Below are 72,089 nucleotides of genomic sequence, written 5' to 3'. Positions count from 1 at the left end.
TTTGGGTCGCATGCCCCTTTCTGTTTTTTTTCCATTTGCAGAGCCAGGGCTGTATAGGAACAGCGCACACAGAAAATAGAGAGCTAGGTGACCGTGAGGAGATATTGACAAAAAAGTGTATTGGATTAGCACCGCTTACTATACCTTTAATGTTTTGGAATATTTGTTTTTAGGAAATATGTTTATTTGCAGTCTTGCGTTAGAGTTAGATGAGAATATTGAATTGTTAAAAGCAGTAATTGTAATAAAAGTCTATAAAAACTAATAATTTTGGAGGGGTTTTGAAGAAATTTTGCCTATTTCTAGCTAACTAAATATTACAGCATATATGTCCGTCCAGAAAAGCACAATTTGTTGTTGCTTCTTTAAATATTTGATCTTGTTATTTTCCTTCCTTAGATGAGCCCAAGGTCACCCTATCAGAGACATGTCATGGTGAATTGAAGATAAATGACGTTGAGGTGTGCGCCACTGACTGGAAAGACACATATTCACAGATGGTTTGCAAAGAAAAGAGTTGTAGCAACGCTATTGCTGGTGTATCTCATCATAAACCGGCTGAGGCAAACAAGAATTACTTCCACGTCAGCTGTGAGGAAAACCATAATAATCCTGGCCAGTGCAAGAGATACAAGGGAAAGTGTCAAAAAGATGGAAAAGTAGGAAAACTGGTGTCTGTTTACTGTGTTAGTAAGTATGTGCTTTCTTTAAGGATTTGTCTAATCCTCCTCAGACAAAAGATTTCAGAATCAAAAATCAGAATTGGAAAAAGTCACAGTACTGTCCCCCCTGTCTGAGGAAGAGCCATTCATATTACTTTAAATAACATCACACTACTTCACAGTCCTTCAAAGAAAAAACTACAAAATGATCCAAATTAAGTTTCTAGTGCCCTCACACATTATCTTCCCCACATTATTTTTGATTCTTACATTTTATCAGAATATAAAGAATTGATGTGATCACCAATTAAATGGAGAACACATTACTCCTCTGTTGATGCCTTTTAAATAAGGAATCATATGCATCTTGGAGTAAATCCCCTGAAAATAATATCGTTAGAATCTTTGCAGCTGAAATGGTGAATCGATTCAAATACAGTATTAAATAAATTGTTGGACATTTGGCCTTATGCAATCACTCTTCGTTCGTCCTGCAGAGTGTAAGATTAAAAGATTGTTACAACTCTCGTGTAAAACAGTGTAAAACAGCTAGCCTAGCTGTCTCTGTTCAAAGTAAAAACAAAACAAAAAATGCCAACCAGCACCTGTCAAGCTCACAAATAAACACAATATACTTTGTTTGTTGATTCTATGTGAAAAATGAAATAAACGCTTTGGTTTTAAGACTTTTGGATAGTCCTAACATGCGGGACTATTTCTTTACTTCCCAGAGATGATGTTTTTTTATCTTCTTTTTTTTTCTTCTTTTTACAGGCGATGTTAAGTTTAACACCACCCAAAAATGTGGAGGTCAGATTGAAGTCAGCTATGGACGTGGATGGAAAAAAGTGTGTCCCTTGAAGTCATTCTACAAGAAACATAAGGAGATGCTGTGTAAAGTACTTGGTTGTGGTTCTCATAATGAAAGCATAACCAACAAACAGGTAAATCTTTGTGTTCCACTTTGTGTTTGTTTCTGGCAATGTCCCACTCATTAGTTGAATAAGGATTGGGACATATGTATAATTTTAGTGCAGTATACACTATGTTGTCCTTATAATTAATCCCGCCAGCATTGTTGATTGACAGACTCTCTATTGTTATGTATGGTAAGGTGTTACTCTAAAGACAAGTTTCAATTTCAATTTCAAGGACCGTTTCACTAACTTGGAAATATTGCTGGAGTGCACCAAAGATAACGACAACATCAGCTACTGTGTCAGCCAAAAATCTTGTAAAGATGACCAACCAGCTGAGATCTACTGTGAAGGTAACACAAATCATGAATCCTTTCTTATAAGTCCAACTGGTTCCCAAAAATATTCATTCAGTTCATTTGCATGTAATAACAGGAAAAAAGGGGCTTTTTAGTAATCTGCCGCATTTTGAATTTATTTAACATAAATCTAATTTCTAATCGGATTAACATGGCACCGAATAACTAAATCAAGGAGCATCCCCACTCTTTACTGGAAGTAAATGTAGAATGTGTCTGTGTTTGATTTCAGAGTTTAAGCCCCCAGATCAACCAATCATTCATCAACCACTGCCCATCCTGCCTATCATCCTGGGCTTCGGATTTTTTCTGGTTCTGGTCATACTGATTGTTGTATTTGTACGGATCTGCATTGTCAAGAGAGCCAAAAAAAAGGCCATGAATTTCTCGTGTGAGTATATTATTCCATTACACCTGTCTTAGTTGTTAATGCCTAGTTACAATGAAATACTGATTGATAATTTGTTTCGCTTTTAATTAATTGTCTTGAACGCGTGTACCATTCCAAAAGACAAAACAAATGCAATCAATCTATTTATTCATCCTGATCATCCCAGTGTATTGAAAAGGGTGAACTGGAGCCTTTAGCCACAAGAGGCCAGTTTTTCTGCATGCTGACTAAATTCTCACTTTTTACTGAGCATTAAAAATAATGGTATCACTGCTGCTTTTGTCCACACTGTCAAAAAAAAACTGTAAAAAACAGTAATATTCCGGCAGCTTTGACACCAAAACATTCTGTAAATTAACAGAAAATATCTGTCTTTGTAAAAATACAGTAATTTTCCATATTTAAAATACAGTGTGTAGGTTGAATCGTACATGACATCTTGTGTATTTCTTTGGAGTTTTACTGTTTATTGAAGGATATTTACACGTGTAAAAACAGATTTTCTCTATTCACTATATTTTATCTAATCCAGGAAATGTATTTCACAATATTAAACTTGACTTTAACAGTTTAATGTATTAAATACAAGAAACATATTTGTGAAATGATGATAAATTACAGATGTATTTATCTTTTTTTGTGAAAATGAATTAGTTTTCTTTAAAGAAGGAAGTTTTATGGTTATACTGTACACAGGTTTTTCATGTTCTTTTACCATAGACATGTAAGGTCTTTTTTTTCATGTTTAAAAAAAATACGGAATAATTGTATTATTTCAGCTCCCAAACTTCTTAAATTTGTGCCACTAATGTATTGCTATTTAAGTGTAACTGTTTTCCTGGTTCTTGTCATGTCCCCTTGCTGTGAGACAATTGTTGTTTTGCTAATTGTCTAATTTTCTTTTGAAATAGCAAGAAAGCTGTCAAGGAAAGAAGTGGAGTTTGAAAGTGGAGACTATGAAGATGTCAAAGACAATGAAATGGAGGACTTTAACCTTAGCAGTGAGTCTTAAAACATCTTCATTCATTTATATTATTGGTATTTACAGTATTTGCTTTTGCAATTTCCTAAATCATTTGTAGAACAGTGAATCCTATTCACAGGCTGCACCCCAGCCTCTGTTACATATTACCACTAGCATTACTACAGGAGTCGTCAACAAGGTCTCACTCCCATCTCGTCACATACTGTACTGACGCTTGGTCCGTGTCAGAAAGCGTCCGTATGTTATTATACATATATTATACTCCTTTTCAGCATCCTATTTGCACTCTTGGGGTCTACTAGAATAGGTTTACATGCTTTGATGTCCAAAAAACATAATTTTTCGCACAGTGCCTATTACTGCAGCTCCTCTGCCTGAAACACTCGGTTTGAGCTCTTGGCATGGCTTCATGAAAAGCCCAGTTTGCTCTCATTGGTCAGCTGTCCCAATCTGTTGTGATTGGTCAACCAAATTTAAACAAGCCGCTTGGCGAGCTGTACTTTCTCAGGCAGCACCTATAGGCAGCACATTTGACAAACTGGGCTGGCATTCTCAATCAGTGACATCACTAATTGAGGAATTTTATTAATTACCTGTGAGAGAGAAAGCTCCATTTTGAGTTAAATGGGTTTTTTGTACTTTATACATATGTTACATACACAAAAAACAGTATAACAGACTAAAAGCTGGGGGGGGGGCATAATAGGGGCTCTTTAAGTTTAGCGGTCTTTACAATCCTTTCAGGGACCGTGGCAGTTGAGTTTAGGCACCAAAATGACCAGGTATGACTAGATAGTATTTGTTTAAGTGTTTGTTCGCCGTTGTTCTTGCAGGAATCAAATCAGAGACTGAAGTCATCACGGAGAACGACGCACGGAGCACTTCCTCTTTTCCCTACGATGATATTGATGAGGCTCAACCCCTGACCTCTCAGGCCGCCACTGATGCTGACTCAAGAAACAACATCAATCAGGGTGACCCCGATGAAAGCACAGGAAAGTTTTGAGCCAGTTTATTCACATCTTTTTCACACTTGAAGACCAATACTTTGACAACTTCTCACATTGTCAGCAATCAGAGTGAGCAAATTTTAATATGCTACTGTTTTTCTTCTTAACAGATGGGGTGACCTACGAGGTGGACGACCCGCAGGAGAATTACGACGACATCGATGCCTGCCCTGAAATCACTCAAACCGAGGCTGAAGTCCACAACAGCCCCCAAACAACACCTGAAAGCGAGGCAGAGGCACCTCAAGGATTAGTGCAGGGGGATGAGGACTACCTAGTGCCAGGCCAGGATGGGTGAGCCAAAATTAGGTTTAAAGGCTACAGAAATACATTTCAATCTGGCTACCATTTACAAAAACATATTAAAAAAAGTCCAAATTATAGTCAAACAACATTACTGCAGAAAAGCTTTTTATGCAGCAGAAAGATGCAAAAGTGGTTGAAATAAACTTTAAAGCAGGGGTCTTCAATGTTTTTTAAGCCAAGGACCCCTTAACTGAAGGAGACGGATCAGGAACCCCTTACTACATATATTATATAAAATTAAGTTGCATATTAAACTGGGCCTACAATAACGTGCAGGGCGGACTAAAACCTTCATACATACCTTTTTTTTGCATAGAATACTAAGCTATTAAAATAGCCTATAATTGTTGTAAATCATGTTTTAATGTTAAAACATACAAAGGCACAGTGAATCCTTAGGATTAACTGTATCTGTGGATGGCTATCCTAGTGACTGCATTTATATTTGCTAATAATATATTAGATTCATGTTATGACTTTTTAATTTTTATAAACAAATCAAAAATTTGGAATAATTTGGAGGCCCGCTTGCATTGACTCTGAGGAACTCTGACCCCCTGTTGAAGATCACTGCTTTAAAGTAACCTTAACATTGAGTTTATATAAAAAAATAAGTGCATCCCTAGATAAAATAAATTGAATAAGGCATACTCTGAAATACTCAAAATTGCATATCAGATAAGCTTGTACAGTCAAAATAGATGACAAAATAGATGTTTCCTGTATATACTCAGAATACATAATGTGATTGTGTACTGCTTGCTTGTGTACCTTCTAGTGACATGGAGTTTGCGACATCTCTCATTTAACATAAGTGTGTATATCAAATGTGCAAAGTGTAAGCCTGCAATCAAATCATAGGTGAGGAAAATGAGTGTTTAAAGTAAACATTAGAGGATCTTAGGAAATTAGCAAAGTTTTGTAACATACCCCTTTTTTGTTCTAAAATCCACTTTCTCTGTTGATTTTATGGCTTTTATGAAATGTACTGAGAATGTTTTAATGACTGTATATGATTTTTTATTCTTTTGTTTAAAAAGTTGATGTATATACAGTAGTTGTACAGAGCTTTTATGATTGATGCAATATTTAATGAGTCAATATTTGATTGTCAATGTGTCTATCAATTGCAATCAAAAGGCTTATATGAACAAGGCCTATAGCAGCCAGGAAGGACAGAGACAGCAAAAATGAAATAAATGTTACATGTCGTGTCAAACTCCTTGTGTGTAACACATCTGATACAGTAAGCTCAGTTCATATTATCACAAGATTATAAGCTTTGTAAGAATTTATAACACCGAGACGTTATTGTCACATTATTGTTTTTTTAAAGGAATAGTTGCAGAAAGTTAGATGAGAAAATTGATATAATGGTATCAATCTCCTCATCTAACTTTAATTATTAAAAAAAATCAAATATTCCTTTAAACATATTCTATAAAACATGAATTAAATGTTCATTTAGGCGCGATTTTTATCTTTTATTTTTTAAGTGTCTTCAACAACAATGTTAAAAAAGAAAAGTACTGTCTCTTTTATGTGATCTCTTTCTAAAATATACTTTGCATCATTTTTTATTAACTGAAAGTTGCTATATCTTGCTACTATGTGTTACACTTCAGAATTAAATTCAGTCAGTGCATCATAGCATGAGCTGTGTAGCAGTTACTGTATATTGTGGCACTGCTACATTGTGCTAGCCTAGAAATCTAGACGGACTCTAGCGGCAGCAAATGTAATTTGCAGCCAGGGTCAGTCTAGCAACTCTCCGTTGGCTTGCGAGCTGGAAAAACCAAATTCTGGTCAGGCCAATCACATCATGTATAGAGTCGGTGGGCGGAGTTAACATACGGACGGCAGAGTTGCGACGGTTCCGTGTGAATTCCCTGCTACTTGAAAACAAAGAAGATGGCTGCTGCTGCTGCTGGCAAACAGCGGCCTTTCGAATCTGCTTTAGCCGTGTATCTGGAAGACTTGGAATTAAGCACTGAAGTCATTCTTAAAAAGGAAGATGTGTTCGGAGTTTTACCGACCGGATACGGCAAACGTTTAATCCATCAACTAGCATTGCACTGGTTGGCTATGAGTGCAGAGGGCACCTTGGACTGAGCCCTGCCAATGGTGTCAGGCTACCAACATTGCACTAGCCTTGTGTTAATACTGTAGCAGTTTTGTGCAGCACAACATTAAATTCTTTACCAAGACTTTGTGTATGCTCTATGTTACCACTTTTATGTTTTATTCTCTACTTGCATCTAGTGATGCCTCATAGACTCCGGGGACTTTGAAAAGCGGCTCAGATGTTGAGTATCAAACTGTATGTTATCTTTGTCATATATAGTTTGATACACAGCACAATAAGCCGTTTTCTTCACATGACATCGTTTGTAGAGTGACTCAGGATTGCCTGAAATTCCCTGCTGGTCTAATTTTTAACAATGCATTAATGTCTTCTTTAATTTGAATGTATTCATTTTAATTTGTTGATTTATTATTAATTAACTGTTGTGATTTTGTTCTGCATTTACCACACAAAGTCAAACAGTGACCCTGGACTACAGAAAAAAAAAGCCAAACACTCTGGCAAACATTTTGAATACAGTTTCATCTTCATGCACTTTAGTATTCTCTATATCCCCCCCTCAATCCTCGAAACATAGAGAGAGCATCTGCTCGCTACAAATGTTAACATGGGTAAGAGCATCCATAAGGGATCGGCAGACAAACTGGTGGTGCTTTTTTAGAGATTGATGGGCCTGCTAGAGCCTCACATGTTTAGTCAAGAGTTAGCCAAGGGCCACTGAGACCACAGAGCCAATGATACACCCAAAGGGACTAATTTGTAAGCAGCAGCTTACATATCGTATGATATGTTAACATCGCACCCAGCCCCGCTGTCAGAGGCCTTGCTGGGGGATCTCTGGGAAAGAATAGATCTGCTGTGTGGCTAAAGCTGAAATAGATACAGCAGACAAATATTGATCTGTATAGCATTGTGTTGTTTAACTGAATTTGTAAGACGCTAATTAGAAATTCTCTTTCTCTCAACAAAGCCAAGAAGTTCTTTAAACCCATTCGACCACATAGGTCATTTGTTCCCTCTAACTCGACCCACAGGAGCGTTTCTAAAATTAGCGGCCCTACCGGCGGCAGCAGATCAACGCGTCCTTATACCTACGTGAAACGTCGTAGTTTTAAACGTGATTAAAGTGGTTATAGGCTCACAGTTTGGTTAGATTTAGGCACCAAAACGACTTGTTTGGCTTATGAAAAGATCGTACTTTGGGTTAAAATAAGTGCATTTGTCACATTACTTAATGTCCGTTAGTACAGTAAGTACATGACGTAATGACACACGTGACATAGAAAGTGACTTGAAAGTGGCTTTGTTGACCAAATGTTCATAATCTCATGTTTCAAATATGAATCTGGAGCACTCTGATCTGTCTCCTCTGCTGGCTGTGACTCTCATGGTCCTCATTTGTTCAAACACAGATCGATGTTGATACTGTAAAAAGTTTCTTCAACCATCCTCATGATGACTATTTATGGAGGTAACAGACAGATGAGCCATCGGCTGGGAGAAAGGCCCCAGTTGTGGTGATTTTCCATAACAAACAAATGTGTATGGTGTCCAGAATGCCTGGATATCTGCGTGTGTGTGTGTGTCTGTGTGTGTGTGTGTGTGTGTGTGTGTGTGTGTGTGTGTGTGTGTGTGTGAGGTAGAAAGGATGCTATTGGAAACACATGACTTCTTATTATACAGTCTTTTGATTTAACATTTGCTCCAGACATTTGTAACGGTACAATGTCATAATATGAAGATCTCAGGCTTGAAAAGGAGAAATAAAGTTATGTTCTTACTGTGTGGGAAAATCTCCTAGTTCAGTTAAGGATTATTAAACAAATATCCAGCAGCAGGCCAGTTTTCAAGCATAGGTGATCTTTCATTGAGGGTGCCACGAGCCAGAGGAATGCCAAAGAGAAGTAAAACTATTTGTAATTATTGTAAACAGATTACTTTTAAAAGTCTGTCCATAGTTGTTGCATTTCATTTACTACATCAATATAGGAATAATGTAATGTAAGTGGCATTATGTAGGAAAAATAAACAACAGAATAAAAATGATTGATCAACATGTGCTCAGAGAATGTCTGATGTGAGTAATATATCTGTAACTCAGTCAGTACTGGAAAGTTGCAGAGATTAAGACCCCTTCTACACAGACAATGCAAAACTTAGATAATATTAAAATCATGAATGCAGACACACAAATAACATGATTATGACTCATAACTGGGACACCAGTGTGCATTTTAACACACTCAAAAGTTTTCACAGACTCTCAATAGCAATATGTGATGTTACAGTAAAACAATTCACTCAGGTTTATGGGAAACTGAGGTGTATGTATTTTTATGTAATATGTTATATTATATAATACATTTTAAAGACTTAATGATCCGTAACTAGCAGTTAATATTAAAAAAATATGAAGACTATAACTCCTCCTGTGGGCACCTGTGGAGGCTGGTGTATAAACGGATAATGAAAATGTCATTATAGTTGCATTTAAAGTGTTATCACTTTATTCTTTTCTATTTTGAAATAATGCAGTTATAAATGTCAGTACCATAAATAAATACTAATGGCTCTCTAATAAGCCATTGAGTCTACATTTAGAAATGTTACTAAATCATGACTAAAGCGTCAGTAGATGGAATTTTAATAATGCAGCTGTAAATGTTACTAAGTTGTTAATAAACACATCAATGAATGCTTCATTTTGAAAAACTCCCTGATGAATTGAAGAGCTCAAAAGTCCAATCAGGTGTCCCGCTGGAGGAGAACAGCCAGAGGTGTTTTTTTCACAGCCTGGCAACCCAAAAGTTCCTCTTCTTAAAGCTTCAAACTAATCTATGAAGTAGTAGTACATTATTGATATCATAATGTTTCCATTCTCATATAAGCAGAGCTACTCCAGGTATCCCCTGGTAACTGAAGTACCCCTGGCTGGGGACAGCTGGCCTGAAACAGCCCTTTTCAGAACATGTGTAACTATCCGTCACAGTGCATGATGATGTGCTGTTTTCTGTTAGTCGTCAAGTATCAGAAGCATGACAGCCTTGTAGATAAGATAAAGGGAAAGTCCATGACCACAGTGTCTTTCATAACAGCACTAAACGATCTTAATTTGGCAGGCAAAGGAAATGGTGTGATGATAAGACCTGATTCTCGTGTTGATGAAGTTTCCTGTAAATTCCACTTATGCTTATCTGTTCAGTCTACCATTAAAAGTATGATTTTTTAGACTGTTAGATTTAGCAGGAAAGCATAATCTCTCACTCATATGCAACAAAGTGAGAAAAAATATGTATTGAAACACGTAAAGAATATATATTTTCTTCTTCTTTGTTCTGTAAGGCAAGCTGGTTAAAGTGCACAAGATTAATAATTGTAATTTTGTGTTACACTGAATAGGCATGCAAAATATTGTTTTAATCTTTTTAAACACTAAGTTGGCTACTGTATGTGTAAACACAAGCACAGAGGGCTTTGTGGTCAGATTTTCTGGCTGTATTAGTGTTTATATGACCATGGGTCAGCTGAAAGATGACCCTGGTTAGTGTAATGCCCTAAACATGCTGTAACACATGAGGGGGATAAGCAGGTCCAGGCCCCCTGCCAAGTTTGGGTCTGCCCCCCTTAGATCGGTTCACGTCCCATCCTGAAAGCACCTGTGATGTCCTTTATACTCGGACAAAACAGGACATCCATCAGTGGAGAGCCAGCTGTAGCAGATTGTCAAGAGATTATTAATGTAAAGGGGTTGAAGAAGGTCAGTGAAGTAGGTGAAAGGGGGGATAAAAACTGAGTGAGACGCACACAGAAATCTGACATAGGTCATGGTTCTAACTTCAAAGAGGGTAATATGATATCAGCCCAAGAGAGTGGATGAAAAGAGAACGCTACAGCAATCGTGAAGTGTAGGGGTACGGTAACAACTACTTCTGGTGTCTCCTCACAGTAAAATTATATTTATGATTGCGTTTCCTCAGCTCCTGTTTTCATTTTCAGTGAATGTTGTTATTATTGAGTGTTTTATCAGTTACAAAGCCACTGTGATCCTATTTGTGTTACATTTTCTATGCATGAAAAGTGCTATACAAAGAAAGTCTGGATGATTGATTAAACTGTTTACAGAAACACGTCTGTCATCACCTGCTCACGCTTCATATTTTTTACATATTATTTTTTTATTTTCAATATATCTATCATACTGTTATATTTTTCTTTTTTTTGTTATGTCAAACTCATTGTTGTCTTATTACAATCAAAGATTAAAATACAAAATCTCTATAAAAATAAAATATAACAAAAAATCAGTTCATAAATAGTTCCCTTTTTAAATTTTGATCAATATATATTAACATGCATCGTGCATCTATATTAAATGTCAGACTGTTAAATGTGTTGCAGTTGAGAAAAATATTGTTAGTTGACCTGCAAGTAATCGGGAGAATATGCTAATTCCACACATAGCTGACATTAAATAATACATCATGTATATCAAAGTTATACTGTATATTAAAATTATCTAAATAAACAATCCATGTTTAAAACTCTAAACAATTTGTATCAGTTTGTGCAGCAACATAGGTGAAACCTACATAGAGCTGCACTGCTTTTACTTCTATGTGATAACTCGACACAACAACCCCACCCTGGGCAGAAGGTCAGAATGCACTACAGCAGCCTGTTGCACTCCGGATGGTTTTTGCAATAAAGCATAGGGCATGTGCTGCCTCATGCATGCAGATCACAGCAATATCTGGAAACAAATGCCAAAGGGTGACAAAATAATGTATGTAATTGCTGTCCACAAACAGCACGTTTTACTCCTTAGGCACCACTACAATCCCATGCTGTTGTACTATTCAGTAAAAGAAACAATGGATTTGTTTGCAGCCATGTACTTTAGTCTATGGTTAAAGGTTGTAATTCATGTACTCAGAACAGAGAAGAAGGTGACACTGAAATCCAGTTGTACATACTTGAGCAGAACTTTATACTGAAGAACAACTATAAAAAACAAAGCAAATTTTACAAAATCATGAAAAAACATGGTTCATAAAAACGTAGTCCCACTTAATGGGTCATTTTTTGTCATGTTATACATGTATTGTACCTAATAATTCAACAGTGGTTGGAAATTACATGTATTAGTATATTAGAAAGTACATTTATTCTGGTATTGTACTTAAAGGGGCTGTACTTGACATTCAGAACATTTATATAGCAGTAAACAAATATTTGCCATGTAAAGATAATAGTGGAATAATGGCATCCTGAGCAGAGAATGAAATCACGCTCCCTCTGTGTGTAATGTTTTTTGAGCATCTCTGTTCTTTGTTCTTCGGCTGTGCATGTGACTGCCTTGTGCGTCGCTATCGGACGCTGAGGGCTGTGACAAAAGGTAATTATTTGACAAGATGGAGAACGGTCTGTGAGAGCTGAGTACAGCACCTTTAAAGGGGTACGCCACCATTTTAGTATTGCATTTCAGTAGAGGTAGGGGACTCACAAGACACAGACTGAAAGAGAATGGTGCAGCAGAGGCTGAGACGTCCTGACTTGTCAAGCTCCAAACACAGTGGATCCTACATTCCCACAATGCAAGTGTGTACAATTCTTTCAAACCCTATGTGTCAAGTTTGTAATGCAGGCTTTCTGTTAAAAATGTTAGGTTTAAAGCCCAATCCAAGATAACCCCAACATCATCAAGGTTATTTTATTTTTTCAATTATGTACAGCTGCTTCCAGAGCCACAGAATACATAATACTACTGTTTTCACCTATACTTGTATATTTAACATGCTTTCTAGGCATATAGAAGCTCTAGATTTTTTTTTTTTTATTCAGTCTGTGACTATGTATTAGGCTGTATTTCCATCTCGCAATGCCCAGGATTATTCCCAGAGGCACTGCTTCTTTCTGCTGTCTGCTGCTGCTCAATCCGATGTACCTTCTTAAGCCAGTCTTTCTCCACATACGTGCTCACTTCCCCCACTGTACACCTCTTTCCTACATCCAGAGCCAGGAGCTTACCAAACATTTCCATGGCTTCTGGAGTGAACCTTTTCCACAAAGGAGGAATGTCCTCCTCAGTGTTTGGTCTCTCCTTCATTCTGCACCAGTCTGCAAACTCCTGGTAGAAGTCGTCCGAGTCCATGCAGCGCTCCCAGGGGAAATACCCCGTAAGGATGCAGAAGATAACCACACCGAAGGCCCAGGTGTCCAGACTTGGCTCCACACTAAGCGGAGGAGCTGTCACTTCTTTTTGGCCCTCCATCAGGGCCACTGTACAAAGCTCTGGGGCCATGTAGGGAAGGGTTCCTGTGATGAAGCGTATCAGAGTGCCTCTCTTCTGAGCCAGGCCAAAGTCCGCCAGCTTGACCTGGCAGCAGTGATTGTCCAACAGGAGGATGTTTTCAGGCTTGACATCACGGTGAACCAGACCATGGCTGTGGATGAACTCCAAAGCACTGGCTATCTGGAGGACACAACGTTTTACCGAAGATTCTGGGATACCCACCTAGAACAATCAGGCAAAAGAAGGGATAGGGCTGTTTGTGTCACTTCCAAAGGTCGCAGAATATTGGACATAAGGGCTCATGTTGCTGATTTTGTTCGACTAGTTTACAAAGACATTTAATGCAATGTATTGTAGCCTAAAGATGTTTTTTTAATTCAGCAGTGGAATCATTTTTACTTTTACTTGAGTAAAACTTTTTTTAAAGCAATAGTACTTTTATGTGAGTAGGCCTTAAAAATTCTGGTACTCTTTCCAACTCCGTTTTTATGTAAAAATAAAAGTCTGTAGAAGGTCCACATGAACCCCATTTGGACTTCATGAATTGTGGATTTTGACAGCTATAGGCACTAGTTATGTTTGCAAGACCACTGAGGTCTCAAAATTTGGATTGAGCCAAATGTTTCTCCCACCATGCATGCCATTGTTTTTTAGCCACGCTAGCGGCATAGGCATTGCAATATTTATGTGTCGGTCAGTTGTCAGTTGGCAATTGGTTGAATTAACATGAAGGTTTGTACAGACATTCATGGCCCCAAAGGATGAATCCTAATGCCTTGGTAATCCTCGTATGGATTTTTTTTAATGTACACTAGTGCCACCAATTATTGGATGTATTGACATTAACTTTTTCACAGATATTTCTGGTGCCCAGAGGATGAATCCTAATGACTTTTTGAATGAGGAACTGTTCATCTGTATCCTTCTATTACTGCCAATACCAACATTTTCAATTAGAGAAAGAGAGGCCCTACCTCAACAACAATTGGATACATTGGTATGGACATTCTACCTCTTAAAACAAACATGTCAGTTTTGACAATGTGAGCATGTAAAATTGCTGACATTAGCATTTATCTCAAAGCACTGCTATCAGGGCTGTAGTCTTAGTGTTTTATCCTTGTTTTGCCAGTGTTTGACTCACCTTTGGCTGGATGACAGCAAACAGGTCCCTCCCAATGACAAGCTCCTGGGCAAAGCAGTAGTGCTCATTAGACTGGAAAGCAATGCCAAAGAGGCCCACGATGCAGGGGTGGCAGGACAGGTGTAAGGAGATGCAGTACTCTCGTAGAAAGCCCTGGAGCTTAGTCGAGGCTTTGGGCATCACTTTCAAGGCCATGGGAGTCCCTGCAGATCACCCATACTGTGGCTATTAATATCACTGTTCATGCACATCTTCTTTGTCTTACTAGAGCAATGAAGTACAAATATGCATGACCACTTCAGTGACCCTGTGCTGATTTAAGGTATTCACTGTATGCTGTAATAATTACCTAATATACTGTATCATGGCTTTTCTACAACCTTAATTGTCACCCAGGTCACTGCCCCCCAATTCCAATGGAACTTTTCCAATGGTTTTCGAAATTCAAAGCCCAGGGCCAGCTAACCTCATGCCAGCTCATGCTCTGCATTCTGCTCTTCCTTTTGTCTATACACCGACCCGGTCATTGCTCCACTTTGGCGTCTCTTATTTTCTCAGGGTCGCCTAGAGTTCGAGGTTCCCATCCGTTCTGAAGAGTGCAGATCTTGTCTTTTTTTCAAATAGTAGCCTACTTTTCCCACCTCCCTCCTGTTCACTGTGATTACTCTGTAAATACCTCTTCATCTCTTTGTGTGCTATGAATTACAACAAATGTGCCTTGCCATGAAAGTTTTGGAAAGTTATTTATTTTCGTAGTTCGGATTGCTGGCCCCTATTTTGGATTCCAGTACATATGAAAAATTGTAACTGGGCTGACACAAATTAAACAAATAACTTGATTAATTTTGAAAAACAACTCAATTTGTTTGTCAATTGTGGCTTAAATATGTTGTAGTGAGCTATTTTATTTAGAAACCTATTTCTGTCAATTAAAGACACATTAAACACATTAACATTAACTGAAAAATTAATTCAGATCAGCAAGTCTAAAAGATTTTATTATTATTTTACTTTAATTGGTGATAACAATAAATTGCAAGGTTATTCTCTACTAAAAGAGATTAGAAATCAAAGCCCAGTCATACCCCTGAAGCGATGAGTGACCAGCAGCACTTTGCCGTATTTCCCTCGGCCGATCTCCTTGATGATGTTGAAACGCTCCTGGATCTCCAGCTGAGTGAGGCTCTGTGCTGTCAGCTCCATCAGCTCGTCGATCAGACTGCCGTCAGCGAGGCCCAGCTCAATCATCTGTACACACACATGGACAGGACAAAACAAATACTTTTCCACAAATCTTAGGGCTAAGAACACATATAGATTATAGACGGCCATGAGGTGCATACTTATTGGAATATATTGCACCACAAAAAAGTATTTACAGATCAAAACTAATAAAACAAATTACTACTTAAAATTTCAACTGTCATTGATTTGTGTTTATATAAAATAGTCAATGAATAAAAACTATGTTAAAACATAAGGGTTGGGGTTGACTATGTGGAGGTGAGAAAAAAAGCAGGCTTTGAATGTCTCTCTAGAGACTGTTATCCCCATATTTAAACAATATCATGACAGTTGGCATCACACAACACCTTCCACTGTGGCCATTCAGAACAAATACTGTAAACAAACAAGTTAGGTTTGAGTATAACCCGAGATTATCTAATTTATCTAATTACAATGAAATTGTATTTGATTTTTTATTTATCTAAGAACATTTCATGTCTTACATGTACTATGTGCTTCTGTTATGTAATTTAAAAGATTGAAAGCGACTGCTACATTGACCCATTATTGGACCCTGGTCTTGGTGGACTAATGGCTAAGACGTGTACCAAGGATGAAAGGAAGCATAAAAACAGCTAACTTTCATTATTACCCTCATTATTGCATTTAAAAGTGTATAGTATTTTCCTGTCTTTATTTCTGTTTTTTTTCTATGCTCTGACAAAGAAATAATTGTAGCCAGAAAAACATTAGGATGTTGAACTCTGTCGTCTGACCTCTGTCACGCTGTTCCGTTTATCCTCGGCCTTCTCTAGCACGTTATCCTCTGCTAATTTAATTTAGTACTTCGCTTACAGTTGTGACACATGTACATTTTCTATTTTTACACATTTTGATTTTTTTTTACTCTATTATCTTTATCTCTTACCTCAAATTGTTAATTTTCACATTAATCTTTTAGTACAGCCTGAATGTGTATGCCACACATACAAAAAAACAACCTTAAATCCTTTATTTCTTAAATTAACATTTTTAATTTTTACATTTTAATCACATAATAATAACTTTATATAAGATGTGGAAAGAAACTTGAGTTTGAATATTTTTAGTATACGTTCGACCCGTTTTAATTTGTACATCATTGATCAAAAATTGCACCGATATATTCTGTCTTCTTGCTATTACAATTTGCTATTAACAGCAGTAGCAGTAAAGACATTCAATAGTAGTAGTATTTTATATCCCTATATATTAACCATGATTAGATATTGATCAGTTTCAAGTCTTACCTTTTTTCAATTGGTTCCCAGTAAAGTCACTGGAGTATAAAAACAGGCAAACCAAACACACAAAATGACACACTCAATGTCACACCACCATGTGTAAAGCTGAAAAAATACAGCTAATCAATATGCTTTAGAAGTGCCGGTTGAATGTCTGTCCTGTCCGTCCTCTACCTTTGCTGCTGGTGTTAGTGTTTGTGCATGGATAGGCGTGCAGAGTGGACTTGAGAGCTTTTCGCTGCCCAACACGCAGCTCTGCTCTCCACTGCTGCGATGGGGACAGAGCCCACTTTGACAGCTGATTACAAACTGCCTCTGCAAAGGGCATACGCACGCATACACACACGCACGCACACACACACACACACACACACACACACACACACACACACACACACACACACACACACACACACACATATAGAGTGGCCTACATACAGTATAATCATAATGTACGGTATGTATATGTAATGCATATGCAAAGCACTGATATACAGATAACAAGTGTCATTCACATATTTCTTTATAACTTCTGTGACAGATTCATGGGTCTGTCACCACTAACAGACATGTGCGCACACACGAGTACATTGTGGAGCTACAAGACCTAAAGCATGCCTGCTGCATTTAACTTATTCTAAGCATTGGGAGCAACAGATTCAAAAGTGCCTCTGGGCACCCCAAACCCCTTCCATTGATCTTTAATATATTAACTATTATCTGCTATTATCTATCTACTATCTTATTATATCAACAACACTACCCTTGCTCATCCATTAAAGTTCAGAGGGAAACACTGTAGCACATTTATTTGAAAGCTATACGTGCTACTTTACAAAGAACTACCCAAGAGTATGTACAGTTAGCTTCATCTTACTGTAACTTATTTTTGATACTTATAATAAAACAACAACAACTACTACTACTACTACTACTACCACTACTACTAAAACTAATGCAATTCCATACAGGACTAAACTATTATTTGTTTTTTTTATAGTGTGGTATTGCTACTTTTACTTAAGTAAAATTTCTGAATCTTACCTCCACCATTGACCTTAATGCAGGGATTTGTTGCCACTTTGTTACCAATGAGCTGATGGTGCAGTAAAATACATGGGTCTGACGCTCTGATTAGATTACACATTGCATATTATATACATTGCACATATACTAACACAGATTAAGACCAATTTTGCAATGTTGTATCGTATACACTGGTACTTTACTGCACATGGTTACTGTAATACAGGTGCCATTTCACATGTGGTCCACATCATGTCCTTTAGAGAGACGGGCGAAGGCATGACCCGCCCTACTATGCCTCTGATTGGCTTACATAGATATTCTTACCCTAGCCTAAACCAATCTCACTCCTCATGCCTAAACCTAACCTTCACCCATCCCTCCGGACCATCTGCAAAATACAACATGATCTCATCTGCAAACAAATTCAAATAAAGGAGAACATGCATTCATGGCCCTGAACTAGAAGCCATGAATGCACTCAAGCTGTGGTACTCATACATACAAATCCCCTGGGGTGCAACTACAACTCGGACAGGCTTGTTGGGGGGTTGTTATCTGCAGCTGTGTGTGTGTGTGTGTGTGTGTGTGTGTGTGTGTGTGTGTGTGTGTGTGTGTTGACCTGTGTGAACTCACTCAACACCGGGATCCATGGTAGTTATTCTGGGGGCACCAAGCTCCCAAACGAGCAGGTCTAATGATACAAAGAAACAGATACTTTTGGTGTATTTGCCTCTGCAGGGCTGCGGTGGGTCAAGGAGGTGTCAGTCACTGCAGTCCAGGGCTGCTGGCTTTCCCAGCGGCTACAAAGGTCATTGCGTTGGAAGAAACTGGCATAAAACTGAAATGCTTTTGGGAGACCCATCCAAGGGAAGTGGTTGGATATTGGGATATACTGAGGTTCTAATTTTTCAAACTAGCTCATTATAGAATAAGAACAGTGTGAAAACAAAGGCACTCTTGTTGAAGAAAAGGGTTAAAAAGCCTTTATGGAGTTGGCCAATGCATAGCAAAAAGTAAAAAAATGCACCAACGCGTTTCTTCAAGGTGACTAACCGGAACCAGAAGTGAGACACAAACGGGAAATATATGACTATTTCCGACATACTAAACTACTTTTTATGACTTTGTTTTTGAAATACTATACTATGACTTTTTTCGACATACTATGCTATGACTTTTTATGACTTTTTTGACATACTATATTATGACTTTTTATTACTTTTTTCAACATTCTATACTATGACTTTTTTTCAATAAACTATACTATGACATTTTTTAAACATATTAAACTATGACTTTTAATGAGTTTTTTTAACATTATATACTATGCATTTGTTCTTTTTAAAATATTTTTTGGCATTTTAGTCCCTTTTTTGATAAAAAAGCTTAGACTTGAAGGGGGAAAGAGAGGGGGAATGATATACAGCAAATACTATATTATAACTTTTTGCGACATACTATACTATGACTTTTTCATAAATTTTTTCAATAAACTATACTTTGATTTTCTTAAGCTTTGAATGGCTTTTTCCACATAGTATACTACAAATGTATCACTTATTTCGACCTTTTAACTATTACTTTTCGACATACTAAACTATGACTTTTTATCACTTTATTTGACATAATATACTATGACTTTTTATGACTTGTTTTGACATAATGTACTATGACTTTTTATGACTTTTTTTAGACATACTATAATATGACTTTTTTGGACATACTCATACTTTCAGCTGGAAAATGAATTAACCCGTACAATGTTCTACATCTTTTGGCATTATTGAACTTTTAAAGCCAATAATTACTTTAGCGTTAGCTTTTCAAAATACCTTTAAATATTCCACATCTTTTTTTTTTTTACATTAGTGGTTTTATTTAACTTTTGAATAAAATTCATACTAATTAAAGCCATTCCCACTTTTCAAACTATTCTAAAAGAATCCTGCTATGCTCTGTAGCAGCCCACTTACAACATAGCAACCATCCTCAGTGCTTGGTCAGGCTGTGTGAGGCTGCCATTGGTGATTAAAGTGATGTTGTGGAGTGTGTTTTGAAGTTTGTGATCATCATGTTACGTTGTCACCACAGACATGGGGTCACATCATATTTGAAATCTTTTACATCCCGAGATGATTCAGAGTAGTCTTCAAGGCACCAGACGGGTTCCATATCCTAACTTTCCATGCCATCACGATACCACTGCTGTCATCATAGTCTCACAGGAATTAAATTACGAGGCTGTTAAGACTGACAAACCAAAAGTTCTTGCAGTTCCTTTGGCAAACATGTTGAGATAAATTTTAAGAAGATACACCATGCAGTGTAGTTTTAGCAGTTCAGGGATATCAGTGATACGAGTATTGCTATTTTCCATGATTAATATTAGAGAGGCATTCAAATCGTTCTTGTTTTTGACATACAGTGAAAACAAAGCCACGACTATAAATACCAAAACAAACTGGAGGGAATATTAACTCCAACTAATGACTGTTCTGGCCTCCACACCATGGAAAGTTCATCAGGAGCAAGTTTTCTGCTGACATAGCTGGTTAGACTTTGTGCCTAATCAATTAACACTTTGACATTTGGGAAACTATGCTTGTTTGCTATCCTACACAGAGTCAGATCAGAAGATCAGTGTCAGGTTCAGCTCTGTGCGTCCACATGAGAAATAGGTTGGGGATGTGATGAACTTTGCTTAGCTCCAAGCAAAGGAAACTAACTCAGCTCTATCAACAGTGAACAACTACACCTTTGAGCAACTAAAAAAAATATTCTATTTACGTGGCATATTGTGTGCAAGTATTGTGTAGAAGTAGGACATGGTGATTTCCAGGGCACTAATATAGCTTACATCCTGCTGCAATATGTACAAGAATATATGCAAAAAATCAGGCTGATGATAAAGCAAGAGGGATGGAATTGAAGACCAAACATTATAAGCTTTCTTCTATGAGCATCAGCAGAATGCTCTGATATTTTGGAGAGGACAAGTTACTACATACTTGCCAACACTCCTGTTTTTCCCGGTTTCTCCCGTTTTTTTTCCTCCCGGTTTGTTATTTCTCCCGGGAAACTCCCGTAATTTGCATGACCCAAAATCCTTTATAAATAGTCGGACCTATGTTTGTCTAATGTTGACCAGTTGCCAGATCTTGTATGAAACACATCCTATTCACACAATCCACACACCATATACAATTTTCAACCCGTTTGTTACCTCAACCTGGCAACCTATAACCCAGTTGCGCAGTTGATCTATGCGCAAGCTTCGCGGAAAGTTCAGACCCAAAAGCGAGCCGATAATAATGGCAGGTGAAGGAAATCAAAATATAGCTGTAAATTTAAACAGTGTTGGGTGCAATAATTTACATGCATCTTACCTAGTCAGACAACCTCCATGCTTTTTGTAAGGTGTGTAGCATTGATTTTAATGTAGCGCACGGCGGGAAAAATGACTAAATTAATTATAATAATGAATAAATTAAATTACCCAGCACATTAAAATACAGCGTGTCTTACAGTACACTTAACAGATGCCCTCTAGTGGCCATAGTGCTTATGACAGGAGCAAAGCAGGAAATAAGCTGACAGTGTGAAAGTTAGAAAATACTTACATTTTTATTTATTATTTACGGAACAAATGGAACTAGGTCACATTCTGCGTCATGTGTGTAACCTGAAGTGAAGTAACAAATGTATTGATTTCAACCCAAACCACAATCTTTTTCTCAGCTTAACGAAGCAGTTTTGATGCCTAAACATAACCAAGTCATTTCTTTTAACCTAAAACAACCACACTGTTAAATATATAAATGTTTGTTACTATCAACATTAACATTACATAGTCAAATCATTCATTCTTAATATATTAAATATTGATAAAGCAGCTTTAATGCATCACGTGAATGGTACAGGATAGACTTTAGCCTAAAAATAAATAGAATCAAAAGTATTTTACTTTTACTTAAGGATCTGAATGTTTTTTTCCCAACTGTAAGTAGAATAGACAGCAAGTGTTTTGAATGGTGAATTCCCCACAAACTGCATCTCTCACACAGCTGTTCTGAACAATAGCCAAATAGACAAAAGATCGAATGACATATGACGTTTAGTTCAAGACTTGAATGTTAAGATTGAGAAAATGTAGCCCTGTGAAATTACATTAACATGTCATCATTTTCAAAAGTGCCGCTCTTATCACAGAACATATCTGACAGCTGTTCTGAACACTGGCCCAGCCATTATGTGACTTCACTCTGTGCACACAAATCGCCTGTACATGTTTCAGTCATTTGGTGAGTTTACAGATTATTTTCATGTGGCTTAGCTTGTGTGTCTGTGCATGGTGTGTGAGAATGGTTTCACTCATTCTCCAAAAGTGTAAGCACCTGTTGTGGAAGTAAAAGATTTATTAATCACCAGTAATGGTTCTGGGTATAGGGTTCTTGGGCGTGAGAAACTGCATCTATGCAGATCAACTCTTGGTGACAGATGCTTCATCTTGTACCATCGTAATCTCACTCACACACACATACACACACACACACACACACACACACACACACACACACACACACACACACACACACACACACACACACACATCCACACACACATTTATACATACAAAACATGCCCAAATACATTCTTCAGCTGCTGCTTTTGAAGTTCTGAAGGTTCATGAATATCACACCCACTAGAATAATCGTCCATATAAATATAAGTACATATAAGTCTGAGGTCATTCGGTTGGGTGCCCCAAATTTCATCAGTTCTTTTGTTGCTGATCTTGGCGTTATATTTGATGCTTGTCTCTATTTTGATGATAAAATCAAAAACGTTCAGTTGTGTTTCTTTAAATTAATCTCCAAAATGGAAAATTCAAAAGGATTTTTGATCAATTGCTGATATACAAAAAGTTGTACATGCTTAGATCTATTTTCAGCTTACTTATTGCAACACACTTTACTCAGGTATCAGCCAGGGCTCCCTCCACTGTCTCCAGTCAGAACAAAACGCTGCTGCTTGACTCATTACCGGGACAAGAGGCATACATCACCCCTGTGCTTACCTCCCTACAATAAGGGGCCTTGCTTAAAGGGCCTTGCTCCTAAATACATCTTGAACTAACTGACCTGGTATGTGCCCTCTTGACCAGTAAGATCCGCAGATGGAGCCCTGCTGGTTACTCTCAGGTCACGGTTTGTCACAAAGAGTGATCAGGCTTTTGTCTATTAGAGCCCCCACACTATCGAACTCTGCCTATTGAAGTCAGACACACTAATTCTTCTTAAAACATTTCCCTTTGTGAAAGCTTTTGAAAAATGTTTGATTGTGTCATTATGTACCAGTAATCCCTGATTGTTGATTTAGTATCCATGATTACACAATGATTAGCCTTCAAAAGCAATATATGTAGACACTTAGGAAATGGTTTGTAACACAGCATAGTGTTGTTGTAAGGAGATATAAGGACAGTTTAACTGATCATGAGTGTAATGGTAACCACATTTAATGATTAATATGCATAAATACAACATAAATATTATAACACAAATTAACAATCTGTTCATACATATACCTCCAAACCTTCCGGCTAAATATCTCTAATAATATAATGCAACATGAACTGAAGTCATACTGTATGTGCATAATAAACAGTAATCAGAGCTCACTATGTAGTGTATGTGTAATGTACTACAGAATACCTCTGATGGAATATGTATGTACAGCACTCTACTGGTCACACATGGGGAGGTGGTCAGTGGGCCTTAATATAGAAAGGTTAGTAAGTGGATGGAGTGAAGGAATGGGTGTTACAGCAGTCATAGTGTTGATGGAGTGGGTGAAGACAGGCTGCTAAGATATGGTTACAGACTGACATGCCGCTTCATGGTTAAAGCTTTCTGCCTAATAGAGTTGTACGTCTGAAGTCAGTTTTCCAGTTAATCAGCTTATTTTGACAACACTTGTAGAGTTTCCTAGTGTATTCTTTAGTGAAAGATTGAGCTGCAATTATGAGGTGATTATTAAACAGCTGACAGAAATACATTAATTTTATCTTTAATAATCAAACAATTGCATTTGTCATTTACTGAGCAATAAAACAAATGTGACAATTTGTTGCTTTCTCCTGTAATTGAAAATGTATTACCCTTACAGTACATTTGTCGGTTCTCTTTATTTTGGGCTCTGGCAACTTGCAATTTTTTTATTATTTTTTTTTAGACAATTCTTTAAGCTATTATTTTAGACTGAACAATAAGCTTTTGTGGCACATGGAATTATAGGTTAACAAAGAATGTTTGAATAGAAAAACTCCCAGAGCCTTCCATTGTTTCAACCCTCTGAATAAAGGGCTCTGCCGGATGTGTGACTGACTCCCCGCGGGACCTTTGGGACCTGTCTTCTCTGTGATGATGTATAGGACACAAATATTTTGGTCATGGACATGGCTAAAATGAGGCAGTAGTTTGACATCTGAAGCGTCCAAACATTTCTAAATACAGAAATAAGCAAGACAGAACAAACAACTGCAGATGCTATGTGTGTTCCTGTAATAGTGAAGCAAAAACTGAAAGGCTGTACTAGAAGAAATACATTGGCACTGTGTACAGGGGAATTGTTTAAATGCTATTGTGTCATTTTCAATTCACATGCTACTTCAAACCCTGCAAAATACAAAGAGAGTGGAACACAGTTCGTATTGTGAGTAATTTCTCACTAAAACAGATGTTATTGGCTACTGCTCTATGGTGCTGTATGTCTCAACTAATCTCCATACTTCTAGGGCAAAACCTCTCCAAAAACTTAACAAGGACGACAAGTGACAAATTGAGCTGTGACAGCAGCACAGGTGGCTGGAGAGATAAATATACGATGACTGGTGGGCTAAGTCCTGATCAGGTTTTACAGAAGTTATGTTCATGATGCATGTTTTACAGGCGCCTCGTGTCCCTGCCAAGGCAAATATCAAACAATGGAATGAGGAGCAACAACCAAGGCAGTCACACCAGAGTCACGTTACAACGTGAACTCTCTCTTTTTCCATCTGATGAATCCAAAACAGCACGCACACCATGCTGTTCTCTCAGGCCTACGGCAGGCTCTGTGGCTGGTGTTAATTGAGGTAATTGTGTGGAATGAGGCTGAGTCCCCGCTATGCCTGTCCAGTTATTCCTATCATGGGGTAACAGGGTGGCACACAGATTCCGTAGAGCTTTTACAGGAAGCAAAGCGTTGGAAATCTATCCCGGCACAGCACAGTGGCTGTAATCCCCGTAGGACTTCCAAGTTGCTGGATACAGTGTGTTGTGTTGTATCAACAACTACTGTTAATAGTAGAGATGTGTCTTGTCTGGTGTGGTGAATCTCTAAGAATAGCTTGATGGTAGCTAATATATTCTGTCAACTTGGCTGGTAGGAGTGTGGCATTACTCATAGGCAATACAAAACACAGGCCTTAGTGACTGAATCTTTGTGTCCCATGAAAGAAAAGCAAATATTGGAAAATTTGAACATCTACAGGTCCATGATAACTGACAGAAATCCATCTGTTGATGAAGACTGTGTGATACCGCAGAAAGTTCCAGAACAAGCGATCAAAAGGACCTTGATATTATTATTATTTTGTCAGTCTCTGAAGATGATTTAAGATGAATCATGGCATGCACCAACAGGGTTTAAGATGTAACTGAATATAGGACATTTTGAACGCCTACAGTTCCATGACATCTGACAGAAATTCTGATGAAGATGATTTAAGATTAATCAAAGCATGTGCACCTATAGAAAATAAAATCTTTAAAAAGTTTACTTTCTTGTGCCAACGCCATGGGTCCTGAAGTAAAGAATTTGAACCGAATAATTTCAACTCAAGGTCCACCACCTAACCGTCTCACATAGGCTGCGTCCGAAATTCCATACTAACATGCTATTTAGTAGGCTAAAACAGTATGTGAGATATTTTAGTATATCTGAAACCTTAGTATGAAACCAATAGTATGCAAATTGCATACTATTTCCAATAAAATATTACAGTATGCAATACTGGACACTGCGCTGGCATAAATAAACAATAAATAAACAATGCAATGCGGTAGTAACAACAACGATCATAACAGACAAACGGACAGAGACCAAGGAGCTCTGTAACATCAATAAGGCTCTAATTTACATTTCTACATATTTAAATGTCTGTTGGTCTAGTTATTCACAAGGAGGCTCTCAGGAAGTGATATTATAGCTCAGTGCATCCGAAAAGACACACAGTACTGTTTATTTACACAAAAGTATGTTGAACGATAGTATAGGGCTGTGCAATATATCGATAATATATTGTCATCGATATATGAGGCTGGATATTGTCTTAAATTTTGGATGCCGTAATATTGTGATATGACAAGGCTACATTAAAGTAAGGTGATATAATTTTCTGAACTTACCAGACTTACTAGCTGTTTTATTATTTGCCTTTACCCACTTAGTTATTGTATCCACATTATTGGTAATTATTTATCAAAAATCTCATTGTGTTAACAAAATCGCCACAATATCGACATGGACGTATTTGGTCAAAAATATCGTGATACTTGATTTTCTCCATATCGCCCAGCTCTACGATAGTATACATATTGAGTACATAGTGCAGAGTATGTGATTTCGGACACAACCATAGTCTTAATTAGCAGACAGGGTTTAAGTTGTAACTGAATAATGGACAGTTTGAACGTCTACAGTTCCGTGACGACATAATCGGCTGATAAATCATCGGCTGATGATCCTGTCAAAGGCTCCAGAACACACATGTGTACTGTAAGTGGATCTTGATTTGAGATTTTTTTTTTTTTGTCAATGTCTAAAGATGATTAATTGTTAAGTTAAGTGAATTTGTATTTACATCAATAACATTTCTAATGAATAATTTGTCAATAACATCTGCACATTCACAACATGCTTAGTTATTTAATGGCTTTTTCAACCCCAAAATAAAAAATCTGTCAAAATGAATTATAAATAATGCTGAAGCTCAATGCTATCACATTATCTTGCCCATCAACACCCAGTTTAATGACAAGATTCTGTTGTGTTCCTTTACAATCACTTGTTAGGTTCCACCCCTAGCATTAAAAGCATTGTTAGGTGTGAGTCAATTCACTGTTTATATCATATAATATTTATAGTAAGTGGTGTCTGGTTTATGAGCTCTGGTAATGAAGTGTAAAGAGCACTGACCTATGTCATGATGACACGCTGACAGCTTTGGAATTTACTGTGTTTCATCCAAATGAGATTCCTTTCTTTATTTTCTCTTTGTTGAATGCTGCTGGATGACACTGATGATGCCTGACATTACACAACACACTCATGGCTACATGATCCTCTGACAGAAGAAAAGCCAAGCCTGCACCATCAGTCAAATATTTGACTGATGATGTTTATTTCTGTTAGATCCATAGAAACAAGGACAATGCTGCCATCTAGTGACACTAAAGGCAAACACATGTTGTACCATCTGCTAAAGGAAACATTTAATAATGGCTGCAGGCCTGTTGTATATTTATGAAAGGAATGCTATTTTTTGATAGCCTACAGTACATAGACCTCTCACCAGATTTTACAGAATCCTCAGCAAGCAGTCAGTGGTGCTATTCTGGCTCTGTCTAATGTGCTGAACACAGAGAGGAAACTGGATAGCTAACTTGACACCTCAAGCATGATTTGTGGCTCCACGCAGAGCTTTCGCCGTAGCCTACCTAAGTGGCATGAAGTTTATACTTGTGCGTGTGTGTGCGCGTCGATCTCTTTAAGAGAATAGCAAGGCCAGCATGTGTGTCTGTGTGTGGGGAGCGTGTGGTAGAAAAAGTGAAAGAGTGACGACAATTATCTTTCGGAGCAAGTACAGACTCTAGAGTCATAGTGAGAGAAACAAAGTGTCTCCTCTGCGCTTTTTGACCACGGTGGGAAATCTGTAGCAGGAAATGTCTTTGATTTCATGTTTTTTATGGAGAAGGAGAACCAGGAAATGAGACAGGGCAAACGCAACGCTACCAAGGCCATGGCCGATTATGTGCACGTCAGGCTACGACGTAAGGTCTGGCCTAGGTCCGTGTCTCCTTATAGTCACGTCTTTTAAATAAAGCTTGATTAAAAAAAAAAAGGTCAGTTTCTCTACGTAGCTACGTACTTAGCCACGGCGCAGATTTTACGCAGAAGCATCACGCTTAACTCAGGATTCTTCACGTTCTGTATACAACCTTTGCACTGACGTCACCCGTATGACTTGTTTTAGTTCACATAGCAACAAACAGATTCTGTAAAGTACTATGTGAATACTTACAGGTGGCTGGATTTACCGAAAGGTACTACCGTGATATTTTATCCACCCCAATGCATACAAGAAAATATATTTGTTAATTAAAATCTTTTCACTGCTGTTAAAGACATTTTCCCGAGTTTTGTTTTGAAACTCTGCTTTTGTAGTTTTCTGTTACACATAGAGTGTGACATTTGTGATATCCTTATTTTAAGTTAAAACATCACAGAATTGGTAAAAGTACACATTTTTCACTTTGAATAATGCACAATAAACTGTACTGAAAGGCCACAAAATTATTTAAAAGACAAAATCTTCATTCTCCACTCTTATTATTACTATTAGCCATGCTAGCATCATGCTGAAGATGCCATCAAATATCAATTGATTAATTTAAATAAAACCATTAAATGGACATTTTGCACAGAGATTCTTGTAATATCTACTGTGATTCACTGACTATCATCAGGTCAACCATTCATTTTGTCCAATACTTTGTACTTTGGTTTAGGACACAATACATGCAAATGACATTCCCATCAGCCTCAGCTGTACATGCAGTTTAGCAAATGTTAGCATGCGAACATGCTAAACTGCATGTCACCAAGCTGATAGTTTCGCTCTGCCAGACCTTCCTCCACCACGGTGTTGCGGCGGAGGGTCTGGCGAGTCCACACAGCATTCTGGGATAGGAGAAAAATGTGCTCTGGTTTATTGGCATTTCACAATCGCCTTGGGCAGTGCTAAGCACCGGGAAAAGCGGTGGTGCTGCGGCAAAATAGCCTTGAGAAGGAACTTCTACGTTCAAGTTTGTTTTAGTCGTGCAACAAAAAACTCAGATTGGACAGATAGTCTAGCTAGCTGTCTGGATTTACCCTGCAGAGATCTGAGAAAAGGTTAACCATAGCTGACTGGAGTTCAAAATGTCAACACGAAGGAAGCCCAAGGCGACGGAAAATCCGGCAAAATTTCCATTGGCAATGGAGCAATCCCATTGATGACATTAGCTCAACCACCACTGTGTCTATGTACAGCCTCACAGAGCATGACTGTAGCCACTCTTTTGTTTTTTCAACACCAATACCTTGCATACTGATTTTCTGTTCATTTTACTCACTCAGTTTTCATTGTGGTCTCACAAAACAAATGAAGCTTAGCGTAAGTTCAGCAAGGGAGACTATCTTATTTTACTCACTCGTTTGGCAGTACACACTGTTTAACAAATGTCCCCATGTTTTTACTGTAAGAGGAGAAGTCCAGCATCAGTCATCAGTCCTGCTCTGTTTCCACCAGTCAGCTCCTTGGCGTTGATGCTGCTGACGGGGCTGCGATCACCAGCAGCCACCCATGAAAGATGCTCTGTTTACTGGGTCTGGACTCACACTTGGCTGAGAGACAGCGGGGGGTCAAAGTCCCCCGACCACTGACTCAATTGCTGTTCTGGGAGTGTCGTTAAGTGTGTGTGTGTGTGTGTGTGTGTGTGTGTGTGTGTGTGTGTGTGTGTGTGTGTGTGCATGTGTGTGTGGATGATGTCTTGGCTGGTATCCTACTCTTTCACAATATAGAGGAGGTAGCCAGTGAAGCACAGAAATTGAAATGACAGGACCTGCTGCCCTGCCCCCATGTGCTGTCTATCTTCTCTTCTCTTTGAGTGTCAACTGTTAGACTCTATATAGGTCACACTTAATTTACACCTATTTCTTATATTTGTAAATGTAAAATCATTTAAAAAAAGAAAAGAAAAGAATGCAATAATAATTGGCTCTATTATACTGTTGCACAATGAAGGACATATGACCCTAATACACAGTAGCTGTGGTCAGGTGCACTAAATACAGTATTATGCAAACATATGGTAATTGTTCTCGCTGTCCAACAAACCACAAGTTTCCCTGCTCCTTTCCCTGTGTTTACAGAACGTTAGGTATAAGTCAGGTCCGTTGGAACTGGAGGCCAACGTCAGTGTCAAGTCTTTTAACCGGCACAGAGGGAGGTGAATCTCTGAGTGACAGCTCTACAAAAAGAAACACAGCGAGCACGGTCAGCTTCACCACATGTCCGGTCTCAACCTCTTCATGGCCTAATGTTTGATCGTAGTGTGTGCAGGGAAGTCAGCGTGTGTGGTCACATTGAAACTGGAAAGGGAAGTGGGGGGTGTATTTGTGAGTGCACCCTGTGTGCATTTATTTGTAGCCCTATTGCATGCCAGAGAAGCAGGAAGAGGAATGTTTTGAAAGTTAAATATGACAGGGTGGGACTTCTAAAGAAAGAGGAACTGTGTGGAGTTAACTGGAAATGGGTCGCCTCTTTCCCGCAAATATCTTCCTTTTTTTAATATTGTCGTTAAATGTCTCTCCCGTTCTCTTTTCTTGTTCACATTTAGCAAGTTCACTTTTTGTGTAACAACAGAAGGGCATGTTTTTTAAAAGAAAAGGTCATATACTGCATACTGTATGTACATTTCCCTGTGTACAGTCATTTCTAGCAAAGGCAAGGAGTGCATTTCAGTAAAAGCAGTGACTCGACAGAACAATCTTGGCGCAGTACAATTAATAAATTCAAAAGAATGTTCAAAAAAAATGTAATAGAAAACTTCATATACACTTTGATGTCCCATTATGCTTTGTGTGCATGATACACCTGTTTAGTTTGTTATTCTGTTTCATTAATACAACCTCCCACTGTGTATATGTGTCTATGCTGTATATTTGCATGCATATATGCTTGCGTGAACATGGGTATGTAGACGTGTGTATGTGCACATAACACATGAGCATGAGCATGTGTTTACATTTTTAGTCTAGGTGGTGCAGCATGTTCACACTGTACTGTAATGTAGATGTATTGTGAGAAGGCCTAATAAGCTTTTGCTGCAGTCCGCATCTTGGTCATTGCTGTAATTTATCTTTTGACAGGGGTATCTCGTCACTGTCCAGTGAAAACCATGGATTTACAAATATGGTGTTTTGACTTTTTTCAGTTAAAGTGAAGGATTAAATGTGTTAGTAAAATGGTTTGCAGTGTAATAAATAATGGCATTACTGCCCTGTGGAAGCTTCAAAATGTCATCTTCTCATGAAAAAGAGTTCTGTTTTAAGCTTTGTGACAATGCATCTTTCTTTTATTTAAGCTTATGAATTAGGAGAAATAGCTTTTGGGATATAAAACTTGCAAACAGTTGTGTGATATTTTTCACATTCCATGAATTGCCTATCTTATTGCCCAGTGGCTGGAATAATTGCCCTTGTCTATCACCTAAGCGTCTCCAGTATAGTAAAGGCATTAACATTGAATTAATAATTAACTTGGTGAAATGTAAAGTAAATGTATTCTGTAAACTTAGAATATAAAGGATTTTGGTCAGTAATGTTTAAACCAGCAGAGGGCACTCTGATATAAGTCAAGAGAACAATACTTGATGCGGAAAAAATAATGTAAATACCCCTAAAGAAGCTTTCAAAATATAAAGAATTGACATGAATTTACAGTTTTTGCCGATTGCTTACACACTGAAATCAAAAGTATTACACAATTATCAAAACCTTACACTCGAGGAGCAAAACATTGGCCCAGATGTCAGCCTCACAGTTTTTGCAAAACGATACACACAGTGATTTGCAAAACACTAAACACACTTGTATATATTAGACACATAAGTATATCATGATGTCACTTCCTTGCCATTCCAAAGCACTGACTGTGAAACCACACCTGTGAGCCAATCTGTGAAACACAGACATCAGGTGCCCAAACACATGATTGCTTACATAATTGTAGACACACCAATCAGGTTTAAGCACTATAAAAATGCAGCAGGTAAGTCTAGTATTTCCTGTACTGTATGCTTTTTTCAGATCTTTTTTGTTTGTTTTTTTACTGTAATTGTAATTGTATTTTATGTGTGTCTGTTGTTTGCTGAGCTAACAGTGGTATGCACACTACTGTAGTACAAAAGCATGACAAATGTTGTGATTCTCCATGTTGAAATGTTGACTGATTTGGGTATATGGGGAGAAATAAATGATATTTTCCTCAGTCTGCAGCATTGGTCTTGTGTAGTGTTTAATGAACTGTATTGTATATTTGCACTTTCTCTGTGTACTTCATTTACAGTACTCTAATCACTAAGAAGTAGAATTGCTAAAAGTGTTATAGGTTAGCAACAGCAGTGGTTAACTGGTTCAAATTGAATTAAGTCATATGGAACGTGTATGTGTTTCATATGGTAACAAAATATGTTTTTATAAATTAGTATATAGTTTTTGCAAGCGGGTCTGAGGTGTTCTGCTAATTGGCTGTGCTAATTGTGTGTAGTTTTCTGAAAAAAAGGTCCCTGTTTTCAAAATAGTGCTTAAGCAATCGAAAAAAAAAAACTGTAAGCGGCAGGTGGAAAGCAGAATAGAAAACTGAAGTCCTTATCTCTTCCATCCCGAGGTAAGCATGGTCACTGCTGTGTCGCACAGTTCAGTCTCGTCATGTTGCTCTATCCTTCCTCATTTATCTGACTAAAGTGGTTGGTTTTGCATTGCATACATGAGGATGTGTTGTTCTCCTTCCGGGTGTGTCAGTACACGACAGAGTGAGATGGAAGTGCTTCTGCACCACTTGCAAAAATCTGCAAGAATTGCACATATTTGACTTGAATTCTGATTGAAGTTTTTTTGTGACCAGGTGACTCAGTCTTCATCATTGCATTCTGAGTCGCACGCTGACAGGACCAACTCCTCTCAGCATGCTGCTCAGAATGCGATCGAAACGTGAGAATTTAATAATAAAGGCAAAGGGGGCTTATACTTTCCAAATTCTCAGTTTGTTGTTGGAGCAGCTGATAATAATGATAATTTTATAGAGTGTAACCTTCATTTTAGTGGCATTTGTAAACTATTTTCAACATGCAACCGGTTCTACTAAACAGATATCTTGACAAAAATGCATAAAAAGTAAAATCCTTTACATGCATTACAGTGGTATACCCATATTTACAAGTCAGGTGCCACTGCAGGGATGGAGGATTGTCTCCTTTCACCTACAACCAGGATTTGTCTATAAGAGATAGTGCTGAAAAACTTTACATTAATCAAAACTCCCATATTGATATGAGATGCATGTGCCTCAAAGTGTATGAATGCATGTCGTTAAAGACAAGTGGGCATGTCCATCTACATATGTCTGTGTGTGTTTGTGTAACCTCCATGCCCATGCATACAGCTGTATAGTATCTGTAATGCGGGCAGCAGAGAGCTTTCCCCAGCCACAGGGAAAAAAAGGCCAAAAACAGTTCAATTGGGTTGCTTCCCTGGGATGCCAGGCTGCAGTATGTTTCCTTGGTAACAGAGGAGTTTGGCAGGCAGCCAGACCCTGCAGTGTGGAGTCCCACAGCATGGAAGCCAACCTAAATATACACTCATTTCTCTCACTCACTCTCTCTCATACACATAGACTCACTTGACTGCAGAGACAGACACTCATAAGGCAGGAATTCACAACACAGGCATGCCCATATAAGGGCATATTGTCCTGGCTGCAGCACAGGCACGTGGTACAGAAAATAAACAAGTCCATCTAAACATGCCTGTTAGCTGGGGTTAAAGTGGCATCACCACTCTGTTTTAACCGAATATTCTCTGTCTAGTCATTCTGTCTTGTCGTTCCTTTACTATTTGTAACCAGTAGGCTACCGACAATGTTATCTTCACTTCACTTGATCAACTGACTTTACCAGTTTAGATAACAGACACTCAACTATCCTGCTGTTATTACAGACATATGAATTAACCACATGCCCACTGCAGAATGAAACACTGATGTGTGAAACTGCCAATCAGATTAATTTAGTTATTAATCAAAGGTGTAGGAAAGCAGTTCTGGATCGTTCCGGCCCACATTTAATCCTGCCTTCAGGCGACATGTCTGATCCACCCTCTTCCAACCTGTTTGTGTCTGTCCATCTCTGTCAGTTTCTCTCCGTTCATACAATCACACCTTGATGCACACAAATCGAACCTCTAGTTGATCTGGTGAATAATGAGCTAATATTGTGGAGCATGAGAAATGCTGTGTGTCGTGTGTGTGAGAGAGAGAGAGAGAGAGAGAGACAATGTGTGTGTGTGTGTGTGTGTGTGTGTGTGTGTGTGGGGGGTCTGGATGTTTCTGTGTGTATGGCCATGTGCCTGCTGACAAGTGTAAATTCTAATTAATGACCACATCTGTGGCACAGCTGATTGTGTAGACTAGTTTGTGGGTGTATGTGTGTGTGTGTGTGTGTGTGTGTGTGTGTGTGTGTGTGTGTCTTTATGTGTGTATAAATACTACTGATGTCAAAGGAGGCCAGAACGGGTTAAACAGCTTTATAATGTCCCGATGAAGCTTTAGCAACTCCTTTTCCACAGAAGTCTTATGTATCACAAAACATCTACTCAGAATCTATACACGTTATGTTGCTAAATCTTTTCTTGCTTACTGTGAATACTTACTGTTTTTGTGGATTCCTGGATACATTTTGAAAAATCAACCTTTTTTTTGTAAAATCCTTGTAACTTTCGTGAATTTAGGTTTTCTACCTGTTATGCAAGGACACTGTCGTATTCTTGACCTAAACCTCTCTTCCATTTGTTTTCTGTGAGGCTTGCTCGTACAGGTGTGTTGCTGTGTAATGGTACCTGTATAAAGAAGAATTTCACACTCATGTCAGGCCGTTGGAAATCAGTATCAGTATTTGTATTGGAGGGCGCAACAAAATGAGAAAATTACAAATATAATGAAGGAATGACATGATATGACATTAGATGGTGCCGTGAAAGTCACTGAGATGGTTGAGAGAATATAATGTATAGTAGGTGATGTTACGTGCGTAAAAAGGTGATGGGGACAGTAAGCTGCACAAAGACACTGAGACTGAGTTTTCTGAGCGACTACTGAATTTTACTGCATAAGCATGCATACTAATGAAGTATAAACAAATATTTTACTAAATATTTACAAGGAAATATTTTATTTAATTCTAAATCATTTCTATGTGCCATTTAAATGGAGATTATATCTTTTAAAAGAAGAAATACCACAATTACTCCTCTGACAAATAAAACAAATAAATAAAACAGACTCGTGCGCAATTCAACATATGCATTCGTTCTTAGGTGGCTAATGTTAGCTAATGTTAAATATATTTTACTGTGTAACTAACAGTACTGGGTCACCTTTCTAACTTGATTAGTTGTCTTAATTTGAGTAACTTTAAGAACAAATCTGTTCATACGGTTGGTTCTTGCATGAGATCCAATGTGTTCTCTCCCAAAAATATGTCTTGGGTCAACACATTCTCACTCTCCCATTGCGTATAATACGGACGCTTGGTCATGTGCCTTTGTCGTTTGTTAGTCACGCTAAAAGCCTCCTTAAGCGTCGGGAATCTTGGTGTCCCTTGGCATTTGTTATTCACGCTAAAAGTATGTCATGTGGCGTTTGTTATTAATGCTAAAAGTCTTCTTGAGAGTCGGGACTCTTGACTTTTCTTTTGACGCTGTAGGTCGGGACATACTGACTGACATATGGCACAAGAAAGGGACAGTTAGGTTTAGGACAAGATTGTGGGTGGGGTTATGAAATGTATGTTTCAGTGACACACGTTAGAAAAACGGGACAGTTAAGTTTAGGAAAAGATCATGGGTGGGGATATAAAAAGTATGTTTCTGTGACACAAACCCCGTCCCCTGGGTAAAAGTCGTCGGACCAAGCGTCCGTATTTTACGAGTTGTAAAAAATGGATTGCTTGGGAAACGTCTGTAAAATTGAAGAAAAGTGTGAAGAGTTCAGGTGAAAACACTAATGTCAATGAAAGCATATCACTTTCATATAAAATTGAATTCAATGTTACAGTATATTAGACATTTTCTACATTTCTACTTTATTTCTTATGCCGTGTTCCATTTACCTTGGAACTCGGAAGCCGGAGCTGGGAATGACGTCGTACCCGAGTTGAATGCGTTCCATTTAAAAGTCGGATTTTCATTGTTTTCATTAGCTCTAGCCCGGTTAGCTGTTGTTAGCAATACCAGTTGATAACAACGCATTACGCCGTTTTTTGTGCATGCAAACAGCGTAACAACATGTCCACAGATAGAAGTTGAACATGCCTGTGTGAACAACGATTTAGTGACACAAATAAGACAGAAGTGCTTATAACTTTATGCAGCCCCTTACTGCAGCTTTCACAACTGTTGATACAGGGGGCAGCCATGTTGGATTTTGAACTCTGGCTACTGCGAGGTTGTCCGAGTTCTGAGCTCGGAAATCTGAGGTCAGGGGGCGTGTTTCCGACTTTGACCTCGGAAAATCCGAGTTCCGAGGTAAATGGAACGCGGCATAAGAAACCCAACCACTGGTACACCTGCTTTGCATCGGTTAGCCAAACACATTTACAACTGCCTTGAGGCAATGGCTGCCAATAGCAGCATGTGGCCGTTTGCTCCATTTCTTTGAGAATACCCAGCTCAGTAGCTACTTCAAAAACACATCTATAAATGTGTCTCTAGTGTCTCTGCAAATTATTTGGTTCTCTGTGTGAAAACAATCCACCCAGGGCTTTTGGTGGCTTTTGGGAAAATCCATCTTTTCATGGAAAAGCTTTTGTCTTTCTGAGCTTCTTAAGGTTCACCTCCTGTGGTTATTCTCGGTGTGGAGGAGGGGGAAACAAGAGAGGAGTGATTTAGAACGAGGAGAGGAGAAGAGAAGTAGAGAATACATTGAGATAAGTGCGTGGCTGTATGAGTGGGAAAAGTCTGGAATTCATGAGCACTCGGTACATTCGACAGACAGACCCGGCACATACTGGACACTTAAAGAGTTGTTCAGAAAGATTTCTTTGTTCATTTTTGTCCATCACTAATGGAAAGCCAGAGAGTCAAAAACAGAAGAATAGACAGAATACATTTTTCTTTTAGTAACTAAGCGAACAAGCTTGCTAACTGTCCGTTAGCGAGTCTGTCAGTTAGCAAGCCAACAGTTACCAAGCAACTGTCATTTGAGTCCCCCCTTAAGTAAGTTTTTGCTACAGCAGAATAAACAGCACAATACAGAGAAAACAGAAAGAAATTTAGACAAGGATTGTGACCAGCTAGCTCTAGCATGTTTTCCGGAACAAGACATATCTCCAGAAATATGCAGTTGAACGTTGCTGTGCCACTATCTGGTTCTGACCATGCCTTCAGTCCATGGTAAAAAAAACATAGCAGCACTCAGTAGCATTCCTTTACATTTAAGCATTACTTCATGCATTTCTATAGGCAGCTTCACATCTTCTCTAAAAATGTAAAGCTTGTTGAAAACGTTGAGAAGATCATTTGATAGCTTCTCTTAGCCTGGTTGACACCAGACCCTTCTCAGTTGTAACTGAGAGTGGGTCTGGGCAAGGTTCATTCGCAGCTCATTTCCAAAGGGGCATCACCAACGGACGCCGCTCAAATACCTCTGGGCGCATTAGATAGTCCTTCAACCAATCAGACCAACGATGCGGGTGACGTAGCAGCGACAGCGGCATCAACGGGTTGCTGCGCTTCGGTAGCCGTCATGTTGAATGTAAACAAAAAGCTGCTCGCCATCGCTGCGCTATCGCCATCGCTGCGCTATCGCCATCGCTGCGCTATCGCCATCGCTGCGCTATCGCCATCGCTGCGCTATCGCCATCGTGTAAAGCCCGCCTCAACGGTTGCGATTGGCGTAAAGCCCACCTCAACGGTTGTGATTGGTGCCTCGATTTTGAAAAATTGGAAATGGGCTTGAATAGGTTCTTGGCCAGACTGACTTGCAGAGCAAATCTAAAATTTGCCTGAAGTTCGTCAGGGTTTTCCCAGGCTAGGCTTCTCTAATTTATGGCCTTAAATTTGAGATGCCATACAAAGGTCTGTGCACTACAAGACACCCCATAACGGCCCTCATCATGTTCCTTCAAATTCACTTTGACCCCAATTCCATCATGCCCTTCCAGTTTTCTTTGGGAGCCATGCGTCAGCAGTAATGGGATGTGACGGATGTTTGAGGAGAGTACTGTGTGAGAACAGGACCTGGTGTGGTTCTGTGGAGACCATGGGAAAAGGAGTGGGGTCTAGCTTACAAGCCTCCCTCCACTCTCTCTCTCTCTCTCTCTCTCTCTCTCTCTCTCTCTCTCTCTCTCTCTCTCTCTCTCTCTCTCTCTCTCTCTCTCTCTCTCTCTCTCTCTCTCTATGTATATATATATATATCTCAATTAAAAGATTTCAATTTCAGTTTGCTTTATTGGCATCACACAATCAATACACATGTGTTGCCAAAGCTTACAAACAAACATACAGTACATATAAACAACAACAAGGAGTAAATGCATCTAATAATACCAGTAAACAGAATAATTATATCATTGCAGATAATAAAGAAATTATGTGCATGTCCCTCAAAAGGTACATTGAAACAATATTTAAATAATTTAAGAAAAAAAACAAAAAATAATAAAAATGATAATATATACAATTCTCTACTTATTTTGCTTTATATTGTGGCAGGAGAAGACATATTTAGTTGCTAGCCATGCCATGTTTTTATTTTCCCCTAGTCCTCTCTCTCTTCTCTCTCTCTCTTTCTCACACACACGCACACACACACACACACACACACACACACACAACACACACACACACACACACACACACACACACACACACACACTCATACTTCCTCTTCCAGAGCCTCGTCTTATCTCCTATCTCCTCCCATCCTAAACTATGATCTCCCATTATCCCCCCTCCTTTCTTTCATGCCTTTGCCTCCCCTTGTCTTTGCAATGCTTTTGTTTCTTGGATCTGCCAGAGTCCGAGCCATGGAATGCTGCTGGCAGCCTCATCCCCCCCTCCTCCTCCGGCATTCCCATGCTGGGTCATTGTGGGTGGGATAGAATGAGCGGGGGTCAAACCCAAGGAAGTGAACTAGGAAGTTTTCACAAGAGTTTAGTTTCTTCTACATGCAACCGAGACTCTGTAGAAACATATTCATCGCAGTCCTCCTCTTCCCTGTCCCCAGGCTTCTAAGGATACATTTCAGCAAACAAATAACACAATGGTACTTTTAGAGCACATTGTTAGGGATACAGAGAGGCACTTGTGCTCATTTGCTCAATTGATTGAGTGTTCATTAGGAGGTGCAACACCTTGCTATACCTTAGCCAAAGTCCAGATTTAAGTTCATACTTTTATTCATTATAATATAGAGTTGAAAAGTACTCAGAAGTGAAAGGATGGTGCGATGTTCCCATTTAATCTACCTAAATGCACAAAGTTTCCCCAAAGAATAAAATACTATATGTATTTTTGGTTAGCAGCTTGTGAACAGCTTTTGCTAGCTGTAGTTAGCCAGCTAGCATACTTATATTTATTGATGAGCTTAAATGAGCTTTGTGTCTAATTTAAACTATAATCTGTTTAAGTTATTCGGTGGTATTTTCTGTAATATGAAGTCCATTATTCATAGTCAAACTTTTCAGTTCATTTAGAAACGATAGCGTCTTTTTGTGCATGATGTGCATTTCCTAGAAAAACTTGCTGTCTTCCAGATCAATAGCACTCTGCTCTGTTTGGTGGTCACATTTCTGTTTGGCTTAATGTGGGAAGAAGAAGCCATATATTACATCAGGTGGGGGTGTACACACTACACACACACATAAGGGGAGAGTCGCTCCAACGGCCGGCTGCAGTGAAAAGATCTGTGTGTGGCGGTCGCAGCGAATTTAGGGGCCTTTCTCCTCAGGAGCCTTTGTGTCTCATCCAAGGAGAGCAAGTTCACAGATACACAAAGAGACTGGAAAAAGGAGGGAAAGTGAGGGTGGACAGTTTTTTTTCCCCCTCCTGAATGCCTCTTTCTCTTTTGACTTCAAAGGCTTCTCTCCGGTACTTGAATGCCCATCATGATTGGCTTTCAGGCAATTTCGGAGAAGGCTTGGCTTTTTTGTCATGCTCCCTTTGCTTTGGAGGGTGTGATGAGGAGAAGAAAAGATGGTGCAGACTGAACAACAGTCATGAACTTCTGTTTATTAAACATGATTTGACAGAACTGCATCACACTGTGGGTTTTTATTTTGTGATACAGGGTGTTAAAGGGTGTGCTGTACAGCAGCGGTTCATTTTAGGTGAAACGGCAGCACAGATGTGTTTATTTCTATTTTAATCTTGTTGTTCATGGGGATATGGATCATTTGTACATTGGAATCATCCAATCAGCTTCATTCTTCCCTTCCTGCTATCTAGTTACATAGAAAATAAATAATTACTTCCCTCTATGGGAAAGAAAGTCCACTAAAATACACAGACCATCTGCTAATGCTCCATTTAGCTTTCCAAGAAAGCAGGCCATCTTGGAATAGAAACACCAAGAGGATGGATATGTGTTTGCATTATGGTCTGGCTGAGTGGTGTAAGTGTCTCTTATCGAATATGCTTCCATTAGTGTGTTTCATATGCTCACATACACTCTCATATAAACGTGCACAATTTTGCAGCGTAATAACATGCACATACACATATATATGCATGGATGAAAATGCATGCATCTGCAAAGACAGTAACATGTTCACAAGTGCTTGCACGCACGCACGCACGCACGCACGCACATAGACACACACACACACACACACACACACACACACACACACACACACACACACACACACACACACACATACATACAGACACCAGCCTCTATAGTGTTTAACGACCATTTAGTCCTACACTTGTTGCTAACGAGTGGTTGTGAGATATGAGGCATTTCCTTCCTGGCTTTTCGTTTCTACAGTGCCCCATTAAGCCCCTCATCAATCATTGGATCACAGGCTAAAACCCTCTTCTGCGGCCAATGGCTGGCATTGGATCTAAAGCACCTCTCTCCTCCTGGAACTGTAAGGATTAAAGGCCCATTTTGTTCACGTCCATTTGACATATGGTTGAGTGCCACAATTTCAGTTTTGTATACATTTAATTTTACACTGAAGGGTTATTCGGTGATGTTAATGTTGTCTTCATTTTCATGTACTTGATATCAGTTGTAAAATTAAGTGTCTACTTTTATCTGTACTCCACAACAGTGAAAAAGCCAAATGGCTTCAGTATGTTTTAACCAAGTTGTTTGTTGGATGGTCTCCCCCACACTTTTCCTATGTCATAGTTTTGCAGTCACCGTGCTAGCGAACTAGCTTATTTCAAGCATACGGACACGTTAAACATTAGGACATGACAGATCATCCTCTCTATTCTGTCTACATTGTCCTGTTAAAATGATGATGAGATTGTGTTTTTATTTTACTTTCAGGGAATACACTGTGAGACATTTTCTCACCTACCACTCACACATAATAATGTCCCCTAATAAATCAACTGGTGATCACAATGTACATTTCAAACTGTTCAACAGATCTTTAATCAGCCAAGACTGTGTGTTGCCGAAGGATGTGGCATTGTATTACAGCAAAAGCAGAGTCAGAACCAACACAGTTTATTGCATAATTTCCTTTACAGATGAAAAGATTTACCTTGAAGTTCTCTCTTTTTCGCCCCATATCATTCACAAAAAAACACTATTAGGAAAACAAGACAGAAACTGCAGATTTACAAATGGCAGGGTAAGATGGAGGAAGATGCCCCCCCAAAAAGGTACAGTATGTGTTGCCTACAGTACATGCACCATGGTCTAACATTTATAAATGATAAATGATTCACTTGAAAGATGTATGTCTCAAATCAGTCTTCCTTGTTGTTTTTTAAGGATCAGTAGTTTTGACAAAGACAGACAGAATTGCTTTTGATAATCCAATGAAGTGATTTATGTGAGTAAACATTAATTAGCTTCAAGCCAAATTTGACACATTTTTTTTTGTTTTGATAATTATAACAACTTAAAAAATTCACATCTGGAGCAAGACATCCCCTATTTTGTGGCAAAATTCCCTCCCTATATTATTATATGTAGTCTGATTCTTGTTAATGTGTAATGAATGAATGAATGAATGAAAGATGAAAGTACCACAATTTCTGAAAAAGGTAAGAGATTATATTATGTTTCAGTGAAAGGACATTAAACCACCCCCGTAGCTGCCAGTAGCTCCTCACAGGACAGGACACACAAGCTGATTGGTTCAGTAAGCTGGTAGTTCAGACACAAATGCATTAATTGAAGCCTGACAAGATGGATTTTGTATGTGATATTCAATCGCGCAATTATCGTGTGATCTCGCGATATCGCGGGGAATCCAGCTGCTGCGCATTTAAACCAGCTTATTCACTTTGAACAAAAACTAACTGCTAACTACAAACCCATCATTTGCTCACATTGAAGTGCAGAAAGGGTGACATAATTGAAAATGTATTTTGTTTCATTTGAAGCATAAACACCTTTAAAGTAGCTTTTTTAAATTAGCGTGGCCTCTTCAAAATGTTTTCTTTTAAAGATGTTAACGAGAAATCAATATGGAAAACAAACCAAATGCTTGTGCAATTTGCTATAACAACTAAGGTTGGTGTACATACTGAAATCACATTAAAACACCTTGTATCTTTTCAGTAAATAGAGAACGTTCTTCCCTACTTTCTCTTCTTTCTCACAGCCTATCTTTGTATGTCTCTCATTCTCAATCTCCCTGTCACCTTGCATCTCTTCATCTGTCAGTGTCACTCTCTTTCATCTCTCCCTTTCCCCCCCCCTAACACCCTCCCTTCTCTGTATCACAGGATTCCCGCCACTCCAGTCTCCAATCTTGTTTCACGGAAACTGGCTCTCAATGAGGGGCTCTCACGGTGGCGATGAAGAAAAAGGGGGTGAAGCAGGCGGGCGGGGTAGAGAGGAGGAGTTGCTCACTGAGAGTGGAGAATATCTGCATTACAAGAGGACAGAATGTTCTGAAGGTAAGAGTTACACCCGTAGACTGAACTATTCATCTTCTTTATGTGTTAATATTGGGGTGGAGGGTTCCTCTGTCAGTCAGATCAGTCAGGTGGCAGTTTTCTGTGTGGAAAAAAAAGATTGTTCAGTCCATTTTAAGTCAGCTAAACTTGCCAAACTCTTGCAATGTATTGCATAAGGCTCAAACTAATTCCCACGGGTTTATCATGCTGCAGGTGGGAAGAAGTTCTCAGATGACTTTGGTTGTGATTTATTCTCTTTAATGAGTAATGTATTCTGTGGAAGATACACAGACAATTCCCGCATTATTTGCAGAGCATTCCAACCCACACATGTGCCCAATAAAAGGTTAATAAAGGTTACTGATACAATATGGATTTTTCAATAAGTGTGTATAGAGTAATTGATTATTTACATTAGTTTGCTCCTCAGTGCGAAGATTATTGTCAAAAAGTCAACATGATCATAATAATATCCAATGGCGCAGACGCACATGCACTTTATCACACATTGATCGTTTGACAGCTAAATGGGGCTTTTATAGCTCCCTCCCGCTGCAATTTGATAAGTTCCAGCCTGTGTGTGTTACTGCTGGCCAACCCATTGCAACCCATGACCCTCCACCACCAAGAGAGAATGACTACATGTTAAAGAGCTTTCCCCTCCATGAACCCTCTCTCCGCCACCCAGTGAGTCTGTGTGGGAGTGTCTAGTATTATACATGCACACATGCGGGTGCTTTAATTATGTGTGTATATGGCCCTGTGTTTTATTTCCCTTTTTCTCTTCCATCAGGTTGCTATTTTTAAATCAACCAGAGTCTGAATAGTTACACGCAATCACGCACAAAATGGTTGGTGTGTACAATAATTTGCTAGCTAGCTACCGCTAACACCTGTAGAGTTGGTACATTGACTGGCACATGTGCACGGACTGCACACAACTCTTGTGTGCACATAAATCTTTGTCGTCTATCTTGGATCCATGTCTCAGATTTTCAAATGGGAATGTGAGCATATCTGTGTAGCCGGATGTATGTGATTATCTAAAGAGTCCATATTGAGACATGCAAGCTGTGTTGCACTGCCACCTAAACCAAGACCAAGTCAAGACCAAGAACAGACCAGTGCGAGTCCCAAACTGCATGCCACGATAAAATGTGGAAAATGCTAACCATAGGCACTCCTTAAATTGATCTGAAAGATCCACATTCCCATAAAAAATGAATTCTTCATTCTCCTCTTTTATTGCCTTAAGTGTGTCATGAGAAATGCCTTGATAAAATAATCAAAAGACAGTTATTTGCAATAAAATCCAGAGTCCTCTTTATCTCAGACCGAGACAAGACGGTCAATTCCGAGACAAGACCTTCAAAAAGTGGTCATAAGACGGGTCTGGAAACCAAGACCGATATTAAATACTACAACACTCGTACAGGTGTATGATTGCGCTATGTGCAAATGTGAGTAAATGGTGTTTCCTGGTGTGTGTGTGTGTGTGTGTGTGTGTGTGTGTGTTCTCTGATGCTGCCGCCAATGGTGTAGCAGCAGCAGAGATGAGGAGGTAAAAAGACAAGGGGGGACCCCTTCTCTTTTGCTGTCAGGGTCACAGATCACTCCACTGACCGCATTAACTTGTAACAATGTGTGAGTGAGGTGCTTAACTCAGAAGGAGGCCTGTCTGCGGGCATTCTGGTTAGTGAAACAAATCAAACCTTTAGAGGAGCTGAGTGACAGAGGGACTGGCCGTAGAACAATCAGTCTAGGGCTGAATAAGGGTGAAAGGGACAAGGTCCCAGGCTGACCCCTAAAAAGATGTGAGGGCAAAGTGAGGAAACGATAGAGGTGAGAAAGCTAGGTTTTTGCTTGTGGAGATCTTCGGGGGGAAAACTAGGAAAGGGGAGAGAAGGAAGAGCACAAGAAAAAGCGGGAAAAGAAAAGGTGCCATGTTTTAAATGGGGAGAGGAGAGAGAAGAGACTGGAAGCACAGCAGGGAGGGAGAGGGGTGGGAGGGGTGGGTCTGGGGGATTTGGCACTGGGGGAGGATCTCTCTTTAGTTAACACAATAAAATTCCAATGTTCAGAAATAGAGAATGGGTAGTAAATGTGTTTTCAGTCGAATTAGCAGTAAATCTTAATTCCAGGTTTATGTACGTCCATCGGCGGAGATGAGATAAAAAGTAAATAGGTTCGGTCCACCTTTATAGTACCTTACTTTATGGACTGGTTCAAATTCTGCTTTCATCTGGGTGTAGTAAGCTAAGGCTCACACCTTGCAGTGACACATTTGTGAGTTTGAGCCATTTTTAATTGCAATTGAAAAAGAATGCATAAATAATCTATAATAATAATAAAAAAAGCTCTGAAAGGGACCCAAGGATAAACCTAATGCAGGCATGAACAGACTCAAACAGAGAGACCCTGTCGTCATTGATTCCTGCCATGATGATTGTACTCACCACGTGATCAGGGGTGTTATTACACAGCCTTTACAAAGTGAGAGATAGGGTGGAGGGAACAGGAAACAGTTAACAGTACTAATGACAACAGTGCAACCAGAGCATGGGTTAGCTTCATGGTTAGCTCAGTCACCGGGACGACCTCAGCGCTCATCAGCGATAAAGTTAACCGGGGAAGAAGGTATCAGCGGGTAATGGACGCGTAGCCGTGTAACAAATGGAATAATGTAGAGCGAGACGGTCATTGATTAAATGATTTTAACTAATGTACGAAGTGTTCTAATTCGCTAATGACCGGCTTGCTCGACATTATCACTTCCATAGGAAGGCTGCTCAGATTCACTTGGGAATTAGACCTGGGCAACAGAATGGCACCATACCCAAGTCGGTTAAAGTGAACATAATTTGGACCCCACTCAGGCCCCACGTCCTTTGGATTGTTTATTGTTTCACACGCGTTTCAACTTCTTTCATATTTATTTACAATGATAACATGTATTCTTGTACTCTAACCCTAACCACAACCCTAATCCTTTTTCATCTTTATCATCGTTATTTAAAATTTCAGTAGAAAAAGTGTGCTCATTCGTTTTCTATTGCCACGTTATCCTTAGAAACAGGAAACAATAGCTCGAACTACCATTTCAAGGGTTAACAAGGATTGCATGCAATGATTTATCCATTATTTATTTTCATTAGGCGCGCAGTTATTCACACATTCATATTTCAAAATGATATATTTTGCCAAGCGAGAAAGCAATCTCACTTGTACAATAAATCCAATTACGCTATCTCAACTGTTCAAAGAAAACATGTTTTAAAATCAGCAAAAGATGAATTTCTTGTTGCCTGCCTCATTGTTTTTTCCCCCATGCATATATGCATTTATTTCATGAATGTATGACTAATTGGGTCGGTATAAGTACGGCTAAGTATTAATGTGTGTACATGTAAAATGTAGAGTGGCATGCTAATGACGATAGTGGCGGTGCGGCTGTGGTATTCACGCGGCTGCCCATCCCAGACCTGTTGTCCATCGTGTAGTCCTCTGATAGTTAATCCCCATGTGGTAATGAGCTGAGGGATTCAGTAATGAAATGGGAGCACTGTGTGTGTTTTTGTGTCCTCCGGGGGGCGGGGGGCAGGGTCTGCATGTGAGCACATGTGTACACTTCGGTGGTTGGATAGAAGATGAGGAATGAGTGAGGCGGGGGAAGGGGAGGAGAAAGAGGAAAAAGAAGAAGAGGTGTGGTTGAGAAGAGATGAAGAGAAAGATCCAAGCAGAGCCTGTACAGGTGGGGGAAATTGAAAATCCTATGTATCATGATTTCTATTGCGATGATTTTTAAAATCTATTCTTTTCCCATTTTACCAACGATTGACCTAAATATTTTCTGTTCATGCAGTACCGCTGTTGGTGACTACATCATATCTGTTTCCAGCAAAACAGAGCAAAAGCAGAAACTGCAGAAAATACATGTTATGTACTCCTTTACAAATGAAACAAACAGACTGACTGACAGAAATGTCTCATGATATATTGTCTCCAGAAGTGTGTTATTCCACTTTTGTTTTCCTTAAAGGAGGAAAAGAAGATCGCAATACTCAATACAAATCGAATCGGCACCAATGTATCGTGAACGAATCGAATTGTGACAAAAGCATATCGTCCCAGCCCTAAGAGCCTGTGTCTTTGTACAGATTTCTACTTTGGTGTAAGCTGCTGTCTGCAGTACAAATGGCACATGAGAGCAGCCTACACAGCACCATATTACCTCACACACACACAAGCGTACACTTTAGCACCGTGGCCTTCCACCACTTGCTGGTAGGTTACAGTTGATGGTTGGTTTCCTTGTTAACCCTGCAGCGTTAAGTGACCAGCCAGGACACACACATTCGCTCGCACTCGAGGAATACACCCACAGATATATTCCAGAGGGAACAATTTTCCTCACTCCCCTCACGTGGCCCCACAAAGTGTTCACATCCAGTCCCCCCGTCCCCCTTGTGCCCCTCCTTTAAACGCCCTCGTTGAACCCACGAGTGTGTGTGCAAGGCCCGCCTTCCCAATGGCCTTAACAATGTCTGGGGATCAGACGAGGGTCTTGCTGGGGGCTTGAGATGGGGGGAGGGGAGGGGAGGCTTTGTGTGTGTGTGTGTGTGTGTGTGTGTGTGTGTGTGTATGAAAGAGACAAAGAGAGCTACCAACATCTACCTATCATTAAATAAATAGCAATATAGTAATTGTTATGCAAGTTTAATGCTTTACAAAATATTAATAAGCCATACATTTATTTATATTACTACTTAAAATGAATTTGTTACATAAGTGACAAAAACAAAAAAGAAATGTAAACACACACACATATAACACCTATATATATATATATATATATATATATATATATATATATATATATATATATATATATATATATATATAACATAACATAAGTTTTCCAAGCCAGACCTCAGCCTATCATCCTTTTCATCCCCCACTATACTCAGAGCCTAACTAACTACATTTATATATAAATAAAATAAAAAAGCTGGGCTGGAAAACTTGAGTTTTCCATTTTAAAAGAATATACAGAGTATTCATCATTCACAATATTCATTTCATCAATCTTCTTTGTTCAGGCACACACAACCACCACTTGTCACAATACAGCCAGATGATGTTACAAGACTATGAAATTACTGACAATAAAAGTTAATTATTACATTAAATATTACAGCAATCAGTAACATTTTACTGACCTGTGTTGTTTAGCAGGCAGAGCTGGTCTGGTTTTGGTAAGAATCGTTCCGTTGTTCCTGAACTACCCACAATGTGTCATCTATTTGATGTAATTTTCCCCCAAACCCAAAGGAAAATCAGTGCAACATTTGAAAGGCTAAAACTTCCAACTCACGGAAGGAAGCAGGTTGGACAGGTAGCTAACATAAGAAAAAATTCTATATTTGATGCATTATAGAAAACAGCGCACCCGGAACTGTGTACATATTGACAAAAATGCTAGAGGGTAAACATGAAATAATTAGAAAATTTTTTTTTGATAAACATTATCAGGATATCATATCTGGACCCAAACATTACACAGTATGTTTGCATGAGTCAAGCTACAGTAACATCAGCCAATGAACAAAGAAGCCCCCTTGTATTGACTGGCCCCTGACCACATGTGAACTGAGCCTCCGGCTAACACTGAACCCCTGTCTAAGAACACACGTTCAAAATGTTCAATCAGGACAATTATGTGTGTGTAACAGCACAATACCGGTCATTCACAAATCGCCATAGGCCTCGTCAGCCACTTTGCGCTGCAAGTCTGAAAGGTTTCGAGTCGGTTCGAGCAGTTGTATGGTAACTGCTGATCCAGCCACATGTCAAGATTTTTTCTTGTCATGCCCCTAAGGTGGTAACATTTGGGGGTCACACTAGATTCGGATTTTCTAAGGTTCTTTTCAGACTGGTGGCTACTGAAAATCTTTGAGTTTCTTCCATTTCTCATTTTCACACAAAATTCACTTGGCAGGTGGATGGAAATATGGCCTTAGTGTACCTTACTTTTTCTCACACACACATTATCATAGGGACACTCACACCTAAACACACAGAGACTTGTAAGGGCCAAAGAACTCCGCCAACAGATGTTCATGTCTTTATTAACTAATTGTAATCTATGACTGGTTACATTTATGACTGGTTGCATTCATGAGTGGTTACATTCATGACTGGTTACATTCATGCCATTCATCATGATATGAACCTGCTGCTAACAAAGGTTGGTTTTCTTTCAAAAGAAAAGTCAAGTCTGTCTGGTGACAGACTTGACAAATCAGTCATCACTTTTTATCTCCCAGTTGCCAGATGTATCCTCTGTTGAGCATGTGGTGTGAGATGATGTGTGTTTGGGCGTGAGAGACAGATTGTATGTAGGAAGTGCACAGCATCACAGTTTGGAAGCAGCCTTGGTGGTGTGGGGGACGGGCAGAGCGGGGATGGGAGGTTACATGTTTTAGTGGTTCGTCCTTCGACATGAGGATTTTATACTTCAGGTCGGGAAGCACCTAGCATGCATAATAAGTAAGAAAGCCAAGAAAAACAGAAACATTCCCAAAAGAATGTATTACATTATTGAACAGATCCTTCAGAAAAAAAAAGCCTTAATCCTCACTATGCAGCATCTTCTCTTTACTTGCCCTTGTCATCTCAGCAGTATATATATCATCCTTTCCTGATGTTAATTTTAATTGAATAATAAATTAGGCAGGTTGTTACACCTTGTTTCTGCTCTCCGGAGCACAAGGGCAGGCAGTGAAGACTAGAGAGCAGAGAGCAGAGAACAGGTTAATTAATGATGGGAGCTAGACTTGAGCTCAAGCTCGGCTGGTTTCTTGATTGACCAAACCATATTGAGGTACTGCCAGATCACTACTGTGTAGTCTGGCTCAACGGATGTACATTGCTAGGATAAAGCCTGTCATCCGGTGTGTGAGAGACGGGCCGGATGTCCCTCCCTTCACACTTTCAGGGCTTAGGGTAGCGCCGCCCAGGACGTTTGTGATCGAGATCAGTCTTGGTCTTAAGATCACCAGATACACTCTGGTCTTGGTAATGACTTGGTCTCGGTTTAGGTGGTCATGACTACAACACTGGTTTAAAGTAATCCAATCAAGTCAGAGCGTTTTTTTTCCCCCTTATACCAGAATAGGAAGGCGGTGTGGCTAGACCAGCAATCGGACAATTTGTTTTTTAGCTATTTATTGAGAACATGGAATGAATGTGCGTGTGCGAAAAGTGCTTGGGTAAGAATGTGCTGGTGTATGTGTATATACAGAGTCACATCTGCCTAAATATATATATATATATATATATATATATATATATATATATATATATATATATATATATGTATATATATATATATATATATATATATATATATATATATATATATATATATATATATATATATATATATGTATATGTTAGGCCTGCTGCTCCTAGGTCGCTTCATATACCCGGTCATTCCGCCACTCTGTGTCAGATCATAGTCAAGACGACCCCAGTTAGTCTTGCTCGTGACAGACCTTGCTTCCTGTTTTGCTATTTGTGTATTTGCCTATCCTAATCCGTTCTCTTGTGCTAGAGCTACTATTGAAACCTGACTCCTGCTACCGCTTCACTCCTGCCATCCACCGGACCAGACAACTGCCACTGGACCTCACCACTAGCCGACCACTGGATTACTCTGACGGTACCACTCCTTCCCGGAACCCACCGGACTTGTTCACCTCTCTGGAAACCTGGACTTGCTTTTCCACTTTCCGGAAACCTGGACTCGTACTTAAGTACTTTGAATAAATCTGTTAACTCACACTGGCTCTAGGTTTATGTCTGCATTTGGGTTCTGCTCTCCATTCAAATGTAATGATAGATAGATAGATAGATAGATAGATAGATAGATAGATAGATAGATAGATAGATAGATAGATAGATATTTCTACTCTATGCTGCCATTTGAAGAGAATTGCTAACACCTGATTTTGATAGTCGAAATCAAAAGCTCATTTTGATCGATTTTTCAATTTAAAATCAACTACAGATAGACTACAGGTATTTGTACCTGTAACTAATTCTCCTGGCCCTTTTTGATAGAAGAGAGTTTACAACGATGGAGAGTTAAAAACAAATAGGTCAAGGACAGTGGAAGGGCAGATTGGTGAGGTAGACTGAAAATGACAGTGGTGAAGATGAAGGAGAGCACAATAGGCAAAAGGCCAGGACGTTTGGTGATGTTTGACTCCAAAGCTACATCAAACATAATTAACACTGTAAAGTTGACTTAGTCCTCCAAATGATATTTGTCTTCTCCAGTCAAACAGGATGTACTATTCATTTGACGTTCATCAGAAATTTACTTGATAATGTATTTGTTCTTCCTGATGGGGTTTGCATACATATTAAAACCCATAATTGCCTTCCTACACGAGTATGAAACAGATCACCTTCCAAGTGAAGGGTTAATGAAATAGCCCGGTAGCCATGGATACAGAACAGGGGTGTGTGTTTGTGTGTGTGTGTGTGTGTGTGTGTGTGTTTTTTCATGCACATGCATCATAGGGTATCCTCAGCAACTATGACACACCTATGTTTAGCAGACCACACAGCTGGAGATTTGTCATTTCAGTGCCAAAAATGGGCACTTATGTCTAAGTGGGATGGAGAAAATGATTATAGATATAGATGATGATGATACAAATATTCTAAACGGTTTGTATTAATGGTTTGCCCCACTAAATTGCTACTTTCACTCATTGGGTGTGAGTCTTCATTAACAAATTATGGCAGCTTTTTTGTCCATTCATAGATGATGTACATCATAATAAATACTTAGGCTGCATTTAGTGTGGCGTCAGCCAAAAGGGGAATACCTATGTATTTTTATCTTCTTTTCTACATAAGATCTAAGCTACGGTATAGTTAGTTTATCAGTGTTTTTTGCACTGGTTATGGTTATGGTTAGCAGTTAGCAGTTGGGGACAAAAAACACCATTGAGCGTATAGTTAGTTCAGATCCTACAAACAAAGGCATGTTGAAAATAGCATGCAAAATACTCAATTATCCTCCCAAAGCTGATTCATAAGCCGACATATATATAATATATTGAAAAAATATGCATAATTAACGCCTATTCTCAATCAACATATGGCATGCACATACTTTAGTCACATCATCATAATGCGTGAACAAATGCCATCCCTTTCTCCCTTTGTCGAGAATATATTTGATCAGCTAATGCTGACAAAAAGTCAGTATATACTTATTGCACTTACAGTATAAAAGACCCATGTAACTCATAATATGATCTAGTTACCACAGCAGTTGCAGCACAGGTCTTGTTTTGCAATTTGAGTTATAACTCTTGAACAGGGATGCAATTAAAGTACAAGGCTGCAATATTCTATATTTTTGTTAATGTCAACAAATGTAAATAAAAGAGCAAAACCAACAATGTGTTAGTCCCTTCATACCCTGTCTGTGGGACTCAGCTCCAAGACTATTTGTTCTGAGGATATATTTCCTTAAAATAGTTATATAGTGTACACATATTTAATTTTATCCTCATCCTTTTATCCTAAAGCACCCTGTTGTTGTATACCATTCGTACAGAAAGCTACGAAAAAGTTTCTGGTAAACTTGCATACAGTAAATCATTTAATCTGATTTTGCAGGGAATCGGACCTGGTGGCCGGCATTACAAATAATTATATAGAAATTGGTTATATTCTCGATGATTGTCTTGTTTGCTTAGGTCATATAGAGACATAGGTATTATATTGAGACATAACCGTTTCAACCGTTTGGTAACGTTTTGTAACCACACTGTTATCCCAAATTAGTTGACTTTACTAGAAACGTTGCATTCAGTTTACAGCATATTTCTAATCCGTGTGTTTGACATTGAACATTCTCTTACTGCCAGGACACCATCAGTCCCCACCCGGGTCTCGGTCATAGTGCAACAATAAATGTAGATAAACATGAACACTAAATTATCCATACAAAACTAAAACCCAAATAACATAAATGCACACCCAAAACATTAACAGAACATTATTAAAACACACTTTAACTAGGAAAACCCCCATTCAGAACATGTTTTTTTTTTTCTTCCCATGAGCCTTTGCACTAGCCTGGTCCTAGGAGACTCTCGTACATTCATTTGTACGGAGAGTCTGGCCTCTCTCCATTGACAAGCGTTAACTTCCTTGAAGGCGGGTACTCTGTTGAAGTTTAAAACTATTGGACTACCTGCCCAGAGCCACTCTGGATCTGCCATAACCAATCGCTAACGTTTGGTCATGTGCATGTGCAACAAGAGGGGAGACCGTTAAGGCTTATATTTAGCATTAGTATCGCTAGCGTTAGCCTTAGCCAACTCCTTCACCACTAACGGAGCGAGCTGGAAAATCAAACTTTTCCCGAACCCTGTGGGGAGGAGGGCCACAACATCATGGCCACCAACAAAACTCTGCAAAGATTGTTCTTGCTCGGGCTTTAACTTCTGGATATTCTGCGGCGTTGCCACAACGGACCGAATGGCTTCTCTCGCATCTCCGCCCTAGCGCACGGCCTCAACGTCATTGTTCTCAGCCACTCCCTCTGTATGCTGATTGGAACGCCAAAGATTTTTAAGGAGAAAAGCCAAGACTATACCGCGAACCCAGACGTAGTACTGAAGAGAAATGAAAATTGAGCGTAAGTACGTAGGAGGGCGGAGCCAGGCTACCTTTGCACGGCTTCAGCGCAGAACAATACAAATGACCCCGCCCTTCCCATGCAGAAACTTAAGATCCTAGTTACCTCTGCTTAACATGATCTGTGCACTGCATTCTTAATCTGATTATTACAAACAACTAATGTGGTTTAGTAATGCATATATTTTCTTAACAGAACATGAAAGAATAAGTAGTGACCACTAATAATGTTTAATTACAACTAAATCTGGGTTTACAGTGCAGTTATAAACTCCTTGTAGTATCTTTAGCCAGATAGAAGCAAATTCAAATAGATTGTGTAAATCTATTGTGAGGGCCAAAGGCCTGACTGCTGATTGTAACTGGGGTCAGCTGAAGTATGGAATGCACCCACTTCCAAAAATAGGGACCAAGGTATCAGCTGATCATTATACTTATCTAATTGATGGCCTGGTCACTGTCACCTGATGAATAGCCACCATGGACACACACACACATACACACACACATAATTGTAATCATCTGACCTAAAATGAGAAACTTGGAGCCAGAATGTCTCACATGATCTTATCAGAGCTGACAGGATCCACGTGTCCCTCACATCGGTCTTCATCATTCCTCAAATTCCTCACGGTAACATTTGTGGTGTGGCCGTGCTGTGGGCTCTTAACACTTTATGGCACCATGCAGAGCTGGCCCGACCACAATACCCACCCCGCCATTCTCGTGACTCTCCCTCCCAGAGCTGCTGACAGTCAGACCTTTGGAAATGACATAGACAGGCATGCACCATATGCATGCCACGGCTGAGGGAAGAGTGAGAGAGTATTATGTACAAACAGAGAGAGTGAGAGTGTCCAGGCCTTTTTAGTGGAGGGTCAGCCTGACACTGATGTCATCCGTGACCGTTGGGCATGAGATAATTCCACAGCTCCCTGCCTCCGTGGCTCCTTTGCCATATATGGACGTCTCCATTCATATTACAGTTCAGTTATTATTAGTAAGGCTGCAAAGCAGTTGGCTTTCCAGTACGGGAAAGGCAAATTGCACATATTCACATCACTGTTGTGTTTCTTTCCAGCACAGGCCAAAATAAATACAAATGAATAAAAAAAAGTATGATAAGTTTGTTATTGCTTGATATCTGTTTTTTTTTTGTACTTTACACTTACTAGCGATGTCACTGGCTGGAAGATAATGGATGAAACTTTTTTGACACTACATAGAATTCTGTATACTTTTATGACGCTACAGTGCCTTGTAGCACTGTGATCAATGACCCCTGACACTCTCATCCTTTTATTGAATTCTTCCTAAATGGCACAGATGAGATATAGGTCGCCGTGCCCCTTTTAATCCTTTTAGTGTGTGTGTATGTGTGTGTGTGTGCGTGCATGCGTGCGTTCGTGCGTAAGTGCGTGCGTGCATGTGTGTGTGATCCCACTGACGCACACATAGGATTGGAAATGCTTCCCTCTCTCAGTCCGCTGGGGGCTCCCTCATGCCAACTTTGGTGCTGTCACACACAAACACACACACACATATACATCAGTAGTGAAACCTGACCTAATGTCTGCACTCGACAGCTGCATCCCAGTGTGGGTCCTCTTACCCTGTGAAGGCATAACTATGCATAACCATCAGTGCTAAACCTGAGACTTCCCTATTAATAACACACTGGTGGGAATCTCACTTTGGCAGATAGGCCTACATATCCCGAACTCCTCTCTGCAAAGTTTAAATGAGGATAAACTCTCGAAAAATGTCGCCCCCAAAAAACACCTCAATATATCTGGTGTACAGCACATTCAAACCTGCTTGTGGAGTGAATAATTTAATAGCGGTGCGTAACGGAAAACGGGATGTGTGGTGAACTGCAAAAAGGAGGGATTCCCTGTGTACGCGTGTGTGTGTAAGTGGGTGGTTGGTTTTGTGTGTGTGTGTGTGTGAGTCGTGCTAAGAGGGGGAAGCCCCCCTCCCCTCATTTCTGCCTCTGCAGTGGGCCTCACCCATCCAACAGCCAATCGGATCACAGCTAGAGGAGAGGCGCAAAATGATGGGGGAAGCCATGCTAGGGATGGTGCATGCCTGCAGTGAAGGGCGTGGGTGTCTGCATGTGTTCGTGCGTGTGTGTGTTTGTGTGTGTGTGTGTGTGTGTGTGTGTGTGTGTGTGTGTGCGTGCGTGTGAGTGTGCAAAATGCTTATGTAAAAGTATTGTAAGTGTATGCCATAAATATACGTGATAATATGTGATAGTGTGTTTATGTCTTGTATCTCACTTTCTCCTGACAAATATTTTGAATGTATTTCCCACCTCATAAAACATCACACAAACAAAACACACACACACTCACACACACACACACACACACACATGGAAAGATGGAATGAGAAAGAGCAGTGGAGGTGCAGAGATAAGGACAAACAGAAGGAACACTTGAGAATGTGTAAATATCTGGTGTACATAGCCATAGCCTCTACTGCTGAATGAATATGTGATTCAGTACTTAAAAACCTCAGTCCTAAGGAGGATTTTAAGGAAACTGCATCAGTGACATTACATAGATTGGGTAAACAAGCTGACAGCGACTTACTTTCATGTTTTATTCCACATTTTCAGATTAAAACTGACAAGCCTATTTTTACTTGCACAAGGTGGTGAGAAGCAGGAAGCAGGAAATAACGTGGGGAGGCTTGGAACCCTCAGTTCCTGGAGATAGTCTGTCCAGCACTCCACAAGTATAAAATTATACACTTATTAGTCAAATACCTAACATGGCTGTAGTTAGTCCAGACCACCTAAGTTGAGTTCGAGATAGGTTCCAAGCATAACTACTTTTGAGATTGTATTTCAAATGGGGGTCGATTCTGAGTCCTAACATGCTTAAGATAAAGTCAAGACTGAGACCAATAAAACAAAATCAATTTTCTCGCTACTGCTGTCTTACTTTTGTTCATAGTTACAGTCAGCTGGGATAAAACTTTACCCACAGAGTACAGTTCTTTTGATTCAGAAAACATCTATTGAATCAATTACTGTGCATGCTGAGCAGATACAGATTTATTTAACGCAAAAAGAACCGGTTCATGTTCCAACAGAAATACAAATGAAGGCTTTTTTGTACATGTACATTTACCAAAATGTTGCTTATAAATGTTAAAATCATGATTACAACAAATCAAATATAATCTTACCAACTAAAATGTTGCAAGCTAAATACACAAGTATATATATATATCCCCACATTTGTGCAAATGAGTATGCCTGTCAGTTCCCCTATAGCATGACAATTTTGTGAATCAATGGAGAACTGAGAGCTGAGCACCTTTTGCTACAGCCACACTAGCCACTACTACTACTGTGAGGCTGCACTGCTAACATTAGCATGCTAACATGCAATACTGTGACCAGACGTCCCGAAAACTTCGGGACAGTCCCGAAATCCAAGCAGTTGTCCCGAATCCAAAAATTAGAGCAAAGTCTCAAGAGCAGACTCACGAGTAGTTATAGTCTGATTGAACATTAAAAAACTGTTCATGTAATTCCCGTAATCACCTGAGTTCATGATTTTAATGATTTTTTATTTGTATTTTCGGGTTTAAAAGACAGACAATTGAGTTTCTGAATAAAAATAATAAATAATCTTGGTGCAGAGTTTTGAAATTCATGTTAAGTACAGCTTTGCCACTTCATTTATGTTACCCTATATTCGTGTCCTTACCCTGACTGCCTGCCATCCAGCATTCCTCCCAATCTCTGCTGTAGTATTTCAGCATGAAAGGATATAAACAATCAAAGCTGCCTGAAAGTGAGGTCCACTTAAAGGGATACGCCACTGTTTGTTGAAATAGGGCTTATCACGGTCTCCCCTAGCTGTAGATAGGTGGGCCAACGCATTTTTTGTGCATGCATCATTTTAGTCCGGTGCAGCACCGCCGCTAGTTAGCTTAGCGTAGTGAATGGAATCCTATGTTGTCGGTTAGCATGTTGTGAGAAAAAGTGAGCCAACAAAAAACAAAACAAACAACCTAATTACTTGCACTGAGACAAAAAATGCATTGGCCCACCTACCTACAGCCAGGGTAGACCGTGATAAGCCCTATTTCAACAAACTGTGGCGTATTCCTTTAAATTGGCCGGACACTGGTGTTGTTATTTTGCAGGTCAAAGATCATTGAGCTCGTGAGAGCGACAGGATGCAAATACATCTTGACCCCTTCTTCACTCAAGAAGGGACTGACTTTTGGTGTGACCATGGCATTGTGGAATTGGCAATAATTCAACACTTTGTTGGGGTAATTGCTCAAAACCCATGTTCTGTGCATGCACGAAGAAGCTGGGATCTCATGTAGTGCAAAACAAACACTCCACAAGTTTCCAAGACAGTGTACCCACTTATTTAAAAGCTTCGTAAAAGCCCCACAAGATATACAAAAACACTTATTTCAGATGTGTTATCCTCCACTACAACCCTCAATTAGAGTTGGCATCATATCCCACCCAATTCCACTCTTTCAGGATTAATCCAAACCCTATATTACCAGGCGACTGCAAATTGCTATAAAAAAAGAAGCACTACTACTCATTTACGCAACATTACATGAATTGAATGATGTCCTTTTAACGACTGACATAGAAACAACAATTACATTTCTATTTAGGTATTACGTCTCCTGTTGAAAATAGAAACATTGAAGACATTGTCGAGTCGTGAGCCCTCTGGGGAAATCTGGAGATAATCACTGAATTCCAGATCTGCTTGGCTCTGCCTCTCTTCATACATCTCCTGAGACCAGGACCTGTCAGTGTGTGTGCGTGTGTTTGTGTGTGTGTGTGTGTGTGTGTGTGTGTGTGTGTGTGTGTGTGTGTGTGTGTGTCAGGGCCATGGGGGTGGAGTCAGCCCACAATTAAATCCTTATTATCTCCCTTTAGAACCAAATTAGAAAAATTACTTAAGTGCCCCATGAGGAGAGATGGGCAGCTAAGGACCTGAGGTTAGGGTTCAAGGCATGAAACATGCTTCACTCTCTCCTCACCTCAGACCCTGCATACTGCAATACTGCAGTACTGCATACTGACTCATCTCTAGATTTTTATTTTAGAAAATTAATTTAGCTCCATTTCTTTTTTTTTAAAAATGTCCTGCATCGGGGCCTCCCTGGTAGCTCACCAGTTAGGGTGCGTACCATTAAGGTCAAGTCTAGCCCAGGGCTCTTTGCTGCATTTCATCTCCTGTCTCTCCCCCCTGCCTTTTCTTTTTGTCTCTACTAGCAAATAAAAACTGCCAAAAAAGTGTTGCATGCTAGATTCACATGCTCCATTCACATGATCTTGCAACAGAGGAACCGCATTTTTTAGAGGCCAAGCTCGTGGTGGCGTGTTTGGCTTGAAGCTTCCTTGTGTAAAAATACACCAAAATCATTTCCTCCTCCATGAAACCATGAAACCATCAAAGTCATTTAAGAAGCAGCTGGCTGGCACTGTTATGACAGAAAAAGAAAAAACTACTAATTCTGCTAAAGGCTGGAAGAGGCTTCAATGCATCAGTCATTATCAGGACAGGCCATGTGTGTTTAGTGTGCTAATTATTGTGCATGAATACAATACAAACAGCACCTCACTGGATCTTATCTCATGATGTGACAAGTAAAACAGAGATAAAACATGTTATCTCCATGGGCCCGAGTTGAGGATGATGAGTTTCAATTGACTGACCACCCCAAAACAAGAAGTGGACAATGCAGATGCTGATACAATTGACTGATCTAGCTCAGGTCGATAGTTGGGTATTGTTGCACCAAGGTGATGTACAATTGAGTTTACCACAAAGGACATGATACAGTTCCTTCAGCAATGCACCACAGTGGATCAGACATGCCAGAAAATGTCACCGGATTCTTGTTGAGCCACATATGTCCGTCTAACATCTGCCCAAGATGGCTGCTCTGGTAAATTTTCCATATACTGCATTTGATAGACTGTGTCTGCGTAGTTCAAGTTAGAAAGACCCTAGTCCGCTTTCTTTGTGTTGGAATTTTAAACTCCGGTCAATTTCTGAGGACTATGCTTAACTGCTCCTCAGATCTCTGCATGGTAAATCCAGACAGCTAGCTAGACTATCTGTCCAATCTGAGTTTTCTGAAACACGACTAAAACAACCAAAACAAGTTCCCTCCTGAGGCTATTTTGCAGCGGCACAGTGGCTCTGTCCGGCGCTTAGCCCCACCCATGACGATTGTGATTGGTTTAAAGAAATGCCAATAAAGCAGAGCATGTTTTTTTCCCATCCCGGAATGCTGTATGGACTAGCCTTCCTCTTCCGCAGCGCTGTGGAGGAAGGTCTGGCAATGCGAGAATAGAAAGGCCCTAACCCTACTGTTGCTGATATTTCAGCAAGAAATCCCCCACTACCGCGGTAGGCCAACCAACAACCGTCCGGTTGAACCGACTTGTGTAAAGAGGCAATTGTCCCATCCCTATGTTCAATGTAGGGTAAAACCACTTAGTTAGGGTTAGAAAAAGATCATGTGTGTGGTTCAAAGACATGTTTAAGTGACACGTGGAACAAGAACAGGACATTAATCTGACCTCCTGGGTGAAAGTCCTGTGCTCTTTGAGCCATCCACTTACCTAGCCTATTTCTCTTGTGTGGATTTTTCGGTTCTTTAATACTCTCTACCATTGTCGCACTTTATACGTAATTTTGCAATATGCAATACATATAAACCCTGCATGGACTGTGGCTCAGGTAAAAAAGTATTGGTTGTACATTAAAGAGATACTTGCCAATTTGAATGGCACCCGGTCAATAATTTAATACATTTGGCCAATGCATTTGTAAATTAATGGTTTTAAATAGGGATAATCGGAATCGGTATCGGCCTTGAAAAACCTTTATCAGTCATAAAGGTTTTTCAAGGCCGATATCGATTCCGATTATTAGTAGTTAATGAAACCGATATTTGGAACCAATATGCATTTACAGTGAAAATTAAAATCTAGGATTTTGGAATATTCCAAACTCCAAAAGTAGCGCACTTTTTAATTAATTAACTTTATCGGTTATCAGGCAAATAAACCGATGATACAGAAAATCTGCAATCTGCCAAAAAAACGGCCCGATAATCGGCCAGAGCCCATAATCGGTCTATCCCTAGTTTTAAATAATGTTGTCTATTAATGCTTTTTTAATGAATCCAGTTTTAATATGCTATGTTAAGATACAGGTTCTGTGTTTCAATTTTATAAGACAGCCAGGCTTAGAATACATTCATGAATTCCGGACTTGTGCATAAAATGTCCATACGCACGGTTTCTGCAATGAGGTACAATGCGTTTTATGAGTAAAACTGGAACATGGTTTGTTCTACCTTTTACTGGTGGAATTTTTCCTCTTTCCAAGTTGTACGTCTTCTCCTTGTTTTTGTCGGTGTCTGTGTTAATGGCATTGCACTGTTTGGCAGTCTTGGGGGTGGTGATTGGAAGTGGGTCACAAGGCCTTGCAGCCCCTGGGCCCATCTCCATCCCTGCACTGATTCCTTGCCTCTCTCTGCCCACTGTGAATGCCTGGGAACTGGATGAGGGATATAATGAAGAGAGAGTGTGCCAGGGCAGGGAAGGGTCCTGACAAAGGGGTTGCTGGGCAGGAACCACATCTACAGGGACACTGCCTCTACGGATGTAGCTGGCACACATTGATGTTGGTTTGTAATGATTTATTAATGGGGCCATTAGAAACTGTCATAAATCCAATGTTAGGGCGGGACTATCAATCAGTGTCAGTGTGTAGAGATTAGAGTGTGTCGACGGTAACATCCTATTGCTGTTACAGGCATTGCTTTGAGGTTAATGGTCAACTTAAAAGCTTATTATTAGCTCTTTACTTACATAAGACACTGAGATAGAGCCCATCACTCTAGCATTTTCTCAATTTTCACTTGTCTCTCTCCATCTCTTTTTCCAATTCTCTCTTTCTCCCCCACTGCGGAGGACTTTCTGACACACGCAGAGCCTTGGATCGGAATGACAAGCACGTTCAGCATGAATTAGAGAGGCATGGGAGGGGGTGTCTGCGTCATCACTGCCTCTCAAAGCCAGCAGCAGCTCCACATGTACATCTACGTCACTCTCCCCCCCCCCCCCCCCTCTCTCTCGCTCTCCCTTTTTCACATCATACTACCTTGGTAGCCTTTACCTATGATTCACACTCTCTGATAAGGACCATACCAAGCCTTGGCTGCCTCACGACAGAGAAAAATGGGAATGATTGGAGGAAGGGTGCTCCAAGGAGAAGCTGGCTGTTCTTACCCACTGCCTGTCAAGCCTCTTCACCGCAATCTCTGACGTCAGCACTGCCTCTCTCGTGCGTAATCATCCACAGTGCATAGTGCAGTCCAGATCTCGAGTCATCCTTCATAGCTGACTTGCTGCTGTTGTGAGCATTGAGCCCGCGGCTACTTCAGTGTGCTCTGAATATTAGCGCAGCTTGCTTTTGACACACTGGAACGGACATGTTTTATACACATGACAGTGTTAGATACATGTCCTTAAGCACATTAATAAGGAGGAAAAGCGTCATTATATAAAAAACAAAGTCATCTTTGTCTTTCACAGCAAAGCTTTTAGACCAAATGGTCTTTGTGACTCCTCTCATCTCTATCAGATTTTAGGAATTTACTGTTGCCATTGAAAAAAAGCATCTATCCAGCCTGACATCACATGGAACAGATTTCTCTATTCACTTATGAACAATAATCAATTTCACGAGATGCATCATGATGAGCCTCACATATGAATACATGTGCCTTCCCTGCAGTGATGGAGTACTCAAGGCTCTTGTCTGGACTCGAGTCCGACTCAAGACTCGTGTCTTGACTTGGACCCGCGGACTGATGACTTGTACTTGGACTCGAGGATATATAAAATCGGACTTGAGCATTCATGAAAAAGGACTCAGACGTTGGATGAAGTTTCTGACTAAATAGGTATAAAAATGTGATATAAGATGTTACACCTGTTTCGGGCTCCAAGACTGGCTGAGAAGCAGCTGGGGAGACATTCCCTCCATGACTGATGTTCTTTTGGGCGTAACACCCTTTACTTCACCAACAATTTTAACAAAAGATGTAGCCACTTTACATCATATTTGAGTTTTTTTTTTTTCTCACAGCCACACATACATTTCTCAGTCGGACACCGCTACCGGTCGTTCTCCTTGCTTGACAACACACTCACTTACATAACTCACTTAACGCTGCATTCTCGCTCTTACTTTCACTACTCTCGAAACATGCAACTGTAGTGCATGATTCGCTCCCTACTACATGTTCACATTTGGAAAATGCAGAGAGATGTGCCCCGGAAGGTGAACTTTGCCTACATGGATTTTAACATTAAGCTGGATGGATTGATATTGAAATTATATTAATATATTAGGTTGCTGCTGTATTACTGTGTTGCAAAGTGTATATGTTATCAATGAAAACATGCTGTGTGGCAGAAAAAAGTCAGTAAATAAACTCCCTTTGCAATCATGATAGTGGTGTCATTTTTGTTTAATGTAGACTCTCTTTTATTAGTATATCAGCTCTTTAAAGGTGCCAGAGTGGAGAAATGTAGGCAGTCTCATACAGACTCAACCTTGATGACAGTGGGTCGAACACTGGGGACTCGAGACTGGACTCAGACTCAAACTCAGGTAATGGTGACTCGAATCGGACACTTCTTTGGTGAGTCGGACTTGGACTCGGATTTGAACTCCGGGGACTCGAGACTCGACTCGGACTCGACAGTTGGTAACTCGACTACAGCACTGCTTCCCTGTAACCTTGAAGTGTAGCATTGGAAGTATTGATTGCATCACATTAAGCTTTGCTTCTTACGTCGATGCTCCCCATACACTCCACAATTTGTGCCGCATACGAGCTAAAGACCATGCAGATGACTTGTCCAGGCCATAGATGACCCTGTGTGTGTGTGTGTGTGTGTGTGTGTGTGTGTATGTGTGTGTGTGTGTGTGTGCTAGCATGCGTGAAAAATGTCCTCTCCTCCCCAGCCCAGAGAGGAAGATCAGCTGTTACTCTGGCCATGCACACAGGATGTTCCCAGCATGCCCTGGGCTCCCTGGAGGCTGCAGAGGTCACACAAGACAGTCCTCTGTCTTCAATAAATAATGAATGAAGAATAAGGGCGGATGTGTGGAGGAAGAAAAGAAATCAGAATCAGAATGACTTGCATGATCATTTATTTTATCCCAGTTGCTCCGTACGACGCCTGGCACCGCACAAGACCATTGTGATTGATTGATAGCTGTTTTGCATAAGAACAAGGAGGCAGAATGGTTTGAGTGCAGAAAATATATTGTATGACAAAAACACGTCTAAAGCTCACTAGCTAACACATTACATATTGTTTGTTTTAATCCATTCAAAAACATTAATGCTGTGGTTTCGGAGGAGTTACATGCTGGAACAATGTCTTGGCTGGGTGCAGTGACAGGAGAGTGTGGGCAGGTCCAGCTGGAGAAGAACTGATGCACATGTGCAGTGGGCTGAACATCGCGGAAGCAAACCAAAGCCCGTCAACAGAAAGCCTTTTCACTCCCTATTCATTCCCATTGTACCGAATTTGGTTGCAGTTCCACCAGAGTTCCAGTAGGAGTGATAGCAGGCGAGTGCAAAATGAATGGGACTCTATGGAGCTAGATAGCTAAATTTGTCTATTTTGCTTGATTGTCATTGAGAAATCTCAGATTTGATTGTAGTTTTTGCAAGTTTAACATGCATTATAGGTTGAAAGTTGAATGAACCAGTACTTATGTCCTCTTGATTTCTTATAGGTTGAGTCGTTGTTGCCCATAACACGCTAGCATTCTGCTAAGGAATGCTAATTGGTCAGTGAAGGACTGATTATGATCAGAGATCCCGCTTGACGGCATCCGAAGCGGAGCCAGAATGTCAGAGTGAACGAGTGACGTCACTGACATGAAAGGTTTTTTAGAACAAAAAAGCCACTTTAAAAAAATGGAAAATGGAACACCCAGCAGTGTGTATTTTCTTAGCCTCCCCTTTCGAATGCAACATTCAAATTTCTAGACAAAAAATTATATCTTGAGAAAAGTGGATTTTGAGGTGTATAGCTCCATAGAGTCCCATTCATTCTGCACTGGCCTGTGAGCGCCCCAAGTGGAACTCTGGTGGAACTGCAACCAGTTCAGAAGCCGGAAGTATCGAGAGAGTGGAACTTTTTCCCTTATTAGAAATTCTTTGAGAAAAACCCAGGTGCTAGGAAACTTTTTTGGGCTTCAATCGAGTGAATGGGCGGCATCTTTGGCTCCAGTATCCACTTCATATAAAACTAGTTTACATTTCTGTTTGTGTAAACAAACGAGATATAAGGTGTTTAGAAGTCAAATTTAGAGGTGCTAGAAGCTGGAGTCATTTAAGCATATTTTCTCAAAATGTTGAGCTGTCAAGTTAAAAGAAGACACCGTGTTTACTGCCTTGATTTTCTCAAGTCTAGATGTCCAAACAGGAAAGGGCTTACAACCCCACAGTCAGACTTCTGAATAATTAATGCAACCTACAAGTCAGGCATCAACCAGAATTGCCTCTTATTTTAAATAAAAGAAGCTTATGAAGCTTAGGCAATTTGACCTGCGATTTGACCTTATGTGTTCCATTATATTATGAAATCCAAGCTAAATTCAGTAACAGTTGAGTGCTTGAAATTGTATAGTTTGTGTTGTTTCAAATGTCTGGATCTTAGAATAAGGAAAAGTGAATGAGACTCTCAGAGAGCAAGATGAAACTCGGTTCAATAAGATCCAGACTTTTGAAACAACACAAACTATTCCTGTGGGACCAAAATTCCAAATTGTGTGTGTAATTATGAATGTAAATATATTTCATTTCTCACGGGAGTTCCACAAATCAATAATAGATTCTCTGACCAGCAAAAAATCTCGATGAGTGAGTCTCTCAGATCATACTGGCAATAATAGTGAAAGAGCAAGAACATGTCAAATATAGTGCAAACTGGGTGTGTAGGTCAGCACATAAAGCATGGATTATACAAAAATTGTGACCTCCGTGTTCATATTGATTAGGCTGGCAGCTAGAGAGGAATATGTACTGTATTGGCTTCAGAATGTGCCTGTTTCTGGGTTAATTGGAGGTTTATGGGAGTGAAAAGTCAAGGATGCAGGAAGCAGAGGATGGGAGGTGAATGTAGCAGTAGGTGAAGAGGTTAAGAGAGAGGGCAGGAACAGTGAGAGTGTAACCGGGCTTGAAAGGCGAGCAGGGTCAAAGAGGATGGAGTAATAGATGATGAAGAAAAGGGGATTAAGGGAGAAGGCTATGGCTCGGTTGAGCATCCGTCATGGCTGGAGGGGAGCTGGAGGGGCTGTAGTGCAAGGAAGTGATGGGCGACGGTGGGGATGGGTTGTAATTTGTAGGGGGTGGGGGTGAGATGGAGGAGAGGGTTTGAACATGTGGGGAGAACAGGACAGAGCTGTACATCCCGGACAGTCAGATGATGCATCGGTATGACCGGGGAGTTGGGATTGAGAACAATGCAAAAAATATTTTTAGAAACTTGAAACAAGTTTTTCAAGTCAACAATTTCTGTCAATCAACTAAGTGTTTAATCGGCAATCAAAGTTTCAGCTGTACAGCGGCCTATATATTGTTGGGTAGGTTAATTTATAATAAAACTAACTAGTAACTAAAGCTGTTAGATTAATGTAGTGGAGTAGTGGAAAGTAGAAAGTTACAAAAAAAGAAAAGACTCAAGTAAAGTACAATTACCTCAAGTACAGTACTTACTTACTTACTTACAGTAAATGTACGCACAGCAGGGAGGGAATAAAGAGGAAGCATCCCAGTGTAATAGGCAGTCAGTGGGGAGCATGGGATGTAACACTGAAAAGAGAGGAGCGGATGCATGAAAGGAAATAGCTGAATAAAGCATGAAACAAAATGGGAGGATGAGAGGGAAGAGTGCTCCGGGAAGGATGTGTGGTCATTGAGGGCTTGTGTTGTTAACACTGCCCATAATGTCTGGCTAAAATCACAAGAGCATTGTGATGTCAGACGTACACATAATACAGTAAATCAGGCACCGTATAGTACTGTATATATTTATGTATATGTGGAGAACAATGGAATTATTTTCAAAGCTAATTAATTCACCATGGATTTACGAACACTGTGAATAATATCTTGTGTTGTGTCCAAATACCATTCCCAAAACTGTATGCTGCGGATTTGATTAATTCACTGTGGACTTTGGAGGCGATTAATGCTGTGTTTTTGTGCACTAATTATTGATTCTCACATGAGCAGCATGTCACTAAAAGGAGCCCTATAGGCACTAGTAAAGTGCTTCCACACTTTCTACACTTGTATGTAGTCCGTGCAGTCCAGCTTGATATCAAGTTAAGTATTTACATTCTTTATCAATGAAATATCACATACAGCAAAACAGTCCATCCACGTTCCCTTTGCCATCAAAGAAAAAAATTCCAGTTTATGTATGACAACCAGAATGAATTAACTCTTTTAATGCAAAGTCTAATGCAAAAAATATTTTAGTCGCATTCAAAGACCTGCTTGCGTGTGTGGAATCATACTGTACATTATGTTCTCTACACGGTTGTGCAGTAACCTCAGGTGCCCAAATATATCTCCCTTTCAAAGGTTGATGGACAGTAGGGGCTTGACCTGTTGCACTTATCTTATTTCAGTAATATTATGTGACTGCCAGTTATGTTAGCTAACAGATAGAAGAACATTGAGTGCTCAAATAGCCAGAGTTTGGGGCTGTAATTGGATTTAGTGAGGAGAGTGAGTGCAGTCGTATTTCTAGCTGGAGGATATTGCATACATTCTGCCTGTGAACTATGAAGTGACTTCATTCTCAGTTTCATTTTAAGCCCCTACTTTTTTACGCCTTTAAATCAATTTTTCTATTACGGAGTGGGCTCTCACACTGACTGTCCATAACCAGGGGAATTGACAGCTATGAACTGGACGGCATGCTGTCCCTTAATCGTCCTCTCTAGTGGTTTGGGACCAGGTGTGACCTGCAGAATTGAATTTGCTTCATTCACATACGTTCAATCATTCAAAAAGGTAATTTCAGGAACTGTCAAGAGTTCTTCATCTGTCTACATCCACAGATCGCTCTTGTGTAGTGTGTGGGCATGTATGTGTATGTGTGCGTGACATGACACCCTCTCTCTATTTGCCACCTGCTACAGAATGTCTAGTGTGACGACTGCTGTATTAAACTGCCCCGGCAGCCAGCACTCCTGCCCCCACCCCCAACCAGTACACAAACACACACACACACACACACACACACACACACACACAGAAACGTAATGAGCTGAGACCTATTAAAAATCAATTTTATAGCTGCTTTCTCCGCTCTCTTTATGTTCCACTCTAAGAGCAAAACCATTGCCAAAATTGCCCAAAGCATGAGAAGGGAAGGGGGGATGCTTTGATGGACAGGCTGAACTCACATTTACAGGTCCAGAGCAGTATGCAAGCATATATATATATATATATATATATATATATATATATATATATATATATATGTGTGTGTGTGTGTGTGTGTGTGGATATCTGTGTCTAGTTGACTTATACAGCTTAATAGAGATGTAATAGGCCTGTTGGTTGACTCAACGGCCAATTTAGACTGCTCTGGGTTTAAAAAAAGAAATTTTTCTCCTACTTCCCACAGAGACAGCAATTCCTGATGTTTTTGTTGAACTCAATACATTTCAAATACATCACGTTCAAACAAATTCATAACACACAATTTGTTTGACTTACAGCAATTTGAAAAGCAACCCACATAGCCACGGGAGTGATTACACCAGATTATGGTCTCCATACAATTGGAGTGGGGCAAGATGTATTTGTCGACAATCGCAAATTGACCCTAGTTTATGCTGACAACCCTGCCATGCTATTTTCCTGCTGCGCAGCTTTTTCGCTCCAGCAGGTGAGTTGATTTTCGAATCCAGACTGTTCATTCGCAGTGCCTCTGCTGCCTCACTTGAGTTTCAAGCTAACGCTACAAGGCAGTTGTGTTTTACAAAGTCAGCAAATTGTAGACGGACAGTGCATTATAGAAAACACCCTTGGACCTTGAAGGGTAATGCAGTGTTTTTTTGCACTGATTGATTCACACGTAAAAAGCATGGTCATTAAAAAGAGCCCTTAGGCACTGGTAAAGTCTTTCTACACTTTTGTACGTGGAGTTCCTTGTTGCCTGGGTCCAGACCTTTGAACACGCCCTCTCCACTGAGCTGACTGATTCGTTGGGCATCAAGACAGGAAACAGCGGTTTCTTGCTTAAAAAACAATTTAAGATCATCAAAATGATCCAACGAGCGCCGCGTGAGGACTGATAGACCAATCAGTGTCACAGGTAACGCTGTTGTCTGGCTGTCTCAATATCGCCAGACCTCGCCGTGATTTTACTTTGCTCGGCTCCACTCTTAAACCCCTGAGAAGCCAGTCTGTTGGTACGGCTACGCGTGTTTAATCTGACCACTGTCGAACAGAATGGCCGTTGTCTAATTTCCTTTTTTTTATAATTTTAAATCAAAAAGTGACAGCTCTGATTAATGTATTTGTTCTTTAGTTTAACATATGTGGAATGCCTATGGAAAGTAAGGAGGTAATTATTGTTACAAATGATCACAATCAAAATTAAAATATCCTCCAAAATGGGCGCTTGGACAAAATAAGGTTGCTATGGAGGTTGATGTCAGTAAATCTGTGCCATGTTGTGAAAAAAAAAAAAAAAAAACACTGCCATTCGTACTGCGGAAGTTAATCTTAAACTCAAGTGGTGAAAACATGTTTGTCTGGAAATCTTTGTTTCTGTGTTTTTTGTGTGTGTGTGTGTGTGTGTGTGTGTGTGTGTGTGTCCTTTCTCAGCAGCTGACAGTTGCACAATGTTTCTCTTTAACTTCATAAGCCTTATCATCTCTTCTTTCTCTTCCTCCCTCTGCTCCCTAGACACAGTCACACACACACACACACACACACACTTAGAAGGACACAGTGCCAAGCCGGTGAAAGTCACTGTCTCACTCTCATTATTAAAACAGCAGAAACCTGACTGAATATCATCTTAAAGACAGCAAACTAATAAAACACACCTCTATTAGTTGTTGTTTTTTAGTCTGTGGAAACAAAAGAGGGGAGGTGGGGGTATGTCTGAAATTGTACAGTTACACAGTGTTGCGATCAAAGCCAAATCCTGTTTCTGTTACATTCTTTCTCTCTGAGGCTTTGTTGTTTTGGAGTCTGACGAGCTGAAGGATAGTGTGACGCGTGTGGTGGCCGACAAGGGATTAGCCCTGGATGGATTGATGGATGGATAATGCCACAGGGTCTCTTCTCTGCCTCTCCCCCATTTCTTTCTCCCTCTCTCTGGAAACCAACCCCACTTCAGTAGGCTTAAGGGTCCACTCATTCACACAAAGTTGAACCCATACGACCATGTGCTCGCTGGCTTCTAATAATAAACCCTTCATGTCCACAAAGATGAGAATTCTCCATATTGGAAATTATCGAGTTAACCAGATAACAATAACACCATTCCCGTGGTCCACGATGCACATGGCTCAGAGACGACAAGCAACACCCATCCCGTATCTTTGGACACACTTTAAAAAAATATATATATATATTCGGCGGGGCACTGTTGTATTGATCTACGCGCTTCCTTTTTGTCTGACAAGCCATAATGTCTAGTAACAACTCAGCCGAGTGAGACAGGGCCGGCAGAACTCTGTCTATTGCCTTGATGGATTTGACCGTCCCTGTACGATCAGCTTTCTTTTTTCCCTCACAGGAGATTTTCTATCAACCCCACTCTCCTGTTCTGAGGCTATAAAGTTACAATCTGCAATTTGGAGACACCATTTTACGCTACAGTGATCATAGGCTACTGTATATCCAACACATTCTCACACCCAACGTGTTTCAAAAAGCGACGCTAGGTCAGGTGCTTGTAGAGTTTGTTATCGAGGCAAAAAGTCTCCTATAGCGTCATATTTAGACACGCTTGGTCGGGACTCTTGGCATCACTTTTTGACACTCTGGGTCGGGACGTAAGTTCAACTGACATGCGGCACGAGAACGAGACCGTGAGATCGTGGGCGGGGTTAAAAAATGTACGTTTTAGTGACACGTGGGACAAGAATGGGACACAAACCTCGGTCTCCCAGGTGAAAGTCCCGTGATGTTTGACCTAGTCTCGCTTTGCCAGACCCTCCTCCAAAGCGCGCTAGAGGAGGGTCTGGCTACTCCACATAGCATTCGGGGATGGAGAAAAGTCACGGTGCCACTGCAAAATAAGCTCGAAAGGAACTTGTTTTGGTGGAACGTGTACGTTTAAAAGTTGTTTTGGACTGTCTGGATTTACCCTGCAGAGATCTGAGAAAAGGTTAACCATATTCCTCATAAATCGGCCGGAGTTTAAAATGCCAACACAAAGGAAGGCCAAGGCAACGGATATCCGGCCTGAATGAGTGAAATTCGGCGGACTTTCTGGCGGTAACGGAGCAATCCCGGAAGTGAAACGTCAAGGATATAGACAATGTCTGATCCATCCACCACCCTAACCAAGATTTTCGGTCTTTCATACTACTCGCTACCGTTGTTGCTCTTCATTCTACGCCATCTTACTGTCCGTCGGTATCTGACGCCGAGAGCCACTGACCAAGGGACAGTATTTTACGAGTTTGGAGCGAGAATGGGTGGAATATCCTCAGTTTATGAAAGAACCCTACTAATAGCCCGGAAATGGTGATGAATGATCATTGCAATTTCATCCGGAGATTCAAAGGAAATTGACAGTGTATTGTAGATCTGAGTCAAGTTGCCATAAAATCCTGCTATCGTCTTTGCTTTGATGTTGATTTGTAGATCACTCGAGGATGAAAAATCGCATTTCTGCTGGCTTGATGGTGATGGATGCCATGCTTCTCTCTTTATTCTCTTTTCTGGGAAACGCTGTTACAGTATATTAAACTATTTTAAGCCACATGCAAATTATTTTTCTTCTTCTACAAATCGTAGTCCTGAGATGACAAAAATATCTCAGTTCAAATGTTATCTTTCATCCCTGTCATGCTTTGTATTACAACAATATTTGATGCATTTCTGAAACATAGCAAGCTACTACAGATGGCCGTAACAGACTCATCCCACTGAGCAGAGCCGGAGATCAAACGCCGGAGTGTGTCTTTAACCGTGCCCTAGTGGGTGTGTGTATTGATTGTGGAGGAGGCATTAGTTCTCTGGTTATTAATAGCCTGAGGAGGGAAGCCTAATGGGAGATCTACTTCCTCCAACTGGTTTATTCATAGCAGGATCATTACTACCATAAGTGACCCTCTTCCTGC

General features: G+C 39.9%; 2 protein-coding genes across 2 annotated transcripts in view; one reads left to right on the top strand and one right to left on the bottom strand.

Annotated features, from left to right (window-relative positions):
• The window catches only part of LOC114558933 (scavenger receptor cysteine-rich type 1 protein M160), a 21,524-nt gene extending 16,558 nt beyond the window's left edge, over window positions 1-4,966 (top strand). Inside the window, exons 13-19 of the mRNA XM_028583235.1 lie at window positions 400-690; window positions 1,437-1,606; window positions 1,815-1,932; window positions 2,171-2,329; window positions 3,241-3,330; window positions 4,148-4,309; window positions 4,435-4,966. Coding sequence (XP_028439036.1) covers window positions 400-690; window positions 1,437-1,606; window positions 1,815-1,932; window positions 2,171-2,329; window positions 3,241-3,330; window positions 4,148-4,309; window positions 4,435-4,622 — 1,178 coding nt within the window. The 3' untranslated portion in view covers window positions 4,623-4,966. The remainder of the gene's footprint in view (window positions 1-399; window positions 691-1,436; window positions 1,607-1,814; window positions 1,933-2,170; window positions 2,330-3,240; window positions 3,331-4,147; window positions 4,310-4,434) is intronic.
• Window positions 4,967-12,564: 7,598 nt separating this feature from the next.
• si:dkey-8e10.3 (serine/threonine-protein kinase SBK1) lies at window positions 12,565-61,348 on the bottom strand. Its single transcript, XM_028582635.1, has 4 exons — window positions 61,031-61,348; window positions 15,238-15,400; window positions 14,153-14,355; window positions 12,565-13,230 (listed from the first exon to the last, which is right to left on the bottom strand). Exons 1-4 carry the CDS (start codon window positions 61,346-61,348, stop codon window positions 12,565-12,567), a joined length of 1,350 nt encoding a protein of 449 aa, XP_028438436.1.
• Window positions 61,349-72,089: the final 10,741 nt, after the last annotated feature.

This window comes from Perca flavescens, chromosome 7, assembly GCF_004354835.1.
Source record: "Perca flavescens isolate YP-PL-M2 chromosome 7, PFLA_1.0, whole genome shotgun sequence".
Classification (NCBI taxonomy): domain Eukaryota; kingdom Metazoa; phylum Chordata; class Actinopteri; order Perciformes; family Percidae; genus Perca; species Perca flavescens.
The sequence above is the reverse complement of the archived record's forward strand: the minus strand, read 5'-3'. Positions and strand labels throughout refer to the sequence as shown.

Excerpts from the sequence above, each read along its gene's own strand:
- si:dkey-8e10.3 (XM_028582635.1), bottom strand. The coding sequence starts at position 61,348 with ATGTGTGCCAGCTACATCCGTAGAGGCAGTGTCCCTGTAGATGTGGTT. Across the intron at positions 14,356-15,237 it reads GGTCACTCATCGCTTCAGGG|GGACTCCCATGGCCTTGAAA; the intron begins GTATGACTGGGC and ends GGTGATCTGCAG. Across the intron at positions 13,231-14,152 it reads TTGCTGTCATCCAGCCAAAG|GTGGGTATCCCAGAATCTTC; the intron begins GTGAGTCAAACA and ends TGATTGTTCTAG.